This window comes from Camellia sinensis, chromosome 3 (assembly GCF_055761805.1).
Source record: "Camellia sinensis isolate YWXY chromosome 3, ASM5576180v1, whole genome shotgun sequence".
NCBI classification, from domain to species: domain Eukaryota; kingdom Viridiplantae; phylum Streptophyta; class Magnoliopsida; order Ericales; family Theaceae; genus Camellia; species Camellia sinensis.
Window position 1 is genome coordinate 87,880,769 of NC_138963.1, and position 72,089 is coordinate 87,952,857.

The window sequence follows — 72,089 nt, forward strand, 5'->3', positions numbered from 1 at the left end:
CATGCTCACATTTGCTTGAAAATTCCATGCCATACACTGTTTGCCCTCTGCTGCTGTCAGCTGCAGGTTTCAGCAGAAAGAATTGGTCGGCCGGCAGTGTTGGGTGCCGACCGGCAGAACATGTTTGGTCGAGAGAATAATATTTGGCCGATAATCCCATTCCAATGGCCGGTGGCATTTTGTTCTGGCCGGTGGCATCCCAGAATACTCAGGGAATGATTCAAAGCAGTTCTGGAGACTTTCAGAATTTCAGAGGGGCAGGGCAGCGTAAACAGAGGCAACAATGCTATGGCAGGGAGTTTTCGGGCGAGACGAGTCAAGCATGCATCATTCACGCATCCCGAGGCGGGGCTGTGGCCACCTTCTTTCTGCATTTAACTTGTTAATTAATTAGAAATTCTGTAATGATTAATTTAGTATTATTGATTCGGACTGTAATATTTATTCGGACCCTCCGAGCGAGGGCAATTGTAATAAGTGTGCGTGAGTGTGTGCATGTCTTCCAACCCCACGTCTTTCTTCCTTTTTATTTACTAGCTTTCAATGGTTAGTCTAGAGCATGTTTCAATTAGCATACAGTATGATAGCATGTTTGCATCCGTTCATTCGTTTTGCATGCACTGGGCTCGGTGCATCATTCTAACTGCATTTGCACTTCAATTCCAAATTGAATACGTGTTAGTTGTAGCATCGCACATGTCATTGTAGATTAGCCGAGCCTACCTTAGTTGCATTTTGCATGTGTCGCATTAGGCACTTAACGTGAACTAGGATCATGCATATGATTACTAACTAGTTCATTGTTTTGGCACGGAGTACTAGGTGAGCATTTATGCTTTAGCATCTCTCATGAGTGTGAATGTTAACATGACAACATGATTACCATGAGGCTACTTACTTATGTGATATAACTGCTTGAATGCCTGTGGGTGAAGGTTGGATAGTTTGAGTTGGAATAACTCGTTGAAATCCGTGCTTTAGCCTACTTGCGAGTAGTAAATTTTAAACTATTTTTCAAACAAACGGATATGCAATGTTTTGTTCCAATTTAGGCGAGTTGGTCTATACTTGTTTGCTGTACGCATAACATAGTAATTCTAGGCTAATAACTGGAATAGGAACACATAATGCTTTCAAAACAAGATATCACGGTTAGTAGAGGCTGATCTTTGATCGGGCGTGAGGGGGTGCCCATAGCTGACCTCCCCCAATCGTACCCAAGTTCCCGAGCCGAGGCAACTTTGGTGATGACGGACACGTGGCCTTTGGCACCGAGTCAGGGTTTCCTAAATTTCCCAAAATAAAATATTTAGGTGGCGACTCTGTATCTGGCAAAGCAGTCCATGTTTGGCACTTCTTTTCTAAAAATCTGTTTTTCTCAAAACAATTTGCCGGATTTGGACTCTTTGGTTCAGATTAAGAACCGTGACAATTCGAGAGTCCGAACTGTAGTAAGCCCAATATGAACAGAACGAGACTCACTCTCCCGGGGTGTTTGGGCGCGTCTATAGTTACGAGTAAATTGGAGATATCTTAGAACACTTATAATTATTTTCTAGTGTTCTACTCTCAGATTACTCATATATCTACTTAATTTACTTACTGCATAAGCTATATCTGGGCAAGTACAGTTCATCAAGTACATTAAACTTCTAATAATTTGGGCATACTCTAATTGAGAAATACTTTCCTGTACATTCTTAGAAAGAAACAAATTAACATCTACAGGTGTTCTAGCAAGATGATCATCATCTTTGCTAAATTTGTCAAGTATTTTCTCAATGTAATAAGATTGCGACAAAGCATATCCTTCTAATGTTTTGGTAATTTTCATATCAAGAATTACATCAACGTTGCCCATGTCTTTCATGTCAAAATATTTATTCAACATTTTCTTGGTAGTTTTAATCATAACATTATTACTACTTATGATGAGCATATCATCCACATAAAGACACATAATGACATAACCTTTGTCTGTGTTTTTAATATAAACACATTTGTTACACTCATTAATTTTAAATCCATTTAACATTATTGCCTTGTCAAATTACTCATGCCATTGCTTTGGTACTTGTTTTAAACCATATAATGATTTAACCAATTTACACACTTTCTTTTCTTTTCCTGCGACAGAAAAACCTTCTGGTTGTTCTATGTAAATTTCTTCATCTAACTCACTATTTAAGAAAGCGGTTTTCACATCCATTTGATGAATTTTTAGATTGTATAGAGATGCAATGGCAATTAGCATTCCAATGGATGTTATTCTAGTAACATATGAGTATATGTCAAATTAATCAGACATTCTTTTTGTCTATATCCTTTGACCACAAGTCTTGCCTTGTATTTGTCAATTGATCTATCTGCTTTCATTTTTCTTTTGAAAATCCATTTGTACCCAAGAGGTTTAGAACTTGGTGATAAGTCCACTAATTCTCAAATGTGATTTTGCAAGATGGATTCAACTTCACTGTTGACAACTTTTTTCCATAAAGGAGCCTCAGGACTGAACATAGCTTCTTTAAAAGTTAAAGGATCATTTTCTAACAAAAATGTTAGAAATCTGGACAAAAAGATTTTGAGGTTCTAGCACGTTTACTACACCTAGGTTCCTCTTCTTTATTTTGATCTATCTCTTGCTCTTGCTCTTGATCTTGTTCTTGATCGTTACTAGTAATAGCATCAAAAGATCTTTTCTTATTATTAGTCTTTTGTCCAATCTTATTCAGAAACACATATTCAAAGAAATATGCATTCCGAGATTCAATAATAATATTTACATGCATTTTGGAATGTTTTGATTTATGAATCAAAAATTGATATGCACTACTATTCTTGGCATAACCAATGAAAATGCAATCAATGGTTTTAGGACCTATCTTAGTCTTTTTAGGACTAGGAATAGCCACTTTGGTCAAACACCCTCACACTTTTAAGTATTTGTAGAATGGTACTCTCACATGCCACATTTCATAAGGTGTTTGATTCACTTTCTTTCGGAGTACTTTATTTAAAATATAATTTGTAGAAAGTATTACTTCCCTCCACAAGTTCTGAGGTACTTTAGAACTTATTAACATGGCATTCATCATTTTTTTTAAAGTACTATTTTTCCTATCAGCAATTCTATTTTGCTGAAGTGAGTAAGGAGCAGTGGTTTGATGAATTATTCCATGTTCTTTACAAAACTCACCAAAATGTGATTCATATTCACCACCTCTATCACTTTTTAGTTTTTGGATTTTTTTACCAAGATGATTTTCAACTTCATTCTTATATTGAATGAAAGTTTCCAAAGTTTCATCATTGGTTCGAATTAAATAAACATAACTATATCTAGTATAGTCATCTATAAAAATGATAAAATATTTTTTCTCACCTCTAGTTTGAATTGATTTAAAATCACAAATGTCACTATGAATTAATTCAAGTAGTTCTGTATTTCTTTCAATTGAATAAAAAGGGGTTTTGGATAGTTTTGCCTCAACGCAAATTTCACATTTATGATTTGAATCAATATCAAATTTAGTTAAACATTCCATATTAATTAATCTACGCAAAGATCCATAATTAACACGTCCAAGTCTACCATGCCATAAATTTGAAGACTCAAGCAAGTAAGAAGAAGATGTATTTTTATTAATAACTGAGGATACAACTGTGACAACCCTCACCTCTGATTAGTGCTAATCTGTGATTAAGCATGATAAGTGATTGATTTGACTGAAATTTTGAATTGATTGCATGAGTAGGTTGTTTGATCGCATTTCTATCTATTTGATTACTTAATTGATCTGTTCATGTTTTAAGTTTTGAATTGCAAATTGAAGGCCTTATCGGCGGCCGAATCTGAAATTGATTAGTGTTATATGTTAATTAGAATTTATGTGATTTTATGGTAGATTCAATTGAAATTTGATTTGGTATGATTAAATTAGATTAAATGGAGCTGAATCGCATTAGTTCAAGTTATTTACGAAATTGCCACTTAGTGGACAATCCTAGGCCATTGTTTACCCTCCATGTTATGTATTTGAGGCATCATTCCTTCAGCCATTTCCTTAGACAAACAGTATGAGAGAGGAAAGTGAGAGAAAGAACTTGAGTTCATCAAATTTAGCTTGGGAACTAGAAGAAATTGAAGAGAGATTGCATATTTGAGCTTGTATACCTTGAATTCAAGACCTAAGGTAGAGATTTCACCTTCTCCATTGTGAATTTGAGTTGTATCTTGCAAGGTTCATGGTAATTTAGAGTTTAAAGTCAAGGATTAATTTAAAGAGTTGAATTATGAGCTAATTTATGCATGCATGTTCATATTCTTGCATTTTGAGGTTGTTTTGCATGAATTCATTGCATGCATGTGTATATTTTGAATGTAGTCCATGAATTCACCATGTTCTTAAGCTTAATCTTGCATTTGGCCAAGTTTTAGAGCACTTGATTCATAAGAGTTCTTCCATGATATTGTTTTACATAGTTCATGAGAGTTTCTTTGAAATTGTGTTCAATTGACTCACCCTTGGGCTTTGATTTTATAAATTGATCTTCAAAACATGTTATATTATGGGTTTAAAGTGTTTTCCTAGAAAATGGGCCCAAGAGGTTGAGTTTTGAAGTGTTGAATGCTTGGTTTGAGCTTTGATGGCAAATCTAAAAATTCCAGAATTTGGCTTCCTCGCTCGAGCGAAGGATTCCGCCCTCGAGCGACCATCGTTTGTTCAGAGCTCCGCTCAAGTGAAGGAATGATGGCTCGCGCGTAAATTGCAAGCTCTCAGGTTTTTGGTGCACGCAGACGCACGCTCGAGCGGGGGAACCCACGCTCGAGCGGGGGAACCTACGCTCGAGCGAGGACTGTGTCTCATGCTCGAGCGAGCGTCGAGCGGAAGTTTTCAACATCCTGCACTTTTTACATTTTTACAGACTGCTCGAGCGAGGAAGTTCACGCTCGAGCGACACCACTGTTTGACAAGCTCGCTCGAGCGAAGAAAGCCACGTTCGAGCGAGACCCCTGTTTTTTTAAAATTTTGAAAAGTGTTTTAAAATACATCTTTGCATCCTCATTTCATCCTAGGCATTCCTAGGCCTAGTTTAAGGCATCTTAATGAGGATATTGATGTAGGACCACACCGAGTCAAGTTGAGGGGCTAGTTTGTCTATCCCAAGTGTGTAACTTAGTGTGTGTTCATTCTGTAACTGTATAGGGTTGGCATCCGAGGACGCTCATTAGCTGCTTATAGCCCAGTGCTCTGTGAGTAACAATGTTGTAAAGATATGTTCAATTATGAATATTTTCTGAATGATCAACTGTTCTGTTTACTGAAACGTTATTGTTTAATGAACGAATATTTGTCCTATTTGTAAACTGCATTCGTGGCATCCTTAGTAACTTACTGTTACTGCTACTGTCACAGAGATCTCTGTCAGTTCCCAAGTTTGGAACCATTACTGTTTACTGTTATGATGGCCATCAACTGACTGTTCGGTCTGTTAAGACCTACTGTATTGTTTTGCTATTAGATGTACCACATATAACTGCTATGGTTTCTAACTGACTGATATGACTGTTTAATGACTGAAAGGACATTTATTCTTAACCTCTTTACACAGTTGTTATTCACTGGGCTTTAGCTTACTGTTGATATTTATATGTAGGTGTTCAGGCACCGAACCGATGCTAGGAGCGTTGGGGTAACTCCCTTTTGTCAAGCCAACCATCGTGCCTCACTTCGAGGTTCCATGTTAGTCCAAGCCAGGGCTTTTTGGGGTGTCTCAGTTCACCCTTTTGCTTCTGCTCTGTAATACTGTTTTAGACTTGTACTGTACAGTTTGAAGAAAGGACTTGGTCCCTAACCTGAATGTTTGTACATACGATGTATATATGTTTTGCTTATGAATGTGAATATGTTCAGAAAAGTCTTTTTGCATACAGACTGTCACAGCTCATTGGACATCTTTTATTACTGTTTTGGCTTCTGCTAGCCCATATACTCTGTATTACTGTCTTTGTTGTCAAGCAGGTCTTTGGTAATCACGGATTACTGGCCGGTTACGGTGCTAAACCCATAGGGCGGGTTTGGGTCGTGACAACAACAGTCATTACATTCATCTTGAAAAGGCCACCAGACATGTAACATTTTCCTACATACATCCCATTCTTAGTAAATACAAATTTATCACTCTCAAACACTAGACTGAACCCATTCTTACTCAACAAAGATCCGGAAACAAGATTGTTGTGAATGTCCAGTACTGTCACAATAGGAGAGGGGTTTGGTGCAATTGCAGCCACTACACTAGTACTTGTTTGGGCATTAGTTTCAGTAGCCATTAATTCTAAATTATAAAATAAAATTATAATTATAATTTATACTACACAGAAAATTAATCTAAATTCACAGAATTAAATACTGTGAAAATAAAAGAAACAAGAATGTAACTTTTATTTTTTAATTAATTTGGAAATAAAATAAAATTTTATTTAACCAAATTAATTCCACACAGAAAATTAAATTTCTGTAACACTGCAATAATTAAAAAATAAATAAATATATTTTTAATTAATGAACACTTAGAAATTATTTAAGAAAATCAAAATTAATTTCTGATAAACTTCACAAATAAATATTCTGAATTGTTAATGATATTAGTATGTAACTACTAGTTGTCAAAGAAAATAAACAGTATATTACTACTATTTGTTTTCCAACCAGAATATTATTTTGTAAAATCACAGAAAATAATTTCTGTAAGAAGAAGAAAGAAGAAAGAAGAAAGAAGAAAGAAAATAAACGAAAAATTCTATAAACAGAATAATTCGATTCTGTCTTAAGATTGTTGGAACAATCTTCTGTGAAAAATAAATAAATTGAAACAAATAAAACAAATTACATACCGAATTTATTTTTACCGAACCGAATGAATATTTAAAGACCAAGTCGAGTGTGTAACACTCTGTCCTTAAGACAGATTCGCTCCGCCATGGTGCTTACGGTTAAGTGGCGTCTATCTCCTAGGATACAATGATCTTCACAACTTTGTAGTAGCACTCCAAACAAATTTGTTCGGCGAACTAGAACCTTGTGTTCTATACTTTGTTTAATTTTCCTCAAAAACTAATATGAAGAGAAAGTACACAAATGAGCAGGATAGCAAAATGTAATTTCCAGACTGTTTTTGAATGCTTGAACACTACTGGAAATGTTAGTATTTATAGGCAAAATTAATAGACCCGAACAGGTGCTTTTTGAATGAACAGGTGCAAAACCGAATTGAACAGATACAGGTTTAAACTAAACAAATCTGTTAACAGTTTTGGATCTATAACTGCCAGTTTTGGATTTGTAATTGCTGGGCAGTTTTTCACACTATTAAAACAGTTTGAAACTGTTAGGAATATTTTGGACTGAAGGAAGTAAAAATAGACAGAAAATTAATTCAATTTTGGTACAAAATTTGAATTTGATTTCATTAAAAAATTCAAATAAATTTTGTCCAAAAAATTAATATAAGAACCAACCTGACCCACAACCGTGCCCGGCACAGCTCGGCCCGGCCGGACAGGCGGCGACGGTGCGCGCGTGTAGTGGTTTTAGCCAAGGTTTTATTTGTCCATAACTCCTCTCTTCTACAAATTTAGGGTGCCTTTTGGGGCCCAACCTAAGTGTTGTAATCTATAGCTTATATACATAAACAAGCTCTCTTAAAGTTTCAATGTGGGACAACCCATATTTACTTCTTCAATTGTCCATTCTACGAACCCGAAAACGACGTCAACTTCCCATTCACTCATAAATGGTTTTGACGAACCGTCTTCACCGTGTGACTTACTATGCGGCAAGAAACACGTCACCTCTTCGGAGCCACCCCAAAAGATGTTTGGGGCTTACTCAAAATTGGGCTCAAAGATGGCCCCAAAATAAGCCTACATAAAACCATTTTCCAACAACCTATAGCTTGGCAAGCCAGGAAAACAAAGACAAACAAAAAACCCATACAACCAAACTTTCAGCAAACGGCGAGTCAAATCTGACGGGGAAGGAGGTGGCAATGCAGGGGAAGAGAGGCGACATCCAACAGGCCAGGAGAAGGCGACAGATAAGACGATGAAGGGCGAAAAACTCTGGCGATGATGGACGACACTGAGAGGAGGCGGGACGGAGGGGAGAGGACAGATTCGACGAAAGCCACAGCTGAAGTTGAGACGGTGGGAAACAAACACCTCACAGAGAAATGAGAGGATGAAAAGCCAAAACTTCCAAGTTATTGGGCCAAAGCAAGGAAGGGAAGAAGAAAAAATGAGGGGTAGGAGGGGGGGAGGGGGCCGGAGGCCGCCAGAAGCCCCTCCCCCACCCCGACTGCCGCTGTACTCTTGAAACCCTAAGATGAGAAAAGTTTAGATTTCTATTGCCTAGATTAATTCAATCCCATCTTAAATGGACGATTTCAATCTAAGGCACTGGCTTTTTTCCAATCTTAAATCGAATTAGAGGGTGTTGTTAGACTTGTGGGAGCCCACCATAAGTGTCGTTTTGATAATCCAAACCTGTAAACAATCAAGTTGATCGGATATCGATAGCTACGTGATCAAATCTGTTCTGTATTAAAAAAATAGACAGTGAAAAAATAAACGGTTGATAGAAAACGGATCCGATGATATAGCTATCAATATTCGATTAACGTGGGTTTTTATAGGCATATAGTACTTGATGAGTTCTATATATTGAACGGTTCGGATTATCGAAACCGGGATCCGTGGTGGGTCCCAACGGATCCAACAACACCCTTTAGTCCGATCTAGGATTGGAGGAAGGTAGTCCCTTCAATCAAACGAGTAAATACATTCTAATTTAGCAATTTTTTTTGTGAAAAAACATTAAGTTTTGATTAGGGACAGATATACAAATTTTAATCTGCCAAACTTGACCCAACCGCATGAATTAGGAATTGTTCATAAATATTGATATATGTACATTATTGGATAAATTATAAATACATTTGTTAAGATTTGTTTAAAATGTAAATTGTCTTTTGTGGTTTAAAAAATTACAAATACCCTCTTATCAGGATTTTTTATTTAACAGAATTAACGGTAAAAATGAAATTTCTAACTACTTTTCTATACAACAATAAAATTACATGGATTGTTAATTGAAATATATTTTTGACGTCGTTAAAATTTATTAATTAATTTAATAATTTATTAATAAAATGGGTCATTTATTATGCGATTATAAATTTGAAAGGGCATGATATAATTTCCAGAATCGTAAGAATAATCTGTATTTTAAATAAATCTCAAAAAATATATTTATAATTTACCCTACATTATTATTTATACATTATATTATTTATTTATTCAACAAATAAAGTATTGAAAATTAAAATGGGCACTTTTCATTTTTGAGAAAAGCAAAATCTTCACTCCTCATTGTTAAGTTAAAAAAAGTATGATATATATATATATATATATATATTGTTGTAAAATTTGATTTGTTTTAAAATTTGATTTGTTTAGTAAAGAAATTAGAATTCTTTTCGTAAAAATATGAATTATTCAATTCGGCAACTCAATCTGTATCCACTCGTAAATCAGCCTAACCAGTTTGGTCGATTTTGAAATCATGAGGGGTTAGATGTGAATGAAAGTTTCTCAACCTAAACAGCTTTCAATTGAATGGTGGAAGATATGTCAACCGCTCAGACCTAACCCGCCAGTACCCTAATATATACTCTGCAAATTTAATTCAAAATTTTGTCTATAAGTGCCTTTATTATACACACTCTTAAAATATTATACCAAATGCATGTTGAGATCGCAAAATGTTATAATTAAATAACTTTCAATCATAATTAAAAACTATAATGGTTTGTAATCAAATATTACTTGAGGTATAATTAAAAACATTTTTCGGTCATAGCCAAAATAAATACAAAAAATCATAACTAAGTTATAATTAACATCACAATATATCGTAATCAAATACTACAAAGGTCATAATTTAGAAATGATACAAACCCTTTTAGAGGTGTATATAATAAAATTTTCCTTTTGTCTATTATATTTATTTAAGAAAAATGCTAAAAACAACCCTCAGAGTTGTTGTTAGTGTCAAAAAAATTGTGTATTAAAATATGTAAAAGTATTTTAAAATATGTGAAAATTAGAATTATAAATATTTTAGACTTTTGTGGTGCTTAGGGTTGTCATCAGCAAAATTCTTTATTTAAAAGAAAAAAATTGGTGATAAATATAAAAGGGTAAATTACAAATACACTATTAGAGATTTACTTAGAATACAGATTGTCACTTGTAATTCTGAAAATTACAAAACTCCCATGTCAAGTTCGTCATTTACTAGAATTAACAGAAAAAATAAAATTCTTTAATTTTTTTTCTTTTACGAAAATAAAATTAATATAAATATTAATTGAAAGAAAAAATGCTTGGGAGTACTAATTTGGCACCGCCAATCCACCCATAATGACATAAAATGGACTATCTAAAGGGGTGAACCCCACACTCCTCTCTCTATCACTCTTTTTCATATCATTAAGAATAGATTAGAGATGCTAGATTGGTGAGATGTAGCATAGTTGAAATGAAGCATATAGCGTATTGACAATGTCAATTATTTTATTTATTTATTGAGTGAAAAACAAATTAGTAATAGTTTTATTCTTATACTTTTTCTGTTTGTTGTTTCTCTCCATTCTCAAACACCATCGCCGACCACATATGTAGGCCCTTAGAGAAGTCATCAGCGGCGATTAACAATGATGATGGACAAAAAGGCAGAGGTATTATGGTATTCAACAATGTTAGGTAGCTTAAAATTTTGTGGCTCAAATGACTCAAATCCCTCAAAACGACGTCGTTTTGACAGATTTGAGCCATTTGAGTCACAAAATTTTGAGCTATCAAACATTTTCCTATGACATTTCAAATTTTTTTTTTTTAGCCTAAAAAGAATAGAGTTTGCAGCAAGGGAAATGCTCTGGTGTGCAATCTTAAAGGGGTGCATAACATATGCAATCTACTACAAAAATGTGTAATTTTATCATAAAATTTCATAACATTAATCACAACATGTGTAATTTCACCACAAATTGGTGTAATAAAAATGTTCAAAATTTTATAGTTGATGTTGCAAAATTTTATGGCTTGGTTACAATATTTTTGTTACGCCAATTTGTTATGAGGTTACACATTTTATGATTAATATTATAAAATTCTTAAGTAAAGTTACACATTTTTATGATAGGTTGCATATGGTGTGGGGGTGCACACCGGACAGCTTCCTTTTGGGGAGGAGCTATTGCTTAAAAAATTTCAAAATTAGATCTTTGGCCTGAATACCCTATTTAAATTTTATTTATTTTTTAAATGAGTTTAAATATATTGTGAATTTAAATGAATCGGGTTTGGGTGTCTATTTAAATATATACTCTACTACTTTTTTGTGGTTAACAAGTAAACTCCTCAAGTCTATCCTCCGTTGACTTTGGAATCAACTACCTAATATCGGTTGTCGAAGTAGGATGAGGGACAAACCTCAGGTGTGTGCACCGACTCCACAATGCATCCACTATTTCAATCAGAGAGTGCAGTGGCCAGGATTCGACCTCACATCCAAACCCTCGATACGGTTCGTTTAACACTTAGAGAGCCGTCTTAGGACCACTGCACTAAACCCTTGGGAGTTGGCCCTGGGGAGTGTGGAAACTGGGACCTTAAAGTTTATGCCCCAAAACTTTACCAAAGTGTCACAATCCCTTGGGTTTATATACTACTACTTATTCAGCTTCTCTACCACATTACCAACCACAATCTCACCACCACATCGCATTGTTGTTGCCACAACCACTTCTATTGTTATCGCCGTTATCTCTTTATCACTACTACTACCACCACTATTTATTGAAAAAATAATAATAAAGTAAATGAATTCATCGTGTTTATTTGTCCAACTTTTATCCAATTAAATTCAAGTTTATTTGTCCAACATTTATCTAATTCAACTTAATTCATTTAAATCTATTTGTTATGTATTATATAGAAAAAATAAAAAAGTAATCAACTTATTATAAGCAAGCAAATTTTAAATTCATTTGAGGTAGGTTAAAAAAGTGTACAAATTAAGCCTAAACCATTCTGAAATTCACCATACTAAAATTCAATGTTTTCTTGATAGTCCTGTTAAAATGTGTGTCCAAATCTTTATGTACTAATGATTCGTTTGATTCAACTTTGAGTTTAAAGTGGACAATTATAAATCATTTTAGCTTTCTAGAAACTAGTCTATTTAATTTATTTAAATTCTTTTTGTATCATATGTCAAAGTAAAAGTTGAACCAAATATTTTAACATAGATTTTAAAAATAAAAATTATTTTAAAGAAATCTAATAAAATATACCAAGTGGCCTGAACATTAATCATAAAATTGTGTGAGAAAATTAGGATATAATAAATCTCGAGACAATATTCAATGCCTAGGAGAGTATTGCAAGCATGAAGCAAAAAAATAGGATTCTGACATTCCAACAAATGTCTTAGATGTATTGATAATACGAGAGTTATTGTCAATTATCAATCACTACAAATTGCGACGGCTCGGTGCCGTCGCAAATACTCTTCATGCCATCTCAAAAAAATTTTAGCGACGGCAAGTGGGGGGTCACAATAGAGGGCGTTGCAATGCCGTCGCTTTTTTTTAGCAACGACAATTGGTACCTTTTGCGACGGCAATTTGCTGTCGACTATAATATGTAAAAAAGTTAGATTTTTTGCGACAGCACCATTTTACCGTTGCTAAAAGTGTTATTTGAGACGGTAAAAAATGCTGTCGCGAATGGTTCTATTTTTGTAATGCTCTGCTATTTCATATATGAATCCATCACAACCAATATAACAACACATCTCAAAGCCATCATTTTCACTGAACTAAGAATTAAAATTTATAACTTCTCTATTTACATGTCCTTAAAATCTTGTACCCAACTCCAAGTTCTACAAACATGATGACAATTACAATAGAAGAACCTCATGGGTGTACAAGACAACAACAAAATAAGCTAACAGCCCTATTACAAAACTCTAAGTCTTTACAATACAATATTCTTGACTGTCAATCCCAAAACCGCTTACTTCAAATCACCACTGTAGTTGTACAACATTATTTTCTAAAAAATAGAATAGGGGTGAGCTATGTACCCAGTAGGAATACATTTAACCAAGTATTTAATCATTCGAATAAATTTATGGCACCCTTGAGACAAAACATAATAAGTAGTTATGAATACATGTAATCTTCATTGATTATGTAAATAAATAACGATTAAGCATGGACCATTACATTTTACACCTTTACAACACAACAATTAAACAATCACGTCAATGGAAAACAAACCATGAGTCCCATGTAAGAGTCCAACACAAGTTGCTTTAGTTTTAAAAACCATCCCTCACATTTGCCGACTATTATATGGCAGGAAGTGGGCATCTAAGAAAACCATCCGTTTTTCCACTTTCGCCGGCTATTATACGGCAGGATTGTGTGGACACACAAAAATATTTTTCCCACATTCGTTTAGCGATAAGCCTAGACAGGGCATTTGGGCTCCTTTTAAACTCCCCGCACGGGTACCAACATAACACCACATTTTCCAAAAATCGACTCTTACTTGGACTTATGCATAATTAACAGTTTCATCACATTTAATTCAATCAACAAACATCCATCATCACAATAGATGAAACACCACATAATATTCAAAGAATAATAACATTCAAGTCACAATTCCTTTACTATATCAACATCTACATCTTGCATCTCTTGATTGTTCATAATATTCCATGTATCAAAGGAAATTCCACTCAATTTAGTATTTTCTATTCAAATTGAAAAGTTAGGGTTTTACCAAATTTGGGGGTTTCTCTCCTTCATCATAGATATAGGTTTTAACAACATTTATATATATGTTCTTAGCAAAAAAGTTAAGAAATTTCAAGCAAAAGTCAAGCAAAATGATTTATTTGTGTAAAACATGGTTTTAATCCAACAAGATCCTCAAATTAGCTTATAAGTCACAACAATACCATGAAATCTCTGCAAAATAAAGAAATACTAAGATAAAAGTATCCCTACCTCAAAGAAATGAAAAGAAAACTCGGAGAAACCCAAAGTTGATGAAATCTCGAAGTCCTTGGATCAAAAGAAAGCCCTCGACACGCTCTCCAACCTTCCTCAAGGGACCTAGGTGAGAAGATTCTTCTAGATGAGCAGATCTAGCTATCTAAGTGGGAAAAAGTTGGGTTTAGAGAGAGGGAAGAGAGGCTCACGGTTTGAGAGGAAAGAGAAGGAGAAAATCATAAGAGAGAAGAGTGTTGGGTTTATTTATAGTAGTAAAAAAGTAGCCGTAAGGTCATTGTAAAGAATAAGCCCCAAACCCCCAAAGTAGGGCCCATTCGAACCCAAAAATTCTGGAAATAACACACAGAGGTCGACTCTTCGGGCAGAGGTGTCGACCCTATAGGTAGAAAAGACAATCTGGCACAAGCAACAGGGGGTCGACCCTTCGACAGAAGGGGGTTGACCCTAATTTCCAGCAACTAACACACAAATTCTGCAATATAAGAGGGTCGACCCTTCCTAGACAGGTGTTGACCCTATAGAAGACCAGTAGAGGCACTAAGAATTCAAACAGGTATAACTCCCTCTTTTGGACTCCGTTTTAGGTCGTTCTTGTGTCCAAATCGAAGCCCTGGAAACAAGCTTTTCAATGGTTCTAGCCTCACATTCAAATTCAAAGTATGGAAGGAGAAAACGGATAAAGAGTGAAGGTTAGTCAAAAACGAAAACTCAAATTTGGGGCTTTTGATATAATCTTGCCTAAATACCTTGTTAAGGCTTCAATCAAGGTTCCAAACATCCCCCAAGGGTCCTCAATCATAATATTTAAAGTTCACTTGCCAACCCATCAATGTCAAGGGTCCAACAACCATACAAGTTTTAAGGTGACGGGTACTAATTTACACCAATCCAATACAAATTAGAATCCGAGTCATTATAGTTTTTTTGTGACGGCATGCCACTGTCGCCAATGGTCCTAATATTTTTTGCGACGGTATGGTGCCGTCTTTAAAAAAAAAAAAACTACAATAAAATTATTAAAAATATTAAAATTACCTGTTATAAATGAAAAACAATTAAAAAAGAAACCAATAATTGCATAATAATATAAAAATTTCTGTATAGAAAAAATAATTTCTCCATAATAAAAATATTCTTGCATTCCTAACTACACATCAACAAAATTACCCCACTACATAATGTTCCATAATACATATATAATGTTTAAATACATAATGTTGTCATAATTCAAAATAACATAAACAAAAATTGCAAGTTTTGCTCATCATTCTCCGTGGGTAACAAAAACAAAAATTAGTTGCATTCTTCACAGACATACATTCCACAAGAAGCAAAACTCCTACTCGGAAAATATCTAAAAACAAAAAATAAATATAATTAATGACAATATAATTTTGTGTTAATATGTTAATTACAAAAAAACATAAAAATGTAACTACTATAAAATTACAAAGATAATTAAGTAAATAATTTTTCCTAGACTGAAATCCGGCTCTAACTCCCAAACCAAGAACCTGATTCGAGTCCTGTCTTCTCCCATAAGTTTCTTGTGCCTAGACGGTTGTGTGTGCCAAGTTTCATGCTACTCCGATGCCGTTTGGTGATTTTGGGATGTTAACACTTCAAATTCTAAGTTTTTTAAGAAACTAGTTTATTTCTTAAGAATGAAATTCGGCTCTAACTCTCAAACCGGGAACCTAATTTGAGTCTCGTCTTTTCCCAGTAGTCTCTCGTGCCTAGGCGATCGTGTGTGCAAAGTTTCATACTACTCCGACACCATTTGGTGATTTTGGGGCATTAACACCTCAAATTCTAAGTTCCTTAATAAACTAGTTTGTTTTTTAAGAGTGAAATCCGGTTCTAACTCTCAAACTGGGAACCTGAATTGAGTCACCGTCTTCTCCCACAAGTCTCTCGTGCCTAGATAGTCATGTGTGCCAAGTTTCTACTCTGATGCCGTTTGGTGATTTTGGGGCATTAACACCTCAAATTCTAAGTTTCTTAAGAAACTAGTTTGTTTCTTAAGAGTGAAATACAGCTCTAACTCCCATACTGGGAATCCGATTCGAGTCCCGTCTTCTCTCACAAGTCTCTCATGCCTAGGCGGTCGTGTGTGCCAAGTTTCATGCTACTCCGACGCCGTTTGGTGATTTTGGGACATTAACACCTCAAATTCTAAGTTTCTTAAGAAACTAGCTTACCTAGAGTGAAATCCGACCCTAAAGCCCAAACTAGGAACCCGATTCGAGTCTCGTCTTCTCCCATAAGTCTTTCGTTCCTAGGCGGTTGTATGTGCCAAGTTCCGTGCTACTCCGATGCCGCTTGGTGATTTTAGGGCATTAACACCTCAAATTCTAAGTTTCTTAATAAACTAGTTTGTTTATTAAGAGTAAAATACGGCTCTGACTCCCAAATCGGGAATCCGATTTGAGTCCCGTCTTCTCCCACAAGTCTCTCATGCCTAGGCGGTCGTGTGTGGCAAGTTTCGTGCTACTCCGACGTCGTTTGGTGATTTTGGGGGCATTAACACTTCAAATTCTAAGTTTCTTAAGAAACTAGTTTGTTTCTTAAGAGTGAAATACGGCTCCAACTCCCATACCGGGAATCTGATTCGAGTCCCATCTTCTCCCACAAGCCTCTCGTGCCTAGGCGGTCATGTATGCAAAGTTTCATGCTACTCTGACGCTGTTTGGTGATTTTGGGGCCATTAACACCTCAAATTCTAAGTTTCTAAAGAAACTAGTTTGTTTCGTAAGAGTGAAATCCAACTAACTCCCATACCAGGAATCCGATTCGAGTACTGTCTTCTCCCACAAGTCTCTCGTGCCTAGGCGGTCGTGTGTGCCAAGTTTCATGCTACTCCGATGCCGTTTGGTGATTTTGGGGCGTTAACACCGCGAATTCTAAGTTTCTTGAGAAACTAGTTTGCCTAGAGTGAAATCCGGCCCTAACTCTCAAACTGGGAACCCGATTCGAGTCACATCTTCTCCCACAAGTCTCTCGTGCCTAGGCGGTCGTGTGGGCCAAGTTTCGTGCTACTCCGACGCCATTTGGTGATTTTAGGGCATTAACACCTTGAATTCTAAGTTTTTCCAGAAACTAGTTTGCCTAAAGCGAAATCCGACCCTAACTCCCAAACGAGGAACCCAATTCGAGTCCCATCTTCTCCCACAAGTCTCTCGTGCCTAGGCGGTCGTGTGTGCCAAGTTTCGTGCTATTTCGATGCCGTTTGGTGATTTTGGGGCATGAACACCTCAAATTCTGAGCTTCTTAAGAAACTAGTTTGTTTCTTAAGAGTGAAATCTGGCTCTAACTCCCAAACCGGGAATTTGATTCGAGTCCCATCTTCTCCCACAAGTCTCTCGTGCCTAGGCGGTCGTGTGTGCCAAGTTTCGTGCTACTTCGACGCCGTTTGGTGATTTTGGGACATTAACACCTCAAATTCAAAGTTTCTTAAGAAACTAGTTTGTTTCTTAAGAGTGAAATCTGGCTCTAACTCCCAAACCGGGAATTTGATTCGAGTCCCATCTTCTCCCACAAGCCTCTCGTGCCTAGGCGGTCGTGTGTGCCAAGTTTCGTGCTACTTCGACGCCGTTTGGTGATTTTGGGGCATTAACACCTCAAATTCAAAGTTTCTTAAGAAACTAGTTTGTTTCTTAAGAGTGAAATCCGGCTCCAACTCCCAAACTGGGAATCTGATTCGAGCTTTGTCTTCTTCCACAAGTCTCTCGTGGCTAGGCGGTTGTGTGTGCCAAGTTTCATGCTACTATGTTAGAACATATGAAACGCGAAAAATATTTTCTTGATTATAATATACGTGAAGTATTGCAACATTAGTAATAGAGAGCAAAGGTAAATTGTATTTTGCACACAAACCAGTTATTTAGCAACAGAATTATGAAACAAATACAAAATTTAAAGATCTAATAAAACAAGCAAAAGCATATGTCACATACCTATATTGCCAGTATCAAACACAATGACCAATTTTGTTTAAAATGAAAAATCAATGATTCAAAAAAATCATTTAATACAATTTGTACAATATTTTTCCTAACAAAAAGCAAGTTCTAGATGCTAGGTAGAAAATGAGTTCTGGTGTGCCCAATGTTTAAAAAATTTGGTGCCACAGAATGTGTTTTTATTTGGACCACCGTCATGTTTATTAATTTGGTGCCACAGAATGAGTTCTAGTTTGACAAGTAAGTCGAAGGTAGAGGATACTACACAAGGTGGACCTCAGTAGAAATTATCTTTTGCTTCCGGGCAAATTTTTTATTTATTTGTTTTTGGATAACTCCATATTTGGTTCATTGAGGCAATTTTATGTGATATTCCAACTTCATATTTAAAATTATATATTTTTATTAAATTTTTAAAAACAACTTAATAAATATCAAGTGATAAATAATATGGAAAAATGTTTCAAGACCATCAAATAATCATTCCGTCCTCACTCATGAAAGAAAAACAAAGAAACATTGAACCATTCAAGTGTAGCATCCCAAGTATGTAGAACATTGTTAGGATCAGCTAAGTTGGTCTTCAACGCATTCAAGGCATCGTCCGTTCTCCATAATCACTTCTTTATTAGATATCCATTATAATAAAAAAAGTGATTATGGATTTAATCAACAATAATCAGAGTTACAGAATTGGGGCGTTACAGTGGGTATCTATCTACACACTTTGATAATTTGAAATTTTCAGAACACATAAAAATTGCACTAGTAAAGCTAAGTAAGTACCAAAATTTATGCAAAAATAGAATCCTATCGAGATTATATAATGTGAAAAAGCTCATCTCAAACTTCAAATTTCAAATTCAAGTAATTTTCAAATCATCAAACTCTTAGATAGTAATTCCTAGCTCCAAACTCTCCATAACTAAAGAAATATTTTAATGTAGTGATTGTCGATTTTTGATTACGCAAAAGTCAAAACCAAAATAACACAATCGAACAAGCATGTATAGCCTCAAAAAAAGGGTCAAAATCGAGGGTAACAGAAATCAATACGCACCTTCGGCATTACTGGAGACATGTAGTAACCAAGAAATCACCAGAAAAAGGCAAAGAAGAGCCGAGGCCGAGATCGCAGAGACAGCTCGATCCATGAGAAGAAGCTAAAAACCTAGATTCCTTATCAACTTTGCCGTTGCTCTCTGCCGTCGCTCAACGCCGTCCTCTGCCGTTGCTCGACGCCATCCTTTGCCCTACTCACAGTCGCGAGAGAGAGAGAGAGAGAGAGAGAGAAAGAGAGAGATGGGGATTTTTGGTTCAAAAGATTAGGGATTTTTGCTTGAGGGGGGAAAATTAAGCGACAATCAGATTTGGGGGGGTTTTTTTTTTTTTTGCGACGTCAAGTATAACCGTCACAAATGAAAATTTAAGGTTGCATTTTGTAACATTTACGTTTTTTGTTTATGTTTACAAAATTTTTATAAATTAGTTTTTGTTTATTTTTAGAAAAGCATAAACTACAAACGCATTTAATTTGAACAAAATGTTTAAAAATTTAAAAACATAAACTAAAAAATAAATTTGTCCAGGCCTAAAATATTTATATTTATTTTTTTGTTATTTTTGACACTAGGATTATACACATTATAATTGAAAAAAAAAATCATTGAAAAAAAAATTGATTGGAAAAAAATTAATTAAAAAAATAATCGAAAAAAAAATATTTGAGAAAAAAATTATTTCAAAAACAATTTAATTAAAAAAAATTTGTTAGTCAAATTTTAAAATTTCTGTTTAAAAACCAACGTAAACTCATTTTTTGAGTTTATAGTTTTTCCTTAAATTTATAAATTGAGACAACCATTTATAAACCAAAAAAATTATCAAAAAAGTTTTTATGATAGTTTTGTAAATTTTTGTAAATATAAACTAAAAACTGAAAACTGAAAACGAAATAGTTACCAAATGAATCCATGGCCGTTGCCGTTAACCTGTATTTGCAACGGGGGAAGGTTGTCGTCGCAAAAAAAAAAAAGAAGAAAAAAACTCTTCATTTTGCTAAAATCCTCTGTGTCCAGTTTGCTACACAATGAAAGTTAAGAAGAGAGAGAAACAAGAGATGATCAGGGATAGGGAAAGAGAGAGAGAAAGAGAAGATGAACGAGAGAGATATATATAGAGAGATAGAGAAAAGAGATGAGTGCAATAGAGAGAGAAGAGAGATGAGTGAGAGATACAGAGAGAAACCCATTTCATTTTTTGACTTTTTCCTCTTTCAACAACAATAGGCTCAGAGCAATAGATGTGTGTGATTGAGAGAAATGAATGATTCAGAGAGAAGAGAGATGAGTGAGAGAGAGACAGAGAGAGAGAGAAAAAAAAATAGAGAGAAACAAGATGAGCGGGAGAGAGAGAGAGAGAACAACAAAAAGAGATGAACAAGAGATATAGAGAGAGAAAAAAAGATAAGCAAGAGAGATAGAGAGCGAAGAGAGATGAGAGAGTTAGAGAGAAGAGTGATGAGTGAGTGTGAGAGAGAGAGAGAAAAGAGAGAAACAAAATGAGCGAGAGATAGACAAAGAGAGAGAGAGAGAAAGAGAAAGAAAGACAGCAAACAAAGATGAACAAGAAATATAGAGAGACATAGAAAAAGAGAGAGAGAGAGAGAAGAGAGATAGAGAGCGGAGAGAGATAAGAAAGCCAGAATGATGAGTGAGAGAGAGAGAGAGAAAAGAGATGGGCGAGAGACAAACAAAGAGAGAGAGAGAGAGAGAGGCCCACTTCATTTTTTGACTTTTTTCTCTTTCGACAAGTGATTAAGAGAAATGAGAGATGAACGATTAAAAGAAGAAAGAAAGAGAGAAAAAAAAAGAGATCGATAAATCAAGAGGGAGATTGGTAAATCGAGAAGAGAGGAGTGCGAGAGTGAGCAACGCAAGCATAGTGTGTGTGAAAGAGAGAGAGACAAGGAGTGATGAGTGAGAGAGAGAGAAAGAAAAAGAGAAGAGAGATGAGTGAGACAGAGAGAGACAAGAAGATGAAAAAATGGGTAAAACACTACAAGCATGTTTGGTAACCATTTCGTTTTCAATTTTCAGTTTATATTTATAAAAATTTAAAAACTATCATAAAAACTTGTTTGATAAATTTTTTGGTTTATAAATGGTGGTTTCAGTTTATAAATTTGAGGAAAAAACGTAAACTCAAAAAATGAGTTTACGTTGGTTTTTAAACAGAAATTTAAAAATTTGACTAACAATTTTTTTTAATTAATTTTTTTGCAAATATTTTTTTGTTCAATTACTTTTTTTCTTCGAATAATTTTTTTCAATTAATTTTTTTTAAATAATTTTTTTTCAATTAATTTTTTTCAGTTATTTTTTTTTCAATTATTTTTTTTTTCAATTATAATGTGTACGATCCCATTGTCATAAATAATAAATAATAAATATAAATATTTTAGGTCTGAACAAACATATTTTTTAGTTTATGTTTTTCAAAATTTTCAAACATTTTGTTCAAATCAAACGCGTTTGTAGTTTATGTTTTTCTAAAAATAAACAAAAACCAGTTTATAAAATTTTTGTAAACATAAGCTAAAAACGTAAAAGTTACCAAATGCTACTTCCAATGCCGTCTCATCAAAACAGTCTCGTTTTTTTTTTTTTTTTTTTTTTTTTTTTGAGACGACACCTATTACCGTCGCAAAAAACAATTTTATTTTTGACAGCATAGGTTACCGTCGCAAAAAATATGCATTATTTGCGACGGCAGTTGTTACCATCGCAAAAAGCTACTTTTTTGTGACATGAAGGGGTGTCATCGCTAAAAACCCATTTATTAGAGACGGCAAGTGGTGCCGTCGCAAAAAATCACTTTTTGTGACGGTAAATAATGCCGTCGCAAATGCTTTGGTGTTATAAAGCCCATTTTCTTGTAGTGAATAAATAGTCTTGTGCAATTGCCCTTACCATTTATAAATTTGAAAGAAAAATAGTTTGGTTTGATTTATTAAGTGAAAAAAAATATAAATTTATTTAATTTGGCTAAGCATATAGACTTTACTAAATCAGAATGACGAAAAATAACTCATGTGACTAACTTCACTTGATTGAAATGAAAGACTTGGTTTCATTGATTGGTTGATAATTTGGTTTAACAAATTTTCTTTTTAATGTACTAATGGAAGAGAAAATTAAACTTTGTCAAGTTCATGTTAGCACATTGGTTTTATTGTTTGGCTGAGTATTTCCAAACCAATACTCTTAATTAGAAGATGAAAATATTTTATTTATTTAAAAAGTAAATATAGAATATCTCACTACTCAACCAAATTTTAACCAAAAAAATTTCATTTTTCTCTTCTAAATATCCCCCTCCAAAATTAACCATTCATTTTCTCTCCATCCATTTTCCTTGACACCTATTCTCTTATAAAAAGTCGGAATCCTTTTACAATAAAGAGTTTTTCATATTGATCATTTAAAAAATGAGTTGTACAAAAACTGGTGGTCATGAATTCGAATTCTCCAAACTACTACTAAATTATATAAATTTGTGTTCATTAATACACATTTAATTTTCATATTTTTTCCCATTTTGACCGTTCATGTTCTACGTTTTTCTCCTAAAGCTAACTTCTGCTTAAAATTAGATAAAAAAATATCACATTAACTGTCATATAATATAAAAAATATATTATTATATTAGAGTTTGAGTTTGTGTCAGAGATATGAGTTATAGATAATAAAATATTTTTATTCTATATAGTTGTCAATCTGTTATTTTCGGTCTAATTTTAGAATAAATTGAAAAAATCTTGAAATATGAAGGGTCAGTGAAAAAAAAAAACTTTTAGAGTCAAAGTAAAAAAATAACCAAATATAAATGGAGCAAAGTGTAACAATAAGTTTTATTTGGATTATGAATTTAAGTAGGAATTTAAAAAAAAAGAAAAGAATAAGTGACGAAATATTAATGGAATTACTTTTCTCTATTTTTTTATTTTTGAGAGGGTAATTTATGTGAAAATTGGGCCGAGCTGGGTAAATGGGCTGTTATGAGCCGCAGTACAAAGGGCCGAGTAAAATGGCCATATAAGTTACTCCGGTCATGTGGATATTTTGAAGTTAGTCCGGTCCTAAGGCCGAGAAGCTAGTCCGATCCGACAGAAGATCGAAGTTAGATCGGTCTAAACCGGTCTTGGAGTTACACCGGTCATGACATGTTAGTTCGGTCTAACCACGCCATGGGTTGTGCATGAGAAGCCGACGTAAGAGCAGTAAAAGGAAGAGCTAGTTCGGCTTATTCTGCGGCTATGCACAGCCATGATTACTTCGGTCATATTGGAGTTCGACCGTGGTAAAAACCATCTCACTTGGTTTAAGCAGTGAGGGGGGTGTTGAAGGATAAACATTATCTTTCATGAGTATGAATCCTAGGAGGACTCTGCATGGAGGAATAAAAGTCTTATTAGGATTGTGTCGCACGGAACCTATAAAAGCTCACAACATCACCTTTGGAGAGGTAATACACAACTTTGCTTTCTGAATACACAGAGCTTTTGTCTATTTGTCAAGCTTACTGACTTAGGCATCGGAGAGGTTTCCGGCACACACCCGCCGGCTAGCTCACGTTTGTGTTTTCAGGTGATAAAGCGATGACGTACAGAGGAGCGCAGACTTGATCAACAGGATTATACGAGAAGGTTTATTTCTTTCCCGTACAATTTTTTTAATTTTTAAATTACTATTTAAATTTATAATTCCAACACAAATTTTAAATTGTTGACTGCCATATTCATAAATTAATTAAGAGCCCTGCTGGAGACCCCCAGCAGGGGAGACCCCCAGCAACCCCCACCTCCACGTGGGGGCCTGGTAATGGCTGAAATCAAAAAAAAAAAAAAAAAAAAACAGTTTTTGGGCCAATAGGAAGAGACCCCCAGTACCCCCACTGGGGTCTCATGCATTTTCCATTAATTAACATATGAGAAATAATTATAATTTATTCATCCAACTTGGAGTTGACAAAAATTAATGGTGGACAAGTCAACGCCACTAGTTTATGCAATAACTCTGGTTCTCAACTCCAACTGACTTCTTATTCACATAAAACAAAAAAGCCAGAACAAGTATTTAGAACATTTCAAAGGAAACTCGATGGATTTGCGGCTAAAGCAAATAGCAGGATTCACAAATAATTTTGTAAACAAGCTTGAAATATATTCAAAATTGGATTTTGTTTATTGTATAAGAGTGTTTAAGAACGTTGTTAGAAAATTCGAAGATTTTCGAAAATCTTTGAAGAAAAATTCGAATTCTTTAAAAAATGATGAGAGATTTAAATTTTTTAATAGTCACAACTAAGAACACAAAAGTTAAGAAGCACGGGTGCAGGTACGAGTATGGTACGGGTACGAGTGCGGGTACGCCGATACGGAAAAATCTAAAAAAAGTAGGATACGGGTACGGCTGCGATACGCCGATATTTTTTTTATTTTTTATAATTAATTTTTTTGATTATTAACATTATGTAAGTATGATTGATTATTAATTTTTGTGTTCTAATTTATTAAATTTTTTGATCTAATTTTTTTTTTTTGTTCTAAACATGATTGAATAACTTGGTTCTATACCTCTCTAATTTTTTTTTGGTTCTACATTAGATTATAACTCTCTGAAGAAGAAAGAAGAAACAAGAAAAAAAACAAAAAAAAAATAAAGATGAAGAGATTCTGACCAAGGGAAAAAAATGAAGGGACAAAAACAAGTTATTCAGGGGAAAAAAATTCTGACCAGTTATGTAACAAATTATGATCAGTTATTCAGGGACAAAAACAAGTTATGCAACAAGGGACAAAAAAAAAAAAAAAAAAATCATACCAGTTGCTTGGTTGCTAGATATGGCTGATATGAGGGGACGGAAATAGATGCTTGCTGATCTCTGCAAAAAAAAAAAAAAAATGAGACGAAGAAGAAGAAACGAAGAAGATGAGAGAATACGAGGTTGGAAAATGAAACAAAGAAGAAGAAGAGGAAGAAGACTCACCGAAACTCCTTGTGTCGCCGTCGCCGGAACGGAATGGCTAGGTCGCCGTCGCCTCTTTGCTTCTATGTCGCCTCTTGGTACTGTGTTGCTCAACTGATGAGATTAGGGCAAAAGTGATGAGATTAGGGCAAAACAAACTTCATTTGTATATATCATTTATTCTTTTTTAAAATTTTTTTTTTTTCTTAATATTGCTCTGGTACCCTTCAATTCTTCAGAAAATTTGATTTCTGCCCCCGACATACCCCAAACGCACCAAAGGCGTACCCATGCCGTACCCAATTGAACCAGATGTACCCGACTACTTTTTGCCGTAACCGGTACGCGTGCAGCCGTACCGGTACGCGTACCCGCACCCGGTACGTGTACGACACTATTTTTGGAGTACCCGTGCTTCATAGCACAAAAGTAAAGAGATGATGGAGATAAGAGATTGGGTGAAGAAGAAGATAAAATAGTTAGAGAGAGAATAATGGCAAGGCTCTCCTATGGATCTCCCACTTTCATTCTCAAGGTTGATAATGAGGAAGGGAAATTAGTTCTTTCCAAAGAGTTATCTCTCTAAAATCCATCCCTTGTAAAGCTATGGGGGGGTGCTATTTATAGGTACCTCATGACGTAGGATGAAGCCCATGTATAAGGCACATGGGGAATATTCTCTCTAACCACCTTGTCCGATAAGGTGACCTCTCCGAGGATGAGGAAAACCTCGAAGAGGAGATCAACCTCTCGATGAACCCTTCTTCTTAGCCACACCTAACCAATGATTTCCAATCATCCCAAAGGGTCAGGGGTAATTCTAGAGGATGTCCTGCTGCAGAAGGGTCAGGGGTAGTTCAAGAGAATGCCCTACCGCAAATATTGCCGAGTCTTAGGGACTCTCTAGATCATGTCACCTCGACTCGGGTATAGGCTAGTTTAACCGAAAAGTGAATTTATCTCCATTCACCGTCTTCGGGATTGGATCCTTTGTTCGGACTCCATCATGCCTATGGTTCTGGGGCGTAAATCCTAGAAAAGTTCCGAGCCCGCAAGTGTTCTGGGACTCATTAATAGAGCGACTTTTAGATTGCATTCGAATCTGTTCAAAGCCAAGCGCTTCGGATCTCTAGGTTCGTGGATCCGAACCCTTTCGAGGCCGGGCACGAGTAAGTCTCTAAGTTCATGGATTCGAACCCTTTCGAGACTTAGAGTGATTCAGCTCGTTTGATGGTGATTAATCTAGACCCACCAATCTTGGACTTTCTGATTGGGTCTAATTAATTGAGTGGACTCAAGTTAACTCCACTTATATTGGCCCCTTGCATGTATGAGAAATTTTTGTTTTCTCGGACATGCATATTTTCTCCTTTTCAGCCATGTTTCGCATTACTCATCGGGAACATTTTGTCGTCATGTAACTTTTGAATAAGATTGATAATCCATCGTAATTTATGGATAAAATCTACGATTAATAAGAAATATATATTTTTTTTTTCACACATTTTTTTTTAGAACATCTCAAAATATATATATATATATATTCACTCCAAGCAAAAATAATGCACCACCATCATTATTTTATTTTTTTTTATTCTCAAAAAGATAAGGCTCATACGTTTTTTTTTTTTTTTTTCTTTAAGTCAAACTTGATTTTACTTTTCCTTCAACAAACTTACATAATTCAAATTTACAGAAGCTCCAGAATATTCGAAGGCCTTATTGTATGACCAATGATACATTATTTTAATTTTGAAGTTTTAATTAAACTTTAACGGTATGACAAAAAATAAAAAAATTATAAAAAAAATCAAGGCTAAAACTTCACGTGGGATCAACCTCCATTAAACTTCTTTATTAAAATTTTTAATATTTTTGTTATTATACATATATGGAATTTTTATTGATAAGTTCAATTTAGAAGTGTTTTAACCCAAGAAATCCATGAAGGAATTTTTTAACCCATTTAGTCCTATGTATATATAGTTTTATTTCATAAAGTCCATTTTCTGGATTTACACTATTTTCTTGGACACTTATGCCCTTATATTTAATTTTGATACCCTTATAAATATTTTTTCAACGATTAGCAATTTAATGATGTGAACATTCATATTTTAAAATTCACATTTGTAGGAATGTACATTGGCCCATGGGCGGCCCGAAACCCGCCCGCGAGCCAGGGCGGGCTCGGTCCGTTGACAATGTGAATATTCACATTGATATGTTAAAATTCACATTAATAGGAGTGCAAAATTGGCCCCCGTCCCGTGGCGGCGCAAAACCCGACCGCAGCCCATGGGCGGCCCGGGGCGGGTCCGGTCCGGCCCGTTGACAATGTGAATATTCACATTGACATGTTAACATTCACATTGATAAGAGTATAAAATTGGGCCGCGGCCCATGGGCGGCCAAAAGCCAGCCCGCAGCCCGGGGCTGGCTCGGCCTGACCCGCTGACAATGTGAATATTCACATTGACATGTTAACATTCATATTGATAGGAGTGTAAAATTAGCCCGCGCCTTGTAGCTGCCCGAAACCCGACAACGGCCCGTGGGCGGGCCCGGCCCAGCCTGTTGATAATGTGAATGTTCACATTGATAAGAGAATAAAACTAGACAGCAGCCCAGGGCGGGCGCGACTCGGCCCGACCCGGCCCGTTGACAATGTGAATATTCACATTGACATGTTAACATTCACATTAATAGGAGTGTAAAATTGGCCCCCGTCCCGTGGCGGCGCGAAACCCGCCCGCGGCCCATGGGCGGCCCGGGGGGGGCCCGGTCCGGCCCGTTGACAATGTGAATATTCACATTGACATGTTAACATTTACATTGATAAGAGTATAAAATTGACCCGCGGCCCATGGACGAACAAAAGCCCGCCCGCTGCCCGGGGCGGGCCCGGCCCGGCCCGGCCCGTTAACAATGTGAATATTCACATTGACATGTTAACATACACATTGATAAGAGTGTAAAATTGGCCCGCAGCCCGTGGGCGGCCCGAAGCCCCACCGTAGCCCAAGGCGGGCTTGGCCCGACCCATGACAATGTGAATATTCACATTGACATGTTAACATGCATATTGATAGGAGTGTAAAATTAGCCCGCGCCCCGTGGCTGCCCGAAACCCGTCCACAGCCCGTGGGCGGCCCGAGGCGGGCCCGACCCGGCCTGTTGACAATGTGAATATTCACATTGACATGTTAACATTCACATTGATAAGAGTGTACAATTGGCCCGTGACCCGTGGGCAGCCCGAAGCTCGACCTCGGGCCAGGGCGGGCCCGGCCCGTTGGCAATATGAATATTCACATTGACATGTTAACATTCACATTGATAGGAGTGTAAAATTGGCCCGCAGCCCGTGGACGGCACGAAGCCCGATCGCAGCCCGAGGCGGGCTTGGCCCGACCCGTGACAATGTGAATATTCACATTGACATGTTAACATTAACATTGACAAGAGTGTAAAACTTGTCCCCTGCCTGAAGCTCGCCCGCAGCTCGGGGTAAGCCCAGACCCAAACCCGGGCCACTCCGGGCCGCCCACGGGCTTCGGGCCGCCCATGGGACGTGAGTCAATTTTACACTCTTATCAATGTGAATGTTAACATGTCAATGTGAATATTCACATTGTCAACAGGCAGGGCCGGACCCGCCTCGGGTCGCCCACGGGCCGTGGGCGTGTTTCGGGCAGCCACGGGGCACGGGCTAATGTTACACTCTTATCAATGTGAATGTTAACATGTCAATGTGAATATTCACGTTGTCAACGGGCCGGGCCCCCGTCGGCCCGAGGCCGGGCTTCAGGCTGCCCACGGGTCACGGGCTAATTTTACACTCTTATCAATGTTAATGTTAATATGTCAATATGAATATTCACATTGTCAATGAGCCGGGCCGGGCCCGCCCTGGGCAACGGGCGGGCTTCGGGCCGCCCACAGGCCACGGGCCAATTTTACACTCCTATCAATGTGAATGTTAATATGTCAATGTGAATATTCACATTGTCAACGGGCCGGACTGGGCTCGCCCCGGGCCGCCCATGGGACGCGAGTCAATTTTACACTCTTATCAATGTGAATGTTAATATGTCAATGTGAATATTCATATTGTCAACAGGCCGGGTCGGGCCCGCCCCGGGCCGCCCACGGGCCGTGGGCTAGTTTCGAGCAACCACGGGGCGCGGGCTAATTTTATACTCTTATCAATGTGAATGTTAACATGTCAATGTGAATATTTGCATTATCAACGGGTCGGGCCGGGCCCGCCCAGGGCAGCCCACGAGCCGCAGGCAGGTTTCAGGCTGGCCACAGGCCGCGGGCTAATTTTACACTCCTATCAATGTGAATGTTACCTTGTCAATGTGAATATTCACATTGTCAACAGGCCGGGCCGGGCCCGTCCTGACCCGGTCCCGGGCCCGGGCTTCGGGCTGCCCACGGGTCATGGGCTAATTTTACACTCTTGTCAATGTTAATGTTAATGTTAATATGTCAATGTAAATATTCATATTGTAAACGGGCCGGCCTGGGCCCGCCTCGGGCGACGGGCTGGTTTCGGGCCGCCCACGGGCCGCAGGCCAATTTTACACTCCTATCAATGTGAATGTTAACTTGTCAATGTGAATATTCATATTATCAATGGGCCGGGTCGGGCCTATTTTTTTGGCTTGTGGGCCGGCCCGGTCCGACTCGAATTTTTCCGGGCACCCACGAGGATCGACATGAGCCGGGCCCCTACACATTGATGATATAAACGTTTATATTGACGGTGTGAACATTCACATTAAGGGTATTTTGGTAATTATGTCACCCATATGATTTATTGAAATATAAGAAAATAATGTGAACTAAATGGAACATAAGTAGATGAAAAGGATATTTTGGTCTTCTTATCTCAAATTGGACTTAATGGAATAGTCAAAAAGAATATGGGTTGGATAGAATAAAACTCTTAGAAAATGGATTTATCAAAAAAGCTCCCTATATATATATATGCTTAGGCTATGTCAGCACCATTAACATCACACTTTTTTTTTTAGGAAAAGGACAAACCCTAATCCTTATCTTTCTTTCTTTTTTTTTTTGTTTTTTTTTTTTTGTTTTGGAAAATCCACTGCGGCTGACTCTTTCTCTACAAGACAAACCCAGATTTCAACATTTTCAACAAGGCTCTATTTCTGTAATAACGGAGGCCGACACCAGCTGCTTGCATTTAGATCTCTCTCTCTCTCTCCCTCTCTCTCTCTTTATGTTTCATCTTCCTTACCTCGCTACCGAAGAATTTTTTTTTTTCAGTTTGCACGTTGTTCATTGCTGCAGCTCCAGGCCCCGCCGTTGTCGGTGCTAACCACGTCGCCGACTCAGTGCGGGGCCGGTTTGCCCAACTGCCCATTGCCGTGCTGTCATTCTCGGCTTACACCACCTTTGGTGTTCATTCTCTTCCTACTCCTTCGGGTTTGCGAGCAAGTGTTCGCCGAAGCCCCATTCTTGAACTTTTGATTTTACTGATACATATAAATATATATATATATATATATATATATATTTTGTTGCTCATGAACCTGGACTTGCAAAGAATATATTTGGGATTTGTGTTCTTAACTTCTGAAATAGCTAGTGCTTTCTTATTGACGGAAATAAAGCTCTTGTTGAATCTTGATTTGCATGAGAAATGTAGTCTTGAAATTCATGTTTTGAAACTTGACCTTGTGTTGATAAATCTAATCTTAATAGAATATTTGATGCTTGCATTGAGCTATTGATGTTGAGGGTAGAGATGTTATAAGAATGATTGTTGTTGCTAGCTTTAAGGATAGTGGACGTCATGCTCGAAAACTCTTGATGAAGAATTCCTCGTAGAATTTGTTGATATGATGAAATACCTTGTCGAAGAATGAAGAAAAAAAAAAGAAAAAAAATATTATTGTTTGTTAAACTCAGATCATTAGAGAAATAAATAGTTGATGTCGACATTATGTTTGAACATTATTGCTTTTCGGCTTGAGAGGAACCGGTCCGAAGAGACAAAGTCTTGATTGTTGCATTTTCATGAACTTGCTCGGAGGAATAGAATTGTTGTAACTTAAATAGATCTTTATTGTTTGTTGGTATTGCCCTATTCCAAATAATGTCTGAATCATGATATGAAATTGATATTGCTCATTTCGTTTATCGGCTTTACTATTTCAGGAAAACGAATTCTTGCGCTAAATTCAAGACCTCGGGGCCCTCAGAACCCACACTAATGATAACAAGGGATATCCCTTGGAAGTCTGAATAGAAGTAAGGCTGTCCCTCACGAGTCCGAAAGTAGCATACACCTTGTTTCGGCAAGAAAGATCGCTTCTGGCAAGCAACCGAGTCTACCAAGCTCGTACTAACGGAAGTAAAGATTGTTCCTTAGAAGTCCGAGCAGAGGCAAAGTTGTCCCTCGGAAGTTCGAGTGGATGTACACTCTCTTCTCCAGCAACCAATGGAAGCAAAAGTTGTCCCTCGAAAGTCTGAGTAGAAGTACACTCTACTTCGACAAGAAAGATCCTCGCAGCTCACACTGATGGAAGCAAGGGCTATTCTTCAGAATTCCGAGTGGGAACACTCACTCTGCTTCAACAAGAAAGACCTTCGAAGCTTGCACTGATGGAAGTAAGGGTTGTTCTTTGAAAGTCTGAGTAGATGCACACTTCTACTTCGACAGCTAATGGAAGCAAAGGCCATGACCTTTGGGCCCTTAGAATCCGCACTAATGAGAGTAAGGGCTATCTCTCGGAAGTCCAAACAGAAGCAAGGTTGTCCCTTAGGAGTTCGAATAGTAACACACACCCTACTTTGGCAAGAAAGATCCCTCTGGAAGACAACCGAGTCTACCAAGCTTGCACCAACAGAAGTAAAGATTTTCTCTCAGAAGTCCGAGCGGAAGCAAGTTTGTTCCTCAGAAGTCCGAGGCTGTTCCTCAAGAGTCAGAATAGTAGCACACACCCAACTTTGGCAAGAAAGATCCTTGAATCTCGTATTGATGGAAATAAGGGCTATCCTTCGGAAGTCCGAGTGGAAACACACACTCTGCTTCAATCAAGAAAGACTCTCGAAACTTGCTCTGATGGAAGTAAGGGTTGTTCTTCAGAAGTCCGAATGGGAGCAAGGCTGTCCCTCAGGAGTTCGAATAGTAGCACACACCCTACTTCGACAAGAAAGATCCATTCTGACAGGCAACCGAGTCTTGATGGCTGTTCTTCAGAAGTCCAAGTGGGAGCACATACTCTACTTCAATAAGAAAGATCCTGGAAGCTCGCACTGATCGAAGCAAGGTATATTCTTCGAAAGTCTGAGTGGGAGCACATACTCTGCTTTAACAAGAAAGATCCTTGAAGCTCACACTGATGCAAACAACAGTTGTCCCTCAGAAGTCCAAATAGAAGCGAGGGTTGTCCCTCAGAAGTCTAGGTGGAAGCACACTCCTTTCTTTGGCAAGAAAAATCCTTCTTGGCTGGCAACCGAGTCTATTACTCATTCTTCTTCAAGGGGCGACAAAAAATTGAACACTGTCTCAATTAACATAGCATAATGAAGATACACAATATGGAAAAAATAAATTTCTAATAGAGATACACAATGTGGAGAAAATAAATTTCTTCATAACATAAGAAAGAAAGATAAAACTTCTTGGACAATGCAGTAAATACAAATTGTAAATTTCATAGATAGACTTCTTCTACAGAATGTTGACACTTTCCCTAGAGTTGCAAGGTCATTCGGAAAACTTTCACCAGCTGCTCGAGTTATGGCCGTCATACGTCATCATAGCCACGTCTTCTAAGATATCCTGAGGCCCTTGTTCTCTGAACTCTAGCTCATCTGCTTCGACTTTCTTTCTAAAGATCTTCTTAAGCGTTCGACACTTTTCTGTAGAATGTCCTAGTGATCGGTGGAAAACACAATAATTAGGACCCTCGCGGTCCTTCTTCGGCAAAAGCTCTTCGACGTGAGGCAACTTCAGTTCCCCGTCTGCCACCCATTCTTTAACTAAGGCCTTCTCCTCCTCAACACTACACGGGAAATGAGTGTTATTTTCACAGTTTTTTTCTCTTCTAACCTCTGAATTCCTCCCCTTGCGACTTTTGTGTAGAAGATGTGGAAGCCGCAGTGACAGAAGGTCCTCGGGATGACTTGAAGCTGGTTTTATAATTAGTCTCGAACCCAATCTCCTGAGATTGAGGTAAGCTGATGTTCCGAGATGCTTTAATTAGTACCGAGAAGGTAGGTAGCTTGTGATTAACATGAAGCATCTTATACCCATTATGCCCCTTCAACACAGATTTAAACCAAATAGCTTTCCTCCACAGCCTCATGACAGTCTATGGCTTTGTCTTGGAACCTCTTCACATATTCAAGAATGTCTTCACCCTCTCGTTGCTTTTCCTTACATAAGGTAAGTGCGGTCACCTTCTCAGCTTCTTGAAAGAATTTGGCATGGAATTTGTTGACTATCTCCTCCTAACTCCGAACAGAGTTTGGGGGCAAGTTAACGTAGCAATTATATGCTTGGTTGGTGAGGGACTTAGAAAATTCTCTCAGCTGAATGACGTGGTTTGAACCACAAATACCCAGAGTCTCAATGAACTGCACAACATGTTCTCGAGCATTTCCTTGTTTGCTATCGAATTTGTTGAACTTCGACACTGTGTACCCCTTCGGGTATGGATAACTCAACATCTCGATAGGGTATGGTGGCTTGATATCTAGATCGGGCAAAGAGGATAAGGTCCTCTTGCCCCATTCGAGATCGAACATGGCTTGCACATCGGTGAGAGTGAGAAATTGTTAGGGGAGAAAACTTGATGGTGGTATTCTCAGAACTTGGCTTGTAGACCCGAAGACCGAGCTTGGAGCGACTTGGCCATTTGGGTGTTAAGAATTCACCATCGGTGAAGACACTTGACGATATTGGCCATCGGCACCTATGGATAAGCCATTTGATGACGAGACATTGAATTGGGTCCCATAAAGTTATTGCACGTTGCGGCTATATTGGGTTAGACTTGCAAACTCAGCGTCGGAACCACAGGAGACTCACCCGGTACATAAGTAGAATATACAATTTGTGGAACAAAATTAGGCATGAGTGGAGCACCATTTGGTAGAGAAATTTCCATGGGCCTTCCTTGAACTTCCATCACCATTGGAACACCATTCATCGCATCAGAGACTCCTTTAACCATCGATGGACCATGGCTTGATCCTCTGATTGCGTGATTTTGCACTCCATATAGGCCACAGGTTGGCTATGACTTGTTTCTTCTAGAACTTGATTTTACACATCATTTTGAGCAACTTCAAGGAGAATTTGGGGTAAGTCTTGATGATTTTGACCATTTCCAACATCACCATGAAGTTGTTGATGCTTGCTGGCATTGACTTGACCTCCATTTGTTACCGGTGGTGCAAAATGCAAATCTATCACCAACATGGTGTGGATGAGATTTTGAAAGGTCGTGAGAATCACTTGTTGAGTGTATTGGAGTCCTTGAATGGCTTGAAGGATAAGAGGTGAGTCTTGAACTTGAGTCCTCTTATCACCACCATTGGAAGAGCCTTGTTGATGAACTTCTTCTTCACCCGCCTTCTTCACCGGAGTTATATAGATTCCGAAGCTTGTTGAGACCATTAACCAATTCACCTCCCCAGCAGACTCGCCAAAATATATGAGAGGGTTCAAGAACGACGTTAGAAAATTCAAAGATCTTTGAAGAAAAATTCGAATTCTCTAAAAAATGATGAGAGGTTTAGATTCTTCAATAGTCACAATTAAGAACACAAAAGCAAAGAGATGATGGAGATACGAGATTGGGTGGAAAAGAAGATAAAATAGTTAGAGAGAGAATAATGGCAAGGCTCTCTTATGGATCTTTCACTTTCACTCTCAAGGTTGATAATGGAGAAGGGAAGTTAGTTCTTTCCAAAGAGTTATCTCTCTAAAATCTATCCCTTGTAAAGCTATGGGTGGGTGATATTTATAGGCACCTCATGATGTAGGATGAAGCCCATGTGCAAGGCACTTGAGGAAAATTCTCTCTAACCACCTTGTCCGAGGAGGTGACCTCTCCAAGGATGACGAAAACCCCGAAGAGGAGATCAACCTCTCAACGAACCCTTCTTCTTAGCCACACCTAACCAATGATCCCCAATCATCCCAAAGGGTCAGGGGTAATCCCAGAGGACGCCCTGCCGCAGAAGGGTCAGGGGTAGTTTAAGAGAATGCCCTGCCGCAAATATTGCCAAGTCTTAGGGACTCCCTAGATCGTGCCACCTCGACCCAAGTATGGGCTAGTTTAGCCGAAGAGTGAATTTATCTCCACTCACCGTCCTCGAGATCGGATCTTTTGTTCAGACTCCATCACGCCCATGGTTTTGGTGCGTAGATCCCCGAAAGCTCCGATCCCACAAGTGTTCTGGGACTCATTAATGAAGCGACTTCTAGATTGTATTCAAATCTGTTCGAAGCCAAGCGCTTCGGATCTCTAGGTTCGTGGATCCGAACCCTTTCAAGTCCGGGCCCGAGTAAGTCTCTAAGTTCGTGGATCCGAGCTCACCAATCTTGGACTTTCTGATTGGGCCTAATTAATTGAGTGGACTCAACTCCTTTTACATTTATTTTTCAGGTTAATTTGAAATAAGTTTTGATTGAACAAAGCAGTAATTTGTTTGAACTTGAGTCAAACTTTTATTGACTTTTAAACCATATTTAAGCTTCAATTATTTATATAATAAACTGATTTCAAATAATTTTTTAATGAATTAAACACAAATAACTCAAGTAACTTGGTTCAACTTAGGACTCTATTTACTTGAGGAAGTATATCCAAGAGAAACACTAACACTTAAATGGTTCAATCCATATAGTGTTGAGAGAATTAAATCAACAATGAATAATAGAAGGATAAGTTACACTTAGAATACTTGCATTTTTATAAAAATCTCACTTTGATTCATTCATTTTCAATTGTAATAGTTAATCCCCCTATACTTTAAATTAAGTTTCAGTCTCATCCTTCTGACTATCTACCGTTAATAAAACTAATAAAAATTAAAAGTGGATGGACTACAGTGAGATTTAGGTGAAAGTGTGAAAACTAAAGTGAAATTTTAGTAAAAATGTAAAAAATAAAATAAAATAAGACAACAAAAATGTCACATATGTTTTAAATGACAAATTTTGTCAACTTTGTTAACGGTAGATGTATAGAAGGTTGAGATTATAACTTGACTTAAAATGTAGGGGTTAACTATTAAAATTGAAAGTAAATGGACTAAAGTAAAATTTTGATAGAAGTAAGCGTAATTTACTCATATACAATAACAAGATCAAAAACATCGATACTATAGACTTTTTGATGTGAAATGTAGACAAACCTTAATTATAAAATATGATAACAAGACTTCTTACAAGAAATAAAATTGAGATTTATGACGTTTTGTTCAAAACAAGAAGTTTTTAAGGAAAACTCGAATCTGAATAGCAAAAGAATGGCAGTTGGTTACTGGCCTCTTACACGGAGATGCGGCGGTGGAGGGATTGGAAGTAGCCATAGATTCAACTCCTCAAAAGCCAAACTTCCAATGCTTGAAACCCTAGAGCTAGGGTAGAGCTATATCAAGCTTTGTTTTGGAAAATATTTATGTTCAAAAAAATTACCTAGTTACTAGGGGTGAGCATGGTCCGGATTGGGGTAAAACCAGGACCAATCCGTTATTTACGGTTCTTGAAAAATTGGAACCAATTCAATCCGTTTAAATCGTGGAACCAATCTGAATCAATCCATTTAAACACGGATTAGATCGGTTTAAGACCACGGATTTACATAATTAATTAACAAAAATATATATATAACACTTTAATTTCATAAAAATATAATTATAGCACCATATTAGCTTCACAATAACAACATGCTTTTTCATAATAGCGACATACTATTTTAGAATTTAAACAACCATAAGAAAACTGGTTCCACCATAAGTATTTAGACCATTACAAATTAATATTAAAAACTAGCAAACAAAAATAATAAAAGAAGATACTATGTGAGTTTAGGTTTGGATTGAAATTTTATATAAAATAAGAGAAGATACTATGCAGGAGGGTATACAATAAAATTATAGATTATTTGTATACAGTCCAGATCGGTTCCAATCCGGAACCGTGGGGTTCAATCTGGAACCAATCCGTGTACTGCGGATTTTTAATTTTTCAATCTAGAACCGAACCACGGATTCAAAAAATCAATCCAAACCTACTGGATTGGACTGGACTGGATCGAATTACGGATTTCACGGATTTCTTGCTCAGCCCTACTAGTTACTTCCATTTGAGTGGATTTTATAAACCTAGAAAATGTGATAGTCAAAGAGTTAAAAGTTGTCTCTTAAATACTCAACACATGAATCCAAGAGATTCACTATGTGGTATGAAAAATGTTATAAATTCTAAATAATTTATCAAAATTTCTATTAAAATTCTCATATGAGTGTGGGATCCACACAAACTCACATGTGTGTGGGTCTCACATTATGTGAGAGCTTTGATAAAAATTTTGGTAGATTATTTGAGATTTCTAGCATAACTCTACAAAAGTATACTTTTTTTTATTATTTTTGTTGTCATATCACTTTTTTACACATCTTTTCCTAAAAAGTCAAAAAAATATATTTTTAGATTAAAATAATACTATATGCATCAATTGGTATATAAATTAGTGTACTAACAGATGATGTGACATAATTTTAGAGATTTTGAGTATTCGTAATTTGTATAATGACTAGGATCAATAATAATATCATAATATATATTAGTACACTAATTGATATACTAATTAGTGTATGTAATACTACTGCTTAAATTATCCTAAACAAATGATCTTAAACTTATTCAAAGTCCCATGATAAATTTTCTTTTAAAACATGTGTTAACTAACTTCTGGAAATTCATGTAATCCTCTAGTCTTTTGGGGTTGCATCATTAATTCTTCATATTCCCTCACAATTGCAAAATTCCCAGCAACATTGCCAAGTGGAAGCCTTATAGATTACTAGATTACATCACTTTTGCTCAAGAAAAATTAGTTAGGAATACTGTACCGTGCAACTTAAATGAGCTAATTATAATTTATTTTAATTTTAGAGTTTTGTGTCAAATTATTTAGTACAACTTCTACTTACAACTAGGATTGTGGGTGGTACAGTGTGGATAGTTTGAGAGTAAAATTATAAATCAAACTGTGAATAGCGGATTGACAAATAATCAAATCGTAATTTGGGCAATTTGGAGTGGTTTTAATTTATTCATTTTTGGTTACAACGGAAATAAAACAAGGGACTAAGCCCTTTCCAAAGAACGTCCTAACATATCATCAACAAGCAAGCTTCTAATCTCAGCTGGGCGTTCTTTCACCATCAGCATGTCCTCTGGTTGAGCTGCTTTTGGCAAGAGCATAAGCACACAGATTACCTTCTTTCCAAACATGTTGGACAGTGCAATTGCATCCTTTGAGTAAGATTTTTGTATCCTCCACTAGATGCTTGAAAGGGCATTTATCTCCTATCTCTTCCTCTAGCAGGTGCACCACTTGAGCTGCATCCATCTCTATGATCACATCATTTAAACCTTGCTGTAGCACAACTGTTTCCAAACTGGTTCCTGACTGTAGTCTGCCATAATATCCACAAACCCATGCTCTTCTTTCATTTCTGATCAGGCCTCCAAAGCCTCCATTTCCTCATGATTTCCTACTGCCATCAATGTTGAGCTTCAGTTGTCCTGCAGGTGGTAATAACCAGGAAATAAGTTGATAAGCTGGTCTAGGAACTGGTATAGAGTTAAGGAAAGCTAGATGGATCTCCCTAGAATAATCTAAAATGTACTTGAGACTCTCTTGGTAACCAGTAGGTTTTCCTTCAAACACAAACAAGTTCCTGTTTTTCTAGATTTTCCACAAGGTTACAGTAAAAACTAGATACCAAGAGAGGTCAGCATTAAAATGATTTTTGTTTTTAGCATTACTCATGAACCATTTTATCCAGCTTTTCCTTCGCATATCAAGGTACCAATGTTTGTGAAAAAGAGCAAGCCAAATTTCTTTGGCCTTATAACAGTCTCTAAATAGATGCTGGCTGTCCTCAGTCATATTACAGCTGGGGCAGTAAGCATCTTGAGTTAAGCCTCTGTGCAGTCTCATTTGATTAGTAAGCAATTTGCCATGCCTCACAGTCCACAAGAAACCTTTAAGTTTCTGTGGTAATCTGAGTTTCCACAACCAATTCCAATCCTCATCATTATCATTCCTGTGCAAAATAAGCTCATGGGCAGAGGAGATAGAAAAAATCCTATTTGGAGCCCCCTTCCACATAGGTAAATCCCTGTGGAGATTACTAGGAGAAACAGAGTTCAGATTGTATTAGCCAAGTGGGGTGAGAAATTGTTATTCACAGTAGCCTCATCCCAATTACCATCCTCCCCTATCAGCTCTCTCACAGTACTACAAACTATGACATTGCTCTAAGAGGGAGGATTAGTATGTGGGACAGTCATCTCAAAGGAACATTCTCCACAACACCAATCTTTCCAGATATTGACAATGTTCCCATCACCCCATTTTCCATTTCACAACTCTTCTCAAAAAATTTCTGGTGGTCAAAATGCCTCTCCAAACATGGGATGCATTTCATCTTTTTTTCTAGTCATGGAAGGAAGTTTTAGATAAGTATTTCTTACGAGGAAGATCACACCATAGACCTTCTTTGTCACTGATGAGATTCCATCCCAGTTTAGAGAGCAAAACAAGGTTTTGATCCCTTGCTTTTTTGATCCCTAAACCCCCTTGCCTTTTCATATTGCATACCACATCCCAATTTACAATATGTGTTTTGTGTTTCTTCATTGTATCACCCCAGAGAAAGTTCCTGTTCAGCTTGTCAATATCATTACAAACAAATTTAGGAAAGAGCATAGTTTGCATAGTGTAACTAGGAACAGCAGACGTCACAGATTTGATGAGGGTAGCTCTACTAGTCATGGATAGGATAGTAGCTTTCCATCTAGATAATCTTTTTTGCATTTTACTTACAATGTCATTGAACAGCCCTCTATTTAGCCTACCATGTACCAGTGGCACACCCAAGTATTTCTCTAAATCATGAGTAATAGGAATCCCACATAGAGTACTTAGTTCTCTAGCTCTCCTTCCATCAACATTAGGAGAGATAAAGAGCTTAGACTTATGTGAGTTAATTTTCAAGCTAGAGATATAGCAGAACTCATCTATAACCTATCTGATTGTCTCATAAGTTTTTATATTAGCCTGCCCAAATAGCATAGATCATCAGCAAAGAGGAGATGGGTCAGGACTGGCCCTCCTCTAGTAATTTCCACACCTTTCCAACTTTTCTCCTTAGCTTTAAGGCTGATCATTTTGGATAGTCTTTTAAGGCAAAGAACAAACAGATAGGGAGAAATGGGGTCTCCTTGCCTCAATCCTCTAAGAGGTTTAAACTCCTTCAGAGGTTCTCCTTCCCAAAGGATAACAGTGCTAGCACAAGTAACACAACACATAATGAGCTCAATGAGGTTAGAGTCCAAGTTAAATTCCTCTAGGGTTTGTTTAAGAAAATCCCAAGGAATTTTGTCATAAGCTTTCTCCAAGTTAATTTTTAAAATCATACCACCTTTCTGACCTTTCTTAAGATTCAAAGTATGTAAAATTTCTTGAGACATGATAATGTTGTCACAGGTATTTCTACCTGGGAAAAAACTGCTTTGATTAGGTCTCACAATCTTATTCAGAAAAGGTTTGAGCCTACTAACAAGAATTTTAAAGACGACTTTGTAAGAAACATTACATAAACTAATAGGTCTGAACTGCTTTATATTCTCAGGATTGTCAATCATAGGGATCAAGGCAACTAAGGTTTTGTTGACATCACTAGGAATGTGATTAGTTTGAAAACAGTTTTTGACATAATCACAGACATAATTACCAATAACAGACCAAAATTTATGATAGAAAACAACTTGGAACCCATCACATCCAGGGGCTTTAAAAGCACCAATGTGCTTCACAGCCCTCCACACCTATCATTAGTGATAGCTTTAGTAAGCTCAGTATTATCCTCAAGAGTCAGCTTGCAAGCCACTAGTTTGTTCCACTGCTTCAGAAAGCAGTTGGGGGACTAGTTAAAAAGATTAGTAAAGTAATTAAGAATCAAATATTTAAGTTGAGCAGGTTAATCCACTCACTCACCACTATCATTTTTAAGCATATCAATCTTCCTTCTCTTACGTTGGGCCAGGGTAGCAAGGTGAAAAAATCTAGTGTTTCTCTCACCTTGAGTAATCCAATTGGCTCTAGATTTTTGGAACCAAAGAAGCTCCTCTTGATAAAGAAGTTTGTTATATTGATCCACAAGATCAATTTCAAGGTTGTGGAGATTATGTGAATAGATTTGGGCTTGGGATTTTTGAATCCCTTCAATCCTCCCCAACAACCATCTCTTCCTTCTGAAGATATTACCAAAGACCTCTTTATTCCAAACACTAGCATCTTGGGCTAGAGTTTCAAATTTTTGACTCAGAGAGGAGGCTGGTTTATCCCAGCTATTACTCACCACAGACTTAAAGTCCTCATGAGTAATCCAGGCTGCCAAAAATTTAAATGGTTTACAAGAAGGATTGAAAGGAGACTTACCTTGAGTGAATACCATCATGGGAGAATGGTTTGAGTACGTATGAGGAAGGTTCCGAACAGATCCATCTGGAAAGGTAGTTCTCTATTCAGTATTACACATTGCTCTAGCCAGTCTAACCATTGTGTTGGCCCATCCTTTTCGATTATTACTCCAAGTCAGCCGTGGACTAGTACAACCTAAGTCCATGAGATTGCAATTGTTAAGTTTGTCATTGAATTTCCCATTTCTTCTCTGATCTTGGCTTATACTTTGACTGTTGGATGGGTATAGGCTTCTTTTTTTTCACTAGTAGAGGTGAAATCATTAAAATCACCAGCTACTAGCCAAGGTTACTTCATAGATTGAGCAATGGCCTCAAGGTGATCCCCAAAGCTCATCTCTCTTCCTGGCATTAGGGCTTGCATAGACAGCTGAAAGTAACCAGTCTTGATAGTCTTGTCTAGAAATGGTAGCTGTGATTTGTTGTAAACTAGCCTCAACAACTCGCACATTTACCACAATGGGATTCCAGATCATCCAAATGCTTCAATTTCGGCCAACTGGGTCAACATGAGTTGAAGCAGTAAACCCCATACAGTTGAAGAACATCCCATAGTTGTAAACTCTACTTTGGTTTCCATAAGCATAATAATTTCAGGTTTATAGATTTAGACTAACTCTCTCAAAGTTCGTTTGAATTTCTTGTTACCTGGCCCCCTACAATTCCAAATAAGCAGATCCATAGATGGTATATAATGGGAGGGTAGCGGGTTTTGATCATGTAGCTTCAGATAGCCCCTGATGGCTTGGATGTTTGTGTCCACCGACTTGAGTGGAGTCATTGATAGGTAGTGACACTCCTAGCTTGCATCCACTTGTCTTCGTGGGTGGATTCTCAACTTTGTTCCTTCGTTTCACTATTTGGAGGTGATGAGGTGAAATACTTCTTTACCTGGTGTTAAGCACACTAGTACTCTGTCTTGGATCATCTTGTGCATCTCCATGGGGTAGTTCTCTCCTTCCTCTTCTATGTTTATCTGGGGGTTTTCTTACTCTGGGTTCAGTGGTGTGCACTACAGCTTGGTTGATATGGGATGGAGGTAATGGGCTTGTGATCTGATTGGGAGCTTGGTTACCCTCTTCTACTTGCAGAGGGAGGACTGGTGTTTGCTTTGAAAAGTTTTGAGGGATTGAAGTCTCACCTATCCCCAGTGCTGCCTCTTGATTTGTAATCTCCATGTTAGTATCCTTTTTCTTCCCCAGTCTAATCTCTTCTAACTTTTTAGCTTTAGTCATAGCAGAGTGGTTGGACTCATTCTTCCTCTCATATGGTCGTGATCTGTATTTGAATCCCCCTTCCATTTGGGCTTTCACTTTTCGGCCCATGTTATTCCCTGTTTAGGCTTTGTTGTTTTTGGGATATTCTCTCCCATCCTATAATGCTTCAAACCTATTCCTTTGTTGAGTGTTATTTCTTCTTGGGTTTGGGCACTTGTGGTTTCTAATAGACTTGGGGACTGTCATCCACGGCCCAAATTTGGATGGGCTAGGATCAATGTTTGGTGATGCCTGTAGATGTTCTTCATGCCCAGTAGTAGCTGGTCCCTGTGATGTTGTCTCCGGCATGATCCCATCACTGTAACTGTTCCTCCGGTGACCTACCCTGCCACAAGAAAAGCAAAATAAATGCAAATAGTCATATTCAACATGATATATGTATTTACCTATCGCGATTTGGGAGATTAATGGCTTTCGGGGGTCCATTTCAACGCAGACCCAAGCATATCGACCTCTAGCGGCCATGGCTGTGTTGATGTCAATCTTTAGTGGAGTTCCCAACACCTTCGCAATGTGAAATAGAACTTTCTCATTATAGTATTCTATGGGCAGATAAGGAAACCTCACCCACATTGCTGTAGTATCCTCCTCCGCTTCATCCGATTTAAAGTCTTGTTGCCATCTTCCAACAGTTACATAATGGTCTAGGGCTACCCATGGTCCGCTCGTAAATACCTTAGTATAATCTTCCATCATATCAAATTTAACGATAAAGAAACCATGTTTAATAACTAGGGCTTCAAAATTGCCCTGAAGACCCCAGATCTTCTTGACTTTGGCCATAAACAACTTATAGCCTATAGTTTTCCCCAAAAGACTTACAATCAAACATTTCCTCCATGGTTCTCTGACTTTCCTCCACAGGTTGGATGGGATTGTGACTTTGGAGATGCTATCTCGCTCCTCCACCATCGCCTCAACCTCTGTTTCAGTTATGTCCGTGATGCTTGGTTCATCCTTATTAGAGGAGAAAGACTCCACATCACAATCGAAGTTCTTTTCATTCACAGATTCGTTGAATCTTGAACGAATGAGGGCTTGTTTGAAAGATTTCGGGACTTCAAAAACCTTAGCAGTCGCCTGGTTATCAGCAATGACAGGTGCCCCTATTTGAGATTCATTATCCTCCGCCATGATTTTAGGGCTTTGAGGATTAGAGTTGAGATCTCCGTTGTTGGTTTCCAGCGACACAGTTTCACCCACGACTGCATCCTCATGATCAGTAGTGCTTTTGATCTTCTTGGTGCTCCGGATCAAGTGATCCTTTTCCTTCGTTGAGCACCCATGGTCGTTTGTCCGTTCACAGAGTTGCAGAGCATCACTAACGGTCATTTTTGACATCTCCCTTTGTTACCTTACAAAAGTTTTTTTAATTTATTAGTTGATTGAAGAATATTCTTAAATAATTATCAAGTATTTGCATAATATATAATATTAATTTATATAATATTTTTCATATATATAACACAAATTAATTTTGCATAATAGTTTTTATATATAACTACTAATTTGTAACAAATTTTACATCTTAAATCTCTCTCTTTCACACTTATTTTTACTTTGATATTTCATTAGAGATTTAAAAAATATATATATATGTATTAACTATAGTGAAGCGGTTTCAAAGGCGATTATAAATTTTAAAGTTTAATTTGCAGTAGCGGATGAATGAATGTCGATTGCGGAGAGGGGTGCTGTTGTGCTTTATGGCACAACAATTACTGTTGTGCCCCTTGGGGGATTTTTTTCCAAATATTTTTCGATGATCTAAATCGTTCATATTGTAGGGTTCGTCGAGTAGATCATCCATACAAAAAAAAAAGTTGATTGGATATCTGTAACCCTATAACCAAAGCAAATTTGTTTTTATAAAAATTAACGGTTAACATAACTTTCATAAATTTTTAAAAACAATTGAGATCTAATCATAGAGTTATGAATATCCGATTAATTTGATTTTTTACAAGAATAATATTCTTGACGAGCCTTACAATATCAACAGTTCGGATTATTAAAAAATACTTGGGAAGACCTCCCAAAAGGGGGCAGCAGTAACTGTTGTGCCTTAACGCACAACAACACCCCCTTATCCTATGAATTGAATGATATTTTGTACAGTCATCCTTGAAGCTTATCAAGGAAAAATAGGTTAAATAAGCTATAATTTGAGAAAGGAATGTTTTTGGCTTCAAATTTTAATTATCGACGTTTAGTTGTAATAAACTATCAAACATTATAACTATCAAAAATGTTTGAGCACTCTAAAATAAGAGTTCTATAAAAGTTCTAAGGGGTAAACCCATCTATTGATGTGATATTTTGACTTGTTCCATATCATTAAAGTTCAATTAAAATTCTAAAATTAAGAGCGGTATCATTGGTCATAAACTATAAACCAAACAGGCCTCCGTCCTTGAACCCCAAAACCCAAATTGCATCTCACTCCCTCCTCTTCGCTACCTTCGAAACTGTGTATGATTAATGCAGCTAATAAAAGGGCCAAAAAAAAAAAAATCTACACAATTATTTTTATTCTAAAAGATAAACAAATAACAAACATGCAAGTAGAGAGAGCGCAAGACAATTGATTAATCTTTTAAATACAAAAAATAATTTAGAAAAACATATAAAATCTCCATATTCTTTTCCTTTTCTGTAATTTTGTTTGAGAAATTCTAAATAAGTTATTTACAAAGCTCAAAGTTAGTAAATGCAAACTATATGAGGTGAGGGGCGCCATACAAACAATAATATGCATTTGTTTTCCCACAACAAAATGAGTAAAAAATCTTTTTTGATTTCGCTCTCCGAAAACCCAAGACAAACCGAGGCTTCTCAAGCGCTATCCTTGATTCTGCCGACATGCAGGCGACCGCAGTTAGCAGGACCTCGCTGCAACGCTTTTACTCCCACTGGGTTGTCCTTGCTCTGTTATATAAACAAAATAAATTATCATCCCGGGAAAATAGTTCAGATATGTTTCATCTTAAAATACTTATGCTAGCTATTTTCTTTCTTTTTAAATTTTCTCTCAAAAAAGTAACAAGAAAAAAAAATTATCACCTCAAAATAAAGTTATGTCCACCTCAAAATGCTTATGCTATTTTTTTTTTTCCTTCAAAACTCTCTCAAAACGAATGCCAAAATAAAATTAATCAGCTTGGGAAAAAGTTGAGATATGTTAGACCTTAAAATTCTTATGCTAGCTGTTTTCTTTCTTTCAAAATTTTCACTCCTGAAAAAAAAAAAAAAAAAAAAAAAATGGATGATATGGTTAAATTACCAGTAAGCAGGTCCCAGCATCAGTGTCACAGACAGGAAACTCTTGTGGGCAGCAGCTAGAGTGGTCGGCACAACAAGTAGCAGACTCGAGGGGGCAGCATCCCCAACCAAAGCAAAAGCCACCATATTCGTAGACACAGCAACAAGTGCTTCCCCCGGGGCAACTATAGTAATCGTCACAAACTGTAGGGGGTTTTACTGGGGATGGAGGGGATGGACCGGGGTTGGGAGGGTTTGGACCGGTCTTGATTGGGTATGAGGCTGCTTGTGCAATTCCACACTTGCCACTATTTGTATTGACATTGCGCTCCATCTTGATGTACCCGTTCTCACCCCAGTGGGGACCCCATGAGTTCTTCACAAGCCAATAATCTACACCGTCTTCTGAACCATATCCAACGGCTACAACACCGTGGTCGAGATTTGTCCCGCAGAGTCCAGTAAATACACCCTGAAAAGATTGAAGGAAACAGTCAATTTGCAACTAAAAAAATCATGACATAATAATTGTTTGTTTCAGCTTGTTAAATAAGTTAGCATCCCTCAGGTTCTAATATCATGCCTTAATATGAAGAGAATTACTCTGCCAAGCTTGTAAGTTGTTTTTGTTTTTTGTTGTTTTTTTTTTTTTCCCCGGGGTTATTTTTGTCCTTAATTAACTTATAAAAAAATTATGTCATTTTTTTTACTTTTATGTCCCATACTGGACATCCCTAAAACTAAAAAAAATTCAAAAAAACTTTATTAAGGAAGGGGATACGCCAAATTTTATCAAAAAATGCCTATAAAAGTTTGCCTCCTTTTCTTTTTCTTTTTTTAATTTTTAGGATTGAGGGACCTAAAAATTAACATCTTTCAACTTTAAAGTTGAAAAAAGTTCACTAAAAAACAAAAATAAGCCTAAAAATAACATAACTTGTAAGCTGCAACCAAAAGAACCCTAAGGTTTTCAGAAAAATGCATTTACCGATTCATAAAGTTGGAAAGCCCTTCCCCCAGCTTCAATGGCAACGCTAACTGGTTGATAGGACACAGCCTTCTTCAGCGACTTCTCGTCATTTTCTGGAACATCTTCGTATCCTTCAATGCTAACAACATGGGCATTTTTCTGAAATCAAAATATTAAAGCGTCTATAACATATATATGCTAATTTAACCAGTGTACAAAAACATTCTTGTTCTTTTTTTCTTTTTTTTTTTTCTGTGTTTTTTTAAGTTTGGTATAAAGACAAACCCGGTAGGGGTCGCATGTGCCATCAACAGCTCGGTAAGGGTAATCTTCCTCAGAATCAATGCCACTGTTGTTAATGATGAAGTCAAACGCATAGTCCATGAGACCTCCATTGCACCCCATATTATAAGATCTGTCACAATCCACCAGCTCCTGCTCCGACAAAGAGATCAGATCGCCTGTTACAATCTGATTTATCCCTTCCACAGCAGCAATCGTTGAGAAGGCCCAGCAACTCCCTTCATTTTAAAAAATTAATTGATTAATTTAGATGAAAAGAATTCGGAAAAGAGACGCAGAGTATATGAAAGCATTTGGGGCAAATAGAATATAAAAATACAGGACACTTTCCAATATCCTTTTTCAGGTTTTGAACAATAACATTTTTCAGAGTAGTGCAGGACAAACTGAAAAGCAGTACAAAATTATCATCCAGAATGATGTGACCTATTGTGGTTTAAAACATAAAGGCCATTACTATAAGCCATAACTAAAAACATGCCATTGTCACCTATTCAAGAAGAAAATACTACATAAAAAAATTTGGTTGTTAGCATATTCCAAAATTTTCTAAACTGAAAATTAGCAATGGTTAATAGCAGACAAGGTTAACACCATTCAAGCTCCAAAACTTCAAGAGATGGCCCAACCACCTGACATGGACTCTTAGGCCTCGTTTGGCAAGAGGCTATTTTAGCCAATTAGCCAAAAAATTACTAAATTAGCCAAAAAGCCAACAACCCATACCAAAAAGTCAAAGATTCTCTTTTCTCTCTACTTTTTGCACATCTTTTCGTAATTAGCCAAAAAGTCACCCCAAACATACAAGTTTTTTTTACCTACCTTTTTAGCCAAATAGCAAAAAAGTTACTAAATTAGCCTGTTCCCAAACGAGGTCTTAAAACTAAATTAAATACTCGTGTCAGAGACACCCGACCCGACACATAAGTAAGGGTGTAGAACAATACGTCTCCGATACTTTCTATTGAACAGTTTTTATATTTTTGTATTTAACATTATCATTATATCTCTAGTTTTGTTAGAAAATGAGTAAAATGCATTTTTGACACCATATGTTGCATATAATATTATTTCATCTCATATAATATAGTAGATTAAAAATATAAAAAGATGACCCTTTTTATCAGGTCAGCATACTCTCTTAAATTTCAAATTTTAGGTTTGAAGAGGCTGTTACAAAGGTGCATTTTGTATCTCAACTAAATTGACAACATCACTGAATGCTACGAATTACAATTACATACAAGAAGGAAAATGAATGCCATTAAATAAACTCAAAACTATCAACAAGGAAAGAAATTTCACTGCATAAAGATTATATAGGTCTCTCTCACATGGTCCACCAACACCCAACTATCTCTATTATCCGAGATTGGTGTCCCATGCCAATTTAATCAACACCTTAGGGGTGTTTGTCTCATGGGATTGGACTTTATATCCAATAGATTTACTAGTCCATCATTTAGTTAGAAAAGTAAAGGTTAGACTAATAGTCAAATACACGTCATTTCCAGCCAAATAGTCCAGGGAAGGGACTATTTATCTCGCAACTAATGGTCCATTGCATTGCAATCCTCCCTAATCCAGCCCATCCAAACAAACACCCATCTATTCTAGTTTAATTAGGTAGAGAACCAAATCTCGTACCTCACCAAACTTGCTTCTGATTTTTTGCTACTAATATGGTTCATAACAAGTATGTTCATATTATGCCCCAAAAGGCTAGTCAAACCTCACCAACTTACCATAATTTTTGCTTATAATAGATCCGTAACAAGTACGTGTATGTGCAAAATGAAGGGGAACCCAATTATGCCCCCAAAAGGGTAGTCAGATTACATGATCAGGTTGTTTGTTTGATAAAAAAAAGAAATGTTAAGAAACACAAAAAAAATAAGATAATTTTACCTGAAAATGATGAAACAATCAAGGAAGTTTCTGCCCAAAAGGAATTACTTTACAGTAAAATATATCAATTGCGCATCAAATACAACAAAATTTTCCCAAAATTTTCAGCACAATAAGAGCAATTTTCCATCTAAGCAAACATAGAGCTAAAAAATACATAATTTTACTTGAAAGAGACAAAAAAACAAAAGTTTCTATCTAGCAGTAAAATATATCAATCTGGCATCAAATAAAACAAATTTTTAACTAAAATTTTCTCCACAATGATAGCAATTTTCTATCTAAACAAACAGACTAGTTAATGAGGTCCTGGTCCCACGCACCCATACGAGTCTCCCGTTCCCATAACCATAAATTTATTTATCTGTATCATATGATGAGTCAAAATCAAACACATTATACATCTATGCAATACACACGAGAGACAGAGAGGACGAGCATAATATGATGTAGGGCCACGCTTCTCCCTAGTCCGAGGAGCGTGCGGTGGCCTGATAATTCGAACCGTATAATATGTAAATATTGATGAATATTTTATTTTATATAAAAAATTGCGTTGTTCGGATATGATAATCGAATCAGATTTCGGTCACCAATAAATATAATTTTCAAAATAAATTGTTAACAAAAATCTTATCCAATCAAGTAAAGAGATATCATTAACTATTTAATGGGATCAGATTTCTGTCACCAATAAAAATAATTTTTAATCCACAAAGTGACGGAGGACTTACCGCACTGGCCTTGATCTTTAACAGAAACAACAGCTCCTTTCTTCGTCCAATCCACCGACTCCGGCAACTTATCGCCGGCCTGGAAAACGTAGCGATCGCTTGTCTTCGGACTCGACAACCGCCTCTTCGTCTCCATCCTCACACCCAGAAACATGGACCGGTACTCCTCGTTGCTCAGATTGGCGAACCGGTTCAACCCAACCCTGTAAGTCCGGTTCTCTGCAGCATTGTGCTCGTCGACGAACCTGAGATTGTCCTTGAAGATCTCGAACCGCCTCCCCTTCTCGCCGATCGCATTGCTGGCCTTACCGCCGTGGTGAACGAGCCACTTGTCGTAAATAGCCATGGCCTCAGCGTCGGTTCTGTTTTGATTGTGGGTTTGGTCGTAGGTGATGATTGACATGTCGAGTGCGGATGAGAGGACGAAGCAGAGGAAAAGGAAACAGGGTATGGAAGAAGATCTGAAGGATGCCATTGTTGATGATGGGTTTTTTTTTATATATATATATATATATTTTTTTTTTCCTGATCTGTGAGAGAGAATGGAAATTGAGGAAGAAGAAGAGGAGGTATATGACGGGAAAAATGTGAATATAATATATTTATATATTTTTTCTTCTTTTTTTTAAAATATTTTTTCTTAAATTCTCTAATCAAACAGCATCAACGAAGAAGAGAGAGAGGAAAGAAGGAAGCTTATACCCGAAGGAAGAGCATAAAGGAAGACGAGAGGGGAAAGAAAAGAGGAAGCTTAATCCCGCAGGAAGAGGAGTAGTTGTTTACTCTGCCACGACATGCTCCTCTAAAGTGGTGACCCTCTTTAGTGTGACTGTGGGGATCAGATTCTCTGTTCCAATCTCTTAACACTCCTTTGGATCATTGACCTGTTTGTTTAGGTCTTGGGAGTTTTTATTTATTTATTTATTTATTAATATTCTAAAAAAAATATAATTTAAAAAATTCACTCATTTTTTAAACTAATCTGTTTTTTGAAATTACATTTTGAAAATGTGATTTTAAAATTGAAATTGTATTTTCAACATATAATTTCACATTGAAATCGCATGTTGATAATACAATTTAAAAAAGTAAACCCATGCCATTATAAATTATATTTTCAACATGCGGTTTCAAAATCAAATTATATGTTGAAAATGTAATTTCAATTTAAATTTTATTTTCAAAATACGATTTTAAAAAGTAAGTTAGCTTCTCAAATAATTTAAAAAATGAGTTAATTCTCTAAATTTTTTTTATAGAATATTTAAAAAAAAAAAACTCTTGGTCTTGGACTACAAATATCGTGTTTTTGGAAGTTATGTATATATTTTATCCCGTGTTATATATAGCCTCCGTTTGGGAAGTGGGTAGATTTTTTGGTTTTTTGACTTTTTTGGCTATTTGAGCTTGGGCTCAAAAGCTTAGTTTGAGAAGGACTTTTTGAGTTTTTGGCTTTTTTTACTTTTTTTTGTGAGAGAGAAGTGTAATGATTATGGGTTGGATGTGATGTTTTGTTTGTTGTGGCTCAAATAGCCTATTCTGTCTTTTGTGACTCAAAGAGCCAAAAGAGCCCAAATGAGCTCTTCCCAAACGACACCATAGAATTAATTTAATAATACATAAATTTTTTAATAATGTATTAATTTTTAAGTTAATTTGTAAAATTATAATTATAATACACAGAGATCATCTTTTTAAATTTTATAAGTGAAGATAATATTTCAAAGTAAATATTCTTAAAATATTATAATCATCTAATTGAGTTATTTTTCTTAAAATAATAAATTTAATCTCTAACTAATGAAGTAATCTATGTTAACAATAAATAAGATGTTTTCTCAATGAACCTAATATCTAAAACATATATATGCTAAAAAAACTAATAATAAACTAAATGTCATAAATCTTGATAAATTAAAACTCAATAGATGTTGTTCATCATGTTCAAATGTTCCAAAAAGTACCTGTAAAATAAAAAAAGTGTTAACATTTTTTTGTTATCATTTTTTATAGACAAACAATTTTTTTAAAAAAAATAGATATATTATCTTATAAGGGGTGTTGATTTAAGGGGAATTTTTTTTCAGGTCCCTAGTATTAAGACTTTACAGCATAAAGGACACTCAATATTTTCATAATGTCTAAGGTCCCTCAAGTTGATCCAGAGAAAATTGGTCTAGAGAAAATTCCTCAATATTTTCATAATTTCTTCACCTGTTTCAATTTGCAGCGTTACCACCATGGGTTTGTTTACATGGTCTAGAGAAATTCTTTGGTTTAGAATGAATTTTCTTTGGTCTGAACTGAATTTTCTCTGGACTTTCTCTGGGTTGGTCCAGAGAATTTCTCTGGTTTGGTTGATCTGAATTTTCTCTGGGTTGTTGGACTGAAATTTGAGAAGCTGATGCATACTTACCTTGATTGAATCACCCATGAGATTTGTGATGATTTGCCAAAATCTACCTGGATCTCCATAATACTGAAATTCTTGAATCGGGAAAATTTAGTTTAAAAACCAAAGAATTTCTCTAGACCAACCCAGAGAAAATTCGGTTAAAAAACCAGAGAATTTCTCTGGTTTCAATCCAGAGAAAATTCAGTTCAGGTGAATGGCCATGGCTATGGGAGTTTCCCTATCTTGAAGTTAATGTGAAAATCCAGCGAATTCTCCACTATACATGAACACCAATAGTATTGCTTATACTAGTTGTATTAATAAAACAGTCAAGTCTTCTTCACAAACCCATTATTCTTGCAACTTTGCACAACTTGTGGATAAAGATTTGCCATCATCTTCATTATCATCATAATGAGTGTCAGCAATAGTAGTAGCCACAATCATTGGTTCTGAATGAATGGTTTCTGTTACCACATCATCTAGATGCACATGAACCTCAGGATCTGATGGATGATCTGGAGAATTTTGGAAATCAGATGGTGATTTAAGGTCAGCATCGTCCCTTCCAACCATACCATCATTAGAGGAAAATCCACAGAATTCCTCGCCATATGCCCCATTAAAATCCCTATAAATATTTCTCTCTCTAGAATATGAAAAACTAACTTCTGAATCTGGTTCAAGTGGCGGACCATTTTTTATTATTTCTGGGAACTGCTGCTTTGCAAAGTCACCAGCCTGTGGACTATTATCTACTACTGAAGTTGAGCTAATAGCTATCTCCCCAAACAATGGAGAACCATCCACTCCAGAAACTATGTCATCGTACTCATAGCCCATGGCTGCCACTCTAGGGGCCGTCGTCATCACCGAAGACCAAGCCACCTTGCACACCATCGGCGGTCATAGCTTCGGTTACCATTAATGCCGCGACAGCTTTGGTTACCATTGGTTCATGCCGATACCATCTCCACCTCATCTTGGTGCTTCACTTCAGACTATCACTCGTCGGAGTCGGATCCATCGATGGCTATTTCCATAGGCGTAGCAGCAGAAGAGGAAGACACAACGTTATTGTTGCTGGGGCTAGGCCTTATCTAATGAAGAATCAACAACGCGAAGTCGAAGAGAGAGAGAGAGAAATTGTGGGCAAAGAGTCAAATTTCTCTGATATATGTTTAGGGACCTTAGACATCAAAAAATAATTTTGTGGATCTCTTCCATTACGAAAAGTGGGGGAGGGACCCTAGACTAATTTTCCCTTGATTTAATTGTCCTCACTTTTGTGTTGTTATTTCACTTCATGCTCTTCACAACCATTATTTTGTTGTTGCTGTTGTTGTTCCACTTTAATATTTTCATTACCAATGCGTTGCTCCACTTCATCCAATACTTGTAAACAATTCATATCATTTTCAATTTCCTCCAACATAACTATCAATGATCGCATGCCTTGGAAAGTCTTTTTTAATTTTTATTTTATTTTATGAATTTCTTGAATAGGCCATGAGGTTGGAAGTGTGTTAACTATGACATGAACTAATATTGCAATGTGGGGTTGGAAACTTTTTTTTCCTAAATTTATAAAACACTTGTTTTTTATGTAACATATGCTCTCGTATAGTTAAATTTGGAGTCATCCGCTCTTACTCAAGTTCAATCCATAGAGGATGAACTTCACGCTTCTCCTCTATTAAAGTATCCATTAAGTCTTAGGTATCTTTGATTTCAACTTTTGAAAAATTGTTTCCTTTATTTTATTCCAGTTCGATGGCAAAAGGTCTAATATTGTTTCCATCAATTTTTTTCCATTTATTTTTTTCCTAATTTTTGCATTGCCTGACATATTTTGATTTTCCAATCAACAATTTTTTTTACTGGTAAACCCTCTTTAAGCACGACATATCTTAATATTTATGAAATCAAGATAGGTGTCATCGATTAACTGGTGCAAATCGCTTTCTCCATTTTTTATAACAAATTTTTTTGGTATCTGTATCCAATTAGGTTCATAGCCTTTACTAAATGAGCTTCTCATTGTTGTCCCTTCATCAACCAATTTAATCCACTCTGCAAAGTCACATAATTCATGACACGTATGATTAGAAATATCTTGTGCTATAACACACATATTTCTGGTAAGATGCAAAACTTGACAATGCTCCCAAATTGTTGACTTAGGTGATGAAGCTTCCACTGTTTGTTCATGCCCATCTTCAGGTACAACAGGCAATATCTGTCCAAAGTCACCACCAAGCACAAATAGTTTTCCACCAAAAACCCTATCCTCTGAACAATGTTCTGCATTTTTCAATATGTCCCTAAATGTATGATCAATAGCTTCAAAAGCATGACGACTAACCATTGGTGCTTCATGTCATATAATTAGTGATGCCTCTTGAATTAATCTCGCCAAATTTGTCCCTTGATTTACTGAACAACATGATGAGTTATCAGGGTCAAGTGGAATCTTGAAACGAGAATAAGTAGTTTGTTTCCCGGGTAAGAGCAAAGTTGCAATACCTAATGATGCAGCAGAAAGAATGATCTTCTTATTGGATCAAAATTTTTCATTTAAAGTGTTCCATAAATACGTATTTCTAGTTCCTCCACTACCATACACAAAAAATAAGCCCCCATGATGAGTGAAATAAACTTCCATTATGGTGTTAAACACTTTCAATCGGTCATCATTCAATCCCATGTACAAAGATTCAAAATATTGCATTTCTGAAATGCTATCGTAGTTCAGTTCCTCTCTTATGAGCCTATTAGTAACCATTTGACCTAATCGAAATGATGGTAGTCACATCGGAGGAAACTCTTTAAGAGACCTTCCATTCTGATTTAGTATGTGCTCAATTTCAAGCAATCCTAAAAATTTCAATTCACATTCTTCGAGATGTATATTGCCATTCCGAATTTGCTTTTGTACCCTATTTTGTAAATCATCAGTAAGGTCAAACCAATGATTCTCCCACAATTCATATGCATTTGTAAACCTCGGAAAACGTTAGCATTAAGCAAAGCATATTTTGCAGTTGAGCACCCGATGCCCATGTTGAGGCTTCTGTTAAAGCTGTGTCCCACTCATTATCATCGTCAAGTAAGCCAAGTGCAAGGCATGCAGATTGAAATGTTGGGTGCACAATGCCATTAACGGTTTTAATATCTTCTTAACATTTTGCACCTCTAACCTTGGTAAGCAACATACGTAAATAATATCATTCACCAGAATTAGGATGTGCATAATACAATCTACCTATGCATATTTGTTGTTGCCTTGTTTTCTACTTCTTCTGTTTCTGGTTCCAAACCCATGAGCTAGGAAACTTATCATATGTTAATGCATTAGCCTCTACATGATCTCTGTTTGCTTGAAACCACCTTGTAAACATTGTCTCGTGAACCCCCGCCTGATTAATAATTGACGAAATGTTATCTGTGTCTCTAAATAGAATAGATTGTTCTCCAGGTAGATGGTGTTGTAACCCTTCAACTGAAGGGTATTGCTTTTGCAATTCAAACTCAAATATATGCCATCAACATTAGGGATGGCAATCTGAACCCGGCCCGACGGTGACCCGATCCCCCGACCCCGAATTGAACGGTTATTCCCCGAAAAATATCCCCCACGAGCCGGGGATGGTATTCAAAAAAAAATCCCCAATGATGTTCAGGCCGGGGACGGGGATACATGTCCTAACCCTGGACCCGGCCCGGCCCCGTCCCCGACCCCTGCCTCGAGGTAAGATTACTCTTATGCCCTCCTACATATATATGTGTGTGTAGGGTTTGGTTGATATACACTGCTCCTTCTCTCTCATTGTCACACAACACAACGCTGCTCTCTCTCTCTCTCTCTCTCTCTCTCTCACACAACGACGGCCACTGCTCGTCCATCACTCTCACTCTCACACAACGACGGCCACCGTTCATCCTTTACCACTGCTGATCCTTCCTCACCGCCGCTCATCTCTCACCATCGATCCTCCCTCACTGCCGCTAATCGATCTTGGGATTTCGATCTAGGGATTTCAAGGTTATCTCTCTCTTTTTCTCGCGTTAAACTAATCGATCTAGGGATTTCGATCTAGGGTTGACATACATACATATATGTATATATATAAATATATATATATATATATATGAGTGTATATATATTTATATATATATATATATCTGTTTCAACCTTTTTTTTTTCTTTTTTCTTTTTCCTCTCTAAATTTACATATCTGAGTTTATGGAATGATGAAGTGATTTTGTTTTATTATTATTATTTTTTGGCAGATCTGTTTTCAGCCCTCTACTCTGCAATTTCAAATCTACGTTCTCCTCTTCAATTTCTGATTTTTTTTTTAGAGTTGTTAATGATGATTGTTGTTGAAAACAGATTAAACTGTTGATGATTGTTGTTGCAAAATAGATTAAATTGTTGTTCTTGTGTTGTGTGTTGAACCAAAAAAAAAAAATGGTCGGGGATATTTCAGGGTCGGGAAAACCTGATCCCCGTTAAGGGGCGGGGGCGGGGGGAGTGATGGGTTCCCCGCCGGGGATCGGGGGCGGGGACGGGGATTTTTTCACCTTCGGGGATCGGGGACGGGGAGTGCGATCCCCGGCCCGGCCTGTTGCCATTCCTAATCAACATTCAATTGCAGAGATATATCGACAATCTAAGTATTGTTTTACCTCATCAGCCTCTCTACACCGACTTTGTCCATCAATGTTAAGTCGATTAACATTATCTTCAATTACAATTGTTGCATGATTACGACCTTTATGTATGTACTTATATAAATACTTGATCAATTTGTTGTGTGCACAATGCTCAATATCGATAAGGGCATCATACAGTACAATAAGATCACGGTTGTATGGAATAACCCATATGTTGTCAATTTTAAATCCATTAACCATGTATTTTTTCTTTGTATCCCTTCACCTATAGATGGCAAATCCATTTTCATCAATACTCGTTTCACTGCAAAATTCTTCGGATAATGTTTTGAACATTTTCCATTCACTATACATGGGGCATTAGGGTTAGCACTGCCACAAGGACCATGCATCATGCACCTCATTACTGTTTGAAATGCTAATGGATCTTCATCCATATCAGGAATTTTAGAACAAATTATATCATCAATTTCTTCTGGTGATTTTATCTGGTCATCTGCTGATAATGTCAGATAATGTGTAAATGCGGTAATCTTCGCTTTTGAAATTTGATGACGTGAATATATAATCAAGAAAAAATAATATTATTTGTTAACTTTAAACTAAATTTAGCTAATCTAATTGTCCAGTTCAAATAAAAACAAACCTACAATTGTTTTGCCGAAGAATTTTCGCTTCTTGAAATATGCCATCAGTTGTTTCAATTTAATTCAAAAAACTCTCGCAAGTATATCCGGTATATCCTCTGTGCATTGATTTGGAATGCATTCTACCTCCTGTTGAATTTATGACCAATTTGGGTTACATGTGAATGTGACAAAAAAGTCAGGAAATCCCACATTTCGACATATTGCGATCATATCTTGGTAATGCTGAATCATATTTCGTGGGCTACCTGTAAAAGATGATGGGAGTATAAATCTCCTACCAACAGTTGATGCATGACTGTCACCCGTAGTCACAGCTTCTTCTAAACCTCTGTACAAATCAGTCCGCAACACATTCTGTTTATGCCTGATAAGTTTAGTCTATCTTGCTCAATAGCTGCATAATAATCAACAACAAATTGTTGGAACAAATGTCCCCCTTGCAATAGCGTTTTCCCTTCTCCAACTCGAAATTGAAATCTAAATGCATAAAACTCTCTTATTGACACTCCTTTTCGATTGTTGTTTGTACCCAGAGTAAAACTTATAGACCTTCTCCATTCATTAGTCCCATAGGGAAAAAGTAATGGATATTGAAGTGGCATGTGTGAAGGATGTATTTCATTAATCCTTTGTAAATGTCATTCAATTTTCTAACAATTATGTCACGATTTCTAGTGCTTTTAGACCTATCACTAACAATTAATGCGGCAATTTCAGTTGTAGTGGGTCTAGTCTACTGTCTTCTATCCCTCAAACTTAAAATGCGAATATGCAATTCTTGAGCACCATTCTGACAGATCATGTCTCGAGCAGTGCGAAAAATTGATACATATGGATTGATGACATTCAACATTGACTGTAAACCTTCTAATCTGGACGTATCAATTCCTGATATGCCACCACACCTATTCATAACGTCCATTCTATTGCAAATTTCATGCTCAGTGTCACAAATATAGAGTTGTGCAAATTTAAGCCTTTTCCCAGCTTCTGGTAGTAAAGAACCAATTTTATGAAAATTTGCTTCACTAATACGAAAGACATAAGGACCCCTTCCATCTAACACTGATTGATCGATTTTCCCACCACACGGACGTGAAAGATAATAGAGAGTTATATGTCCTTATGTGTTCCCTGAATCTCATACTAGTAAACTGTTGTTGCAAAAATTCAGGAGCTTCTGGCAATAAAGGCAACATCACTTGTCCACTTTGACAACAGAGACTAAATTTTGGTCGACTCAATGGACTATCACTTACTCTTTTCTTTTTCTACATCATTGCTTGACATCTAGAGCATGTTATTGTTCTCCCACCAAAGTTTGAGCGGTCTGAAATTTTTCTTCTTCTAAAACGTGTGGTAAATGTACTACTTGAAATTATTTAGATTTAGATTATAATTATGAATTTCTAATGTTTGTAAGAAATTTATATAGAATACACAGTTGGCTAAATGTTTATTACCAGGTGGATGTGCTCTATTTGAAGTTGGTGGTGCAATATTAGGAGCTCACACTTCTGAATCATTTGTGTCTAATTCATTAGATACAAGAATCTGAATTCCAACGTGATTAACATCAGGAGCATTGTCATTATTGCGACTGCATGTTTGTCTGAAAGCACCATGTTGCATTCTTTTGAGTCACAAGACTGTGATCCTCAAATGTTGATTCTCCTTTTCTATTTTCCGAAGGAGATCTTTTAATGTAGGATCATTGCGATCATATCGTGTTAAAAGTAATCTTCTTCTTGCCACCAGTCGTGCCAACTTGGAGGAAAGATATTTTCGATATTGATTTTCATATTCTTTATCAACACCTAATATATAATATAAAATCATATTATTATCTTTGTGATTCTTAAAAGATTATCGAAAATGTGAAGGTCTCACTAATAAGATTGTAAGAAAGTTTCAAATGTAACATTGTTGTGTAGAAGTCAATAGATTACCACTATGACGGGCACTACTTCGTAATCTTTCAAACATCAAATGATAGTTATCAAATGTCGAGTCTCCTTTTCTATATTGAGAAGACGATTCTTGAATGTTGGATCATTACAATCAGAATGCCATGTCAAAAACAGTCTTCTTTTGGCTACCAACTGAGCCATCTTAGACTTAAGTCATGTTTGATTAATTTCTCAATTAAAAATCATATCCATCCTGAATAAAGTATTAAGTTGAAGCTTATATAACTCATGCTATTGGTTTATAGTATAGATAATGACATAAGGATGTGTAACATATGACTTTCATGAAAAAAAACATGATAGTCTATAGTTATTTGTAGTTAATTTTGTACATTGAAATGATTAACTCCTACATGATAACATCTGCTGTAGAATCCATATAAATAAAATGTATCAAAGATCTAAAATCATGCAGGCTATATATTTATTATATATATAGATATGATAATCACTAATTGTTTCTAGTCATATTAAAATCTACTAAGAAAACCCACAAACATGATAGTCTATTGTAGTTAATGTTGCACATTGAAATCATCAACTCCTACATGATAACATTTGCTATAGAATTCATAAAAATAGTATGTAACCAAAGATCTAAAAATTTGTAATTCAACTTCAAACCTAGAAATATCAAATGATTATCCAATTGGTGTTGACATATTTTGGCAGTGGTACCTCAAGTTTGCATATCTTATTCTTCAATAGAATTCAAACTGGAATACAAAAGACAAAGAATAGAAAATCTCAGTAAATATCATTATTTATTGTAAGTACATAAAAAAAAAAAGTTTAAAAATCAATTATAAACATGCATCACTGAGGAGCTAATGCAACTTTTTGTACCAAAAATTATAAGACAATAATTTTAAAGTAAGCAAAGATAACATAATCAAATTATTGTTATACATGAAAAAACTAACAAAACACAAAGGAAAAAGGGGATTTATTTTGATTTATTGTTGGATTTTTTTTAAAGATTCTTTAAATTACAAAATAAACACAAAGTGGTATCCTTTTGTGGATGTGTATTTTTTTTATTAATTTATTTAATTGAGAGTGGGATTTAATTAAGTTATAGATATTACTAAATTTTATGTGATAAATGTCTGATTGAGTGAATTGTGGGTGATGGATATGCAAGAGTAAATTGTAGGAATAAACTTGTGGGTTTCTTCTTTTTATTTTTTATTTTTACATAACGTTTTTACATAATGTGATAGACATTGAATATTTATAATTTGTATATATGTTTTTAATTTATTTAAGTTACAGATATTTGATTATTTTTATTATTATTTTTTTGTTATAATTTGATACATAGACATTAGATATTTGTAATTTATATATTTTTTAATTTATTTAAGTTATAGATATTTGTGAGTTTTTTTTAATAAAAAAATAATGTGTTAAAGATTGGATATTTGTAAAAAAAAATTTATTAATTTATTTAATAATTATAGATTTTTTTTTTTTTAAAAAAAGAACTTGGATGGATATCCAAAGTGTAAAACGTTTGAGAGGATGAACATGGGAACGTGGGAGAGTAGAAGTCTAACGGGTGGGAGTTGTTTATTTATTTATTTATTGACCACCTTTTTTTTTTTTTTAACAGCTTGTGAGAGGGGATGAGAAAAGCTATACACTAAAAAAAGAATTGCCATGTATTTTACAAAATTAGAGATTATTTTATTTTTACCACTATACTTTGTCACGATTTTCAATGACCTCCTAGACTACTCTTATTTTCTTGCGTACCCCTATACTATTTAAGTTACTATCAATTTTGCTCCTGCCGTCAGATTTAAAATGGAAAAAGTTAAAAAAAATTACATTTTGGCTCCAAATTTCAAAAGAAAGAGCAGACCCACCCAGCAAACCACCACCAGCAACCATCACTTCAAGCACTTCTATTTCCTTCTTTATAACTCTGTTTCGCCTTATTTTTATGCTGTTGGATTCAACTCACAATCTTGTTTTCATATCACATCTCACACGTCTCGTTCTTTCTCTTTTTGCATGCTATTGGAGCTCCGAAAGTTGATTAAAAAAAAAAGACTTTTCTTCGAGCCATCATTCGGACTTCATATCTTTCTCGATTCTTGACGATTCTACTTTATTCTTTCGCCATTCTCTTTACCTCACTTCCTACTTCACCTTACACTACATCGCTTTCTCACTTCTTCGTGAAATGGGTGGTTTTGGTATGCCGAAAGTTATTTGAAAACTAATTTTGAAAATTTCAAAACATTTATCTTTTGTTTCTTTCTTCTCCATCTTCCTCATTCTTCTTCTTCTTTACTTATAACATGATGTGGAACATGGTTCTAGGTGGTAACGAAACTGGTGATGGTGGTGGTAGCGATGATGGTTCTAAAAAGTTATATATGATACTTTCTACCTATCCATGTACAAACCTTTTGCAATGTATTAGTTTCTCTACAAAAATTTGGTCACTCTAATGGGATGCAATATTGAGAACAAGTTCTTAAACTCTGGGAAGACAGTAGAAAGTTGATTATAAAATACCTAGGTGCAAATTTTATATGGCTGCTTCTTTCTTACTCAGGGAGGTAAAGGACGAAAATTCTGTTGGTGGAGTTAGATGAACATAAATATGAACTGATTCAAAATCCTGCTGCCTATGCATCACCAATGGAGGCATAGACATTAGTGGGCCATGATTGAGATCTAACATACAGTTAACCTTTTTTAGAAGAGGAAAAAAAAAGATAAGGCATCAAAGATATGCCTATAGTTCATATTATAACGAACCCTCCATAACCAAAAATAGTTGGGTGTATCTAAACAGGGACTAATAAAATGCAAATGTAAAGAATAAGAATATTTGCAAATTCAAAGAACTATCAAGTTGAGCTTCCACTTGATATAAAGCAAGATATAATCTTATTCATCCTTCATTAATCACCTTGTACAAATTCTACATCCGTCATCTCCATCAAATTATTCATGGCCAGGGAACACAAAATAGATAAGCCTAGTAATTTAGATAACTGATTAAACGTTGTGGAAATTTGTATCATGAAATAATATAATGAGGATGGCCATATTTTCCATACTGTCAAAACCACCAATCCACCATACGGTTGAAATAGAAAGAAACAAAAGATGAATGCTTTGAAATTTTTGAAATTAGTTTTTAGACAACTTTCGGCATACCAAAACCACCCATTACGCTAAGAAGTGAGAAAAAGAGGTAGTGTAAGGTGAAGTAGGAAGTAAGGTGAAGAGAATGGAGAAAGAATGAAGTAAAACCGTCAAGAATTGAGAAATATATGAAGTCCGAAAGATGGCTCGAACAAAAGTCTTAGTTTTTTTTATTAACTTTCGGAGCTCCGATAGCATGCAAAAAAAGGAAGAACGAGACATGTGAGATGTGATATGAAAACTAGATTGTGAGTTGAATCCAACAACGTAAAAATGAGGCGAAACAGAATTATGACGAAGGAGATAGAAGGGCTTGAAATGGTGGTTTGCTAGGTGGGTCTGCATCTTTCTTTTAAAATTTGGGGCCAAAATGTAATTTTTTAAACTTTTTCCGTTTCAAATCTGATGGCAGAGGCAAAATTGATAGTAACTTAAATAGTATAAGGGTACGCGTGAAAATAAGAGTAGTCTGAGGGGGTCATTGAAAATCGTGACAAAGTATAGGGGTAAAAATGAAATAATCTCACAAAATTATCAGAATTTGAGAATGGGATTTTGAAGTCTTTTGAAACAACACTACAATATTCTGCAGTCTTTATCATCAAAATACAAAATCACAAATGCTTGGAACAGAAATTAATTATTAAAGCAAAAGAAAAAGAAAAATCGAGACATGCATTTTGATTGGTAATTCAAGAACAAAACATAAATTATTAAAGCAAAAGAAGAAGAAGAAGAAGAAGAAAAAAAAAACTTAGACATGTACACTGCAATCTTCTGCAATCTTTATAGTCAAAATACAAAATCACAAATACTTAGAACAAAAAATAAATTATTAAAGAAAAAGAACAAGAAAAACAAAGACATGCACACTACAATTTTCTACAATCTTTATAATCAAAATACAAAAACACAATTGCTTGGAACAAAAATAAATTATTAAAGCAAAATAAAAAGAAAAACATAGACATGTACACTACAATTTTTTGCAATCCTTACAATCAAAATACAAAAACACAAATGCTTGGAACAAAAAATAAATTATTAAATCAAAAGAAAAAAAAGAAGAAGAGAGACATGCACACTTGTTGATCTCTTTTCTTTGATGGGTCACCATTTGCACCTTACTTACTAGCGGTAACCCATGCAATGCACGGAAAAATAGATCATATATATTTTGTGTGATAAATAAATCATTTTAATCTTAAATTATGTCTTAATAGCGACAAGCCATAATGTTAAGCCATCTAGGTAGATGTTAACAATAACTAACCCACACAATTTTACAATAAAATTTGATATGCATAAAAAATTATTAATTTTAAAACTTGTTGAGAATAATAGTATGACAATCACTTGATAACATAAATAACTTGTATCAAACTTAGCAAAACATTAAAAAGAAGAAATTCTATAAACTCAAGAAAGTTATCATAAATTTACTTGGACTTTTAAATCAATGGTGTATATTGTTATTGTGGGATCAAATTATGAATAAATATCAACTTTTAATTATAATTTATAAGTAATTTTAAAAAAATTTTAATCTAAGTTTGTTGCCATGCTCATAAATAGAACTTCTCATACAACTCATTAATTGATTATGTTAGCAACTCTCTATCTTTGATTTTCTCTATTAATGATACACGCTGAGAGGGTAATTTTTGGTAAAAATTGGGCCGAGCTATGTGGTGGGCTTCGTGGCCCAAAGCACCAAGGACTTGGTAAAAAGGCCGCAAGGTTATTCCGGCCCAGGAGAGATAAAAGATACTCCGGCCCAAGCTGTTAAAGTTACTCCGGTTCAAGAGCGATAGATTTACTCCGGCTCTGCGGAGATAATTGACTTACTTCGGTCAAAAGAGATAAAGTTACTTCGGCTAAAGGAATGTAAAGCTGCTTTGGTTTTGACAACTTGAGTTAGTCCGGTCTCAAAAGGTAGTCCGGTCATGATTGAATTCGGGATAGGTCGGTTGTAATGTTGTTACTCAGTGGATCGGTCCAAACACACCACGGTTCATGTATGAGAGAACCGAGATATGGTGTAGCATGAAGAAGAACCGAACTACTGTTAGTACGGCCTACTTTGTGGCTCGGCATAGCCATTTTTACTTCGGTCAAATGGAAGTTCGGCCATAAAGAAAACCATCCCACTTGGTTTAAGCAGTGGGGGAGGGTGTAAAAGGATAAGCATTATCCTTAGGAGTATGAATCCTAGGAGGACTCTGCATGGAGAAATACAAGTCCTACTAGGATTGTGCCATATGAAACTTATAAAAGCTCACAAGCATCACCTTGGAGGAGGTAATTGAACTCAATTCTTTCTGAGCATAAAACTTTGTCTATTTGTCAAGCTTACTGACTTAGGCATCGGAGAGGTTTTCGGCACACACCCGCCGACTAGCTCACGTTTGTGTTTTCAGGTGATAAAGCGACGTCGTACGGAGGAGCGTGGACTTGGTCAACAGGATTATACGAGGAGAATTATTTCCTCCCCGGACAATTGGCGCCGTCTGTGGGAAGAACAGACAAGAACAAAAACCTCTTGACTAAGCTTCTCCTTTTCTCATTCAATGGCACACATTGAAGACTTGCCGCAGTCCGCCGTCGACGGACTAACTCCAGAAGGGGGCGCAAGGCGTGAAGGATTACCTGCTGTCCCTCCCATGGCGGACTTGGAGCCCCAACAACATAATTCCAGGAGGAGTGGCAGGGGAAGGCGGAATAGCAGCCCTCGTCACTCTCAAAGTCCTGACAGGCAAAGGAGGAGGATTGATCCCCAAGCCCTGGAAGATCGCGTGAAGGAACAAGATGAACTAATTCGAAAGATGGCGGCGGACATGGAGGCTTTGAAACGCCAGATGAAGACTAAAGATGTGGCGACAGGAGAGGGGCGCAAGCACAAGACGCCCCCTCGCCACTCAGAGAATCGTAGTAGGAATACTACACCCTCCCAAGGAGAGAGCAGAAGCCTCAGGACAGGCGACACTCACTCCTTATCTTCAAGGACTCGTCACTCCAGGTCTGAGAGGACGAGATCCGAAAGATCATACACTGAAGGAAGCACGTATTGGCCTTCACATTCACACCAAACCAGGTCTAGGAAAACGGAGCTGCCCAGGTCATCCGACTTACGAACCGTGCTCGAAGAAAAAGCACGATGCAAGGAGGATGCCAGGGCAAGGGATCCACACCGAGTTTCGGCCTTACAACGGTTGGCTCCTCGGACGCATGGAAGTGTCGAGGTTGGAATGCCAATACCGCGACCGGCCTACGAACCAACGGACAAGGCATTGGCAAGACTACAGACTTCGCCGTTTGTTCCAGCAATCGAAAACGCGCCTCTACCATCAGGCTTCCTTCAGCCGAAATTCACTACGTATGAAGGGAAGACAGACCCGTATTCACACCTGAGCCACTTTCGCCAAGTCATGGCTGTATACAGGCGAAACGAGGCTTTAATGTGCATACTCTTCCCATCAAGCCTTGGCGACCTCGGCTTGACTTGGTTCGAGAAGCTCCCAGAGGGCAGCATAGCCTCCTGGGCCCAATTGGCAGAAGCGTTCGTAACAAGATTTCGAACAAACACTAAAACGCCGGTAGAGATAGACCAGTTACTCTCAATCGACATGGGTGAAAAAGAGACCCTCAGATCTTACAACAGTCGCTACTGGGAGACATTCAACCAGATTGGAGACTGCCCCACCAATCTAGCTATTGCGCAATATAAAAGAGGCCTACCGGTAGGGAACAGACTAAGGGATTCAATTACCATGACACCACCCCTCACCATGGAAGCCCTGATGGAGAGAGTGCATCAGCACATCAGGGTAGAAGGGGATGGCGCACGTGCCAAGGCAAAATCAAGTACGACCGCAGCACCAGAAAAGAAAACCCCTGCCAAGGTCAACACGGTTGACCGAAGTAACAAGAACGGACGTGGCAGACGAGATAACGGAGAAGACCCAGACAAAAGATGGTTAAGAATCCGCACTGCCATAACAACGATGTTCAAAAAACCAATATATCGAATTCTGAGCGAAATCAAAGATGAGCCTTTTGTCAAGTGGCCAGCCAAGCTAGGGGAAGCTCAGAAAAATTACGACGACAGATCACGGTGCACCTTCCACAAAGAAAAGGGGCACCGAACTGAAAATTGCATGCCACTGAGACAGCACTTGGAAGAATTGGTGGCAGCAGGCCACTTGGACAAATACATTGAAGGAGGGACGCAACCGGCCCCCCAAGATCATAATGACCATCCCAATAGAATGCCAATCGATGCACCACCCCAAGGCATTATCAATGTAATTCATGGAGTTTTTGAACCTGAGCGCGTGTGCGAGCTCAGAGGTTCAATCAAGAAGGCTGAGCACTTCAGGGAAGTATTAAGTGCCCAACCTACCATCAAGAAGGGGAGGACAGAGGCAACAAACGTCATGTCCTTTTCGGATAAGGACTTGGAACGAATTTACTGCCCCCATAATGATGCCCTGGTTGTCACTCTCCGAGTCAAGGATTTTGACGTCAAGCGGATTCTGATTGACCAGGGAAGTTCATGTGAGATCATGTATTACGACACGTTCAAGCAACTAAAGCTGCAAGACAAAGACTTGGCACCTGCAGTTTCTCCCCTGATCGGATTCAACTCCATGCCAGAGTGGCCTGTCGGCAAAATAATCCTTCCAGTCAGAGCAGGGAGTGTAACAAAACAAGTGGAGTTCTGGGTATTGAAAGTCCCCTCCACATACAACATCATCTTGGGCAGAACATGGCTGCATGCCATGCGTTCGGTAGCGTCATCATACCATCAGGTAATGAGGTTCCCTAACGACACCGGTATAATTGAAGAAGTTTATGGCGATCAGATCATGTCAAAACAATGCTTCGCCACAGCAAATGGAAGCCGAGCTGCCAAAGGATACGTTCATTCGGTGGAAGAACCAGAGAGTAATGAACTATTCGCGGACGTCGGCAAAGAAGCTGATCAGAAAGCGGTGGAGGACTTGGTGGAGGTAAAAATAGATGAGAAGAACCCGGATAAGTTCTTCTTACTTGGCTCATCGTTGTCCAGCACTGAAAGATTAGAGGTCTTGGAATTCTTGACCTCTAATATCGAAGTGTTTGCCTGGACGCCCTACGACATGCCAGGTATTGACCCTAACTTCATCAGTCACCAACTCAATGTCCACCCATCCGCCAGACCGGTCATCCAACGCACACGCAGATCGGCACTCCACCACGCCGAAATAGTGGCAGAAGAGGTAGGCAACCTGCTGGAGGCAGGAGCAATAAGAGAAGTGCACTACCCAAGATGGATCTCCAACACAGTCGTAGTGCCAAAAAAGAATGGTAAATGGCGTGTCTGCGTCGACTACAAAACAGTCAACAAGGCGTGCCCAAAAGATAGCTTTCCTCTACCAAGGATAGATCAACTGGTGGACCTAATGGCAGGGCATAACCGACTTAGCTTTCTGGATGCATACAGAGGCTACCACCAGATCGCCATGCATGAACCAGACCAGGAGGTCACATCCTTCACAACACCAAGGGGGTTATATTGCTACAAGGTCATGCCCTTTGGCCTAAAGAACGCAGGGGCGACATTCCAAAGGATGGTCACCAAGATGTTCGAACCATTGTTAGGCAGAACAATGGAGGCTTACATCGACGACATGGTGGTCAAAAGCAAGGATGAGAATGACCATCTTAAAGACCTAGGCGAGATGTTCCAGATCCTGAAGAAACACAAGTTGCGCCTCAATGCGTCTAAATGCGCATTCGGAGTTGGATCTGGCAAATTCTTGGGCTTCCTGGTAACCAACCGAGGTATAGAAGCAGACCCCTCTCAGATTAAAGCAATCCAGGAGCTGGAGAGACCAAACTCAGTCAAAGAGGTGCAGCATCTCACTGGCATGGCGGCTGCACTCAACCGGTTCATAAGCAGGTCATCAGACAGACTACGACCATTCTTCCAAGCTTTAAAGGCCAAGTTTGAGTGAGATGAGGAATGCGACCGAGCTCTGGAAAGCTTGAAGGAGTACATGTCTTCCCCACCACTACTTGTTACTCCAGTACCTGGTGAAGAACTCTTTTTGTACCTGGCAGTCTCTCAGCACGCAGTCAGCGCAGTGTTGGTTCGTGCAGAAGGAATACAACACTTGCCCATCTTTTATGTCAGCAAGACATTGTTGGGAGCCGAAACAAGGTACTTGCCCTTGGAAAAACTAGCATTAGCATTAATGATGGCATCCAGAAAATTGGCGTACTACTTTCATGCCCACACCATAGTCGTCCTCATGGCCTTTCCACTAAAAGCTCTGTTTGAAAGGGCGAACTTTAGTGGGCGAATTTTGAAGTGGGCAGTGGAGTTGGGACAATTCGACATCAAGTTCCAACCCAAGACAGCAATAAAAGCCCAATCTTTGGCAGACTTCGTCGCAGAGTTTACTCCTGGAAGTCATCATATCTGCCCAGTCGACCTAATTGACACAACCGAACTAGGGACGGAAGTTGACGCCGGAATAGCGCAACCCCTAGCAGAAGGTAGTCAATCAAGCATCAAGGCAGACCATACTAAGGACAACAAGGAAGCAACGAACAAAGGCTCACCAGCAGTTCAAACAGAGGACGAAGGGCAGACAGCCAACATGGACTTTGAAGAAAACACCATCCTTGACCCCACGGCATCGTCTGAACCTTCCACTTGCTGGAAACTATTCGTTGGAGAGATGTGGAAGCTCTTTGTGGATGGAGCATCCAACCGACATGGTGCAGGGCTTGGCATAGTCCTCATCTCTCCAGACGGCCTGGTTATAGAGCAAGCAATCAACCTTGGCTTCCCAGCATCCAACAATGAAGCGGAGTATGAGGCGCTTCTCGCAGGACTCAAGTCGGCACATTTCATGAAAGCAACCGAACTAATGGTGTACAGTGACTCTCTGCTGGTGGTAAACCAAATTTCTGGCGAATACGAAGCAAAGGACGACAGAATGGCCAAGTACCAAGAGTTAGTCAGAACAGAGATCAAGAAGTTTGATGTGGTAAGGATAGAACAAATTGGCAGGGAGGAAAACAGCCGAGCGGATGAGCTAGCAGGCCTGGCCTCAATGGCAGATACATCAATCCCTCATCCATTACTCATCGACTTCTTACCAAGACCAAGCATAGAAGACCCCGAAGCAGAAGTATGTTGCACAGAATTAGGCCCTTCTTGGATGGATCCCATCATCCTGTTCCTAAAAGACGGCATCCTACCAGAAGAGAAAAAAGAAGCCAACAAAATAAGGGCAAAGTCGCAGCGATTTTGGCTATCTCTATCTTTGGCATTATACAAGAAGTCATTCTCTGGGCCTTACCTCAAGTGCGTTCATCCCAGCAAAGTAGAAGCATTCCTGTTCGAAATACACGAAGGGGTATGTGGAAGTCATCAAGGGGGAAGGTCGCTCGCTTACAGGGCTATTTCACAAGGATATTGGTGGCCATATATGCAAGCAAACTCAGAGAAATATGTGAAGAAGTGTGAAAAATGCCAGAAATTCGCGCACCAAATACATCAACCAGCAAGAGAACTCCTACCCTTAACTAGCCCATGGCCTTTCGCAATGTGGGGCTTAGACATAGTAGGACCACTTCCAACAGCACCCGGGGGCAGAAAATTCTTTCTCGCAGCAACAGACTACTTCACAAAGTGGGTGGAAGCAGAAGCATTGGCGTCAATCAAAGAAAAAGATGTGAAGAAGTTTGTTTGGCAGAATATTATCACTCGGTTTGGCATACCAAAAGCACTGATCTCAGACAATGGAACTCAGTTCGACGGCAGAATCTTTAGAAGCTTTTGTGAAGAATACAAGATAGAGTTCTACAATTCCACACCGGCATATCCTCAAGCAAATGGGCAGGCTGAAGCATCAAATAAAGTCGTCTTGGATGGACTAAAGAAAAGGCTAGAGAAAGCAAAAGGCAAGTGGGCAGATGAACTTCCTCACGTCTTATGGGCTTACCGCACCACGCCTCGGCGATCAACTGGAGAAACACTATTCTCCTTAGCCTATGGAATGGAAGCAGTGATCCCACTAGAAGTTGGCCTCCCCACAATTCGAAGCGAAAATTTTGATCCAGACTTAAATGGAGAAGCCATAGCCTTAGAACTCAACCTTGCAGAAGAAAGAAGAGAAAGAGCGTTAGTCCACATCGCCTCATACCAACGAGAGTTAATCAGAAAATACAGCAAAAAGGTGCATCCAAGACAATTCAAGATTGGGGATTGGGTACTACGCAAAGTAATGGGAAACACCTTGATCCCAGGAGACGGCAAGTTAGGCCCAAATTGGGAAGGTCCTTATAAGGTGGTTGGGTTAGCAGGCAAAGGGGCATACCACCTAGAAGACAAGGATGGCAAGGCAATCCCTAGGCCATGGAATACGGCCAATCTCAAGTTATTTTACTTTTAGCTTTTCTTTTCCAAACATATGTACTTTTCTCTTCCTTCAATAAAATAAGAAATTCTTTTTAGCACGAATTATCCTTTGTAAAAGTTAGCTTGAAAGACTAAGTATATTGCAAGCATTCTATTCTAAGTTAGCTGGAAAAACTAACTTAGAGGTTGGCTGGATTAAACCAACACCCTTCCTAAGCCCAGGATAAGGATTCAGGCTGCAGGACATTTGGTCGGAATAACCAAATACTATAAGTTAGCTGGAAAAACTAACTTAGAGGTTGGCTGGATTAAACCAACACCCTTCCTAAGCCCAGGATAAGGATCCAGGCTGCAGGACATTTGGTCGGAATAACCAAATACTATAAGTTAGCTGGAAAAACTAACTTCAATAGTTGGCTGGAATAAACCAAC

At 37.3% G+C, this 72,089-nt stretch overlaps 3 protein-coding genes across 5 annotated transcripts; all 3 read right to left on the bottom strand.

The window, feature by feature from the left end:
• Positions 1-38,434: 38,434 nt before the first annotated feature.
• Positions 38,435-44,576, bottom strand: LOC114296880 (uncharacterized). 3 transcript variants are annotated; one of them, XR_003641320.2, is made up of 2 exons: positions 42,574-44,574; positions 38,435-38,961 (listed from the first exon to the last, which is right to left on the bottom strand). XR_003641320.2 is itself a non-coding variant. In XM_028241209.2 (2 exons), the coding sequence occupies exons 1-2, from the start codon at positions 44,541-44,543 to the stop codon at positions 38,921-38,923; spliced, it is 996 nt and encodes a 331-aa protein (XP_028097010.2). In that variant the 5' UTR covers positions 44,544-44,576; the 3' UTR covers positions 38,435-38,920. The 3 variants fall into 3 exon arrangements, 1 of the variants encoding a protein (XP_028097010.2); XR_003641319.2 differs by having other exon boundaries at positions 41,885-44,574; XM_028241209.2 differs by having other exon boundaries at positions 43,589-44,576.
• Positions 44,577-45,815: 1,239 nt separating this feature from the next.
• On the bottom strand, positions 45,816-51,174 carry LOC114296876 (cysteine proteinase mucunain). The gene is made up of 5 exons (XM_028241202.2): positions 50,379-51,174; positions 47,719-47,954; positions 47,452-47,592; positions 46,486-46,935; positions 45,816-46,130 (listed from the first exon to the last, which is right to left on the bottom strand). Exons 1-5 carry the CDS (start codon positions 50,851-50,853, stop codon positions 46,038-46,040), a joined length of 1,395 nt encoding a protein of 464 aa, XP_028097003.2. The 5' UTR covers positions 50,854-51,174; the 3' UTR covers positions 45,816-46,037.
• Positions 51,175-54,667: 3,493 nt separating this feature from the next.
• On the bottom strand, positions 54,668-55,141 carry LOC114296863 (uncharacterized). Its single transcript, XM_028241194.2, has one exon. The coding sequence runs from the start codon at positions 55,139-55,141 to the stop codon at positions 54,668-54,670; it is 474 nt and encodes a 157-aa protein (XP_028096995.2).
• Between the last annotated feature and the right edge of the window lie 16,948 nt (positions 55,142-72,089).

Excerpts from the sequence above, each read along its gene's own strand:
- LOC114296880 (XM_028241209.2), bottom strand. The coding sequence starts at position 44,543 with ATGTCAAAAATGACCGTTAGTGATGCTCTGCAACTCTGTGAACGGACA. Across the intron at positions 38,962-43,588 it reads AATCTCCCAAATCGCGATAG|GACAACTGAAGCTCAACATT; the intron begins GTAAATACATAT and ends TACCACCTGCAG.
- LOC114296863 (XM_028241194.2), bottom strand. The coding sequence starts at position 55,141 with ATGGTTAGTCGTCATGCTTTTGAAGCTATTGATCATACATTTAGGGAC.
- LOC114296876 (XM_028241202.2), bottom strand. The coding sequence starts at position 50,853 with ATGGCATCCTTCAGATCTTCTTCCATACCCTGTTTCCTTTTCCTCTGC. Across the intron at positions 47,593-47,718 it reads GCACATGCGACCCCTACCGG|AAAAATGCCCATGTTGTTAG; the intron begins GTTTGTCTTTAT and ends TTTTGATTTCAG. Across the intron at positions 46,131-46,485 it reads ATGCTGGGACCTGCTTACTG|AGCAAGGACAACCCAGTGGG; the intron begins GTAATTTAACCA and ends TTTATATAACAG.